This window comes from Tachypleus tridentatus, chromosome 8 (genome assembly GCF_004210375.1).
Source record: "Tachypleus tridentatus isolate NWPU-2018 chromosome 8, ASM421037v1, whole genome shotgun sequence".
NCBI lineage: Eukaryota > Metazoa > Arthropoda > Merostomata > Xiphosura > Limulidae > Tachypleus > Tachypleus tridentatus.
The window spans coordinates 75,569,634-75,621,341 of NC_134832.1; the positions used below are offsets into that span (position 1 = coordinate 75,569,634).

A 51,708-nucleotide genomic window follows, 5' to 3' on the forward strand; every position below is an offset into this window, starting at 1 on the left:
CAAACAAAATTGCGAAATGTTACTATCAATCCTGAAGTGTTGACAAAAATATGTATATTCAAAACAAAAATATTATCATGATTTCCAGTAACAAAGCGCTTACTTGGCCTACAATAAGAAACGTCATGAATGACAAAATATTCTATATTGAACATATTTCGTATCTATAGATGTCGATTTACAGCTGAGAAAGCCAAGGAAATAAAGGTACATGTTAACCACTGAACCATCAAGTTTCCAACAGCAAAACTGCTTTCAGAGCTCAGTCCTTGCTTTACAGTTCGCAGTACTGAGCCAAACCTCTTACACAAGCCATTTCTTATGACTTTTCCAATCGTCAAATACATTTAACAGCAAGAATGGGTTAACAATAGTGAAAAAAAAACTCTTGTAAACTCTACTGATGCTCAAAATATTATGAAAAAAATGAAGAGAGAACAACATTTCATTGCATGAATTAAAATCTATAAATTAATTAATCCAAAACCAACATATTTTACTAACTCTAATGATAGTAAACCAAAGTTACCGAAATGTGTTAGTTTGGAGCTAATACATTTTAATAATTTTAACTCGTGTGGTATAACATTGTTTCCTCCCTTTTCCTTCTTCTATGTTAACATATACCAGTTTATTTTCCGGAACTTTCTTCTTCATTCTAGGCTTTGTTTAATTCTTTTCCGAAGTAGATTTCAGTTAAAGAGTAAAAAAAAATTAACGTCAACACTGTAAAGTGTGAGCAAACTATAATACACAGTTTACCATTTTTACACCCAAGTGTGACACTGGTACGTCTGTGAACTTACAAAACTAAAATCCCATAGCCAAATGTAGACTTGCTCTAAAACAAATCAACCATATTGTTATTTTTTTACAGGATATTGTTTGCATGATTTGGAAAGGTTAAGTGAAATGATGGCTAAGGTTTGGCATTTATGTAGTTTCTCATTTGTCGGAATACTTTGTTGTATGACTAATTAAGTATTGGAGAAATTTCAGTTTTGGTTAACCACTAGAAAATTATGATTTTAGGTTGATAGTATAACTACTGATGTTCTAAAATTATATCACTTTCTTAAGTCACTTTACAAAATAAAATATTGTGGTTTTGGTTTTCGTTGTTGTTTTTAACTTCGTTTACAGCTGATCTCGAACCGGAAAGCTAGAAAGAAAGCAGCCAGCTAGTCACCAACATTCCACCACTTTGATATTTACTTATTTCATCTTATAGCGGAACCTCGCCTTCTGTTAGAAAATTATGATTTTAAGTTCCTAGTATAACCATTCATGTTTCAAAATTATATCACTTTTTTAGGTCAGTTTGCAAAAAGAATGGCCTCAAAATGTGAAGTGTGTTTCTGTGGCAGTGGGACGAGAATTCATAACACGGGCATATTAAGGAGTGTTTTCTTATACCTGGCTTGTTATATTCGTTCCATAATGTATAAAATGTATTTTCTTACCATTGTTATTGTGATTGGCTTTGTCCATAAACAGAAAACATCTAATAACAATAAAACAAAGACACATTTGAAAAAAACAAACTTAATTAGTCACAATTCATCTTTTATAGTCACATTATTATATCATTTTTAGTTTCATTGTGTTCACATAACTTCTAGTCCCGGCATGACCAAGCGTGTTAAGGCGTGCGACTCGTAATCTGAGGAACGCGGGTTCGCATCCCGTTCTCACCAAACATGCTCGCCCTTTCAGCCGTGGGGGCGTTATAATGTGACGGTCAATCCCACTATTTGTTGGTAAAAGAGTAGCCCAAGAGTTGGCGGTGGGTGGTGATGACTAGCTGCCTTCCCTCTAGTCTTACACTTCTAAATTAGGGACTGCTAGCTCAGATAGCCCTCGAGTAGCTTTGTGCGAAATTCAAAAACAAACAAACAAAACATAACTTTTTAACTTTCGTATTTAGACTTCTCCTCAACTTGTATTGCTTAGATATTTCGATAGTCATGAAGTACTTTATGAAGATTTCGTTCTTAATGCAATGATGTAGATTTGTGTTATGATGAGAAAATAATGGTGTTTTTTCAAATATATTTTTTTTTAAATTAGTTTTGTGAAAAATCAAATTCCTCAAACATCATAGTGATTTCTATGGATGGTTCATAGAGTGGTCAAAAATGCTAAAATGACACCTTATAATCTGCTTCGCGTCTACAATAATCGTTTTTACACACAACAGCACCTTATTGTTTTTATTTACACCACTAATGTTCAGTTGATGTTAAAAATTCATCATTTTTCTGTATATTTCAATAAGACACTGCTTGAACAATAACTTTGATCGCTGATCTGGACATCACTGCTTTCACTTTTATCTACGTATTAGGCGACGAAAGTATATCGCTATTGTAATCGCAGCTACAAAAATTGGTAAGAAGAATCTGAATGATTTATGTTAAGAAAAGCTTGACTGAAACGAACTTATATAGGAATAAAAACTGATTCTGAAACGTTAAGGAACCAAATATATATGTATACAGATAGTGAACAGAACAGTAATAATTTGAACCTGTATTCAAAGTAACCAACCAAATAAAGTTAAATATTTTTAGGTATTTACAACACTTTTATCGCTCTTTGTTATTAAGCACAAAGTTACACAAAGGGGTATCAGTGTTATGCCCACCCAAGATATCAAAACCCAGATTCTAGAATTGTAATTGTGGGGACATATCGCTATGACATTGAATGGTAACAGTAGGTAAATACGATGATAAAAATAATGTTAAGAAAAACTAATACGAAAGAACAAGTTTCCATAAAAACAAGTTCTTCTTGTTTAGTCAAATGGATCTGAACTTCATTTAAGATGGATTGGCTATAGTGGAGCTCATTTTGACACCGCATCTCATATTGAAGTTGTAAAACATTATTACAGGGAACTTGAAGAGTTGCTTGCAAAATATCGATTAAAATATTCCAAGTGTATTTTATAAAATTGAAATATTGCAAATGTACATGTATCTTTCTATTTAAAAAAGTAATTATCTTAATGAAGTTAAATTTTCTTTTTTTTTTCTACGTATTTTCTTACAATTTAGAGAAATAAATCTCCCTAGCAAAAACAAAATATTTCTGATTTCTAGTCTTAATATTCCACGTTTGTTTTTCTCTAAATTCAATCCAATTATTTACAAATATCAAGGTCGATGAGAATCTCCTATTTTCAGAATTTCCTGGATTAGTATATGTTTTGTATGTATAACCCATAAAGTTGATATAAAGATAGAATGCAGTACTTCTTGCTGTTTTCAAAATGTTCAAGGATCAAATCATCAAGTTTCCGTTGGCAAACACATTGTTTGGATCTATGTATTCTTTAATCGCTCTCATCATTCCAAGACCAACACTTGACACAGACTGTTTCAACCAACGTTTCCGGATCTTACCAACTGTAAATAGTATATTTTAAGAGTGATATTAATTTATTCGTATTGTTTACTTGTAACAAGCTTTTCAAACCAATACTTATTGTTAAAAAGGAGAACAAAACTTTCATGATTACGTTAAGCTATTAACTTTGTATTCCATATATATTTCTGAATAATAACTCTATCATATAACATGGACATATTTCAAACATTTCGATTCTAGTTAAACTTGTTTTACTTTACTTAACTCGGAGCCACTTAATTGGTGAAAATTAAAGCACCTAATGAAAATTATATACAATATAATGTCTTTTTCAGAATTAGCATTTCACCCTAATTAGATTTTTTAATCGATCAATAATAGTTGAATATTGACAATTATACTACACGAAAACTGTAATCATTTCTCCACTAATAAAGTTTAGTACATCTGTTTATGTGTTTTCATTCGGAAATAGTTTACCCTTTGGTAGATGTAGACTGTTTTTGTTTGTTGTTTTCTTAAGTCGAATAAAATATCTGATAAATTTCCATTTTCTCTTATAACCCATTGCAATTAGAGAAAAAGCAAAATTGTAGAACACTTCTGTACTTACTTCCGTGGTGATGGGAAACACTTCCTCCACAAGCAAGTATCTCGTCTCCAGTTAATGCCTGGATAATAATGCAACTTTCATTTTAAAAAATCCCTCTGAATATTCAATAAAATATATTGCATTTAAGATAAAAATCTGTGTTCAATATTATTTTAAACATATTACAAAATTATGTTACTGCGCTTTTATTAATGATATGCACCTAATAGTTTGATAAATGAATGCCAGTGCTTTTTATTGGATTACCGCTTTTATAACATTCAGATAGAAGTGCTTTTAACATTTAACTACATTCTTTACTTTAGATTTAAAAAAACAATGTGCTCCAATTTTTCATTGATAACACTGGGCAACAAAATTAATAATTCTCCGCTAAAAAATGCAACTGTTTCTAAGTAATGTAGCTGTACAGATTTTAAGAATCATGTTCAATATAACTAATCATATCTAGTTTTTAAGTTATGGTAAATTTCTTCAAAATATTATTATACATCGCGAAAATAAAAACGTTGAAATACATATTAAAAATACCCAATCATCTTTACTTTTCAAGTTATTGTAGATTTATTTAAAATATTTTTATTCATCGTGAAAACAACTTATTTTATTAATAACTTTATTCAATGAAAATTTCATTTAAGAATGTATAAGTAACATCCTTTGATAAGTCTCTTTCGTGTTCGCAACCTGAGCAACGGGAATCGATGGTTTAGTGTTATCATTGTGCAAACGTACAGCTTTTAGGCTATCTTTAGATGAGTCGATAAAGTCTCCATTCTTAAGGATGATGTATAGTACCTAGTTCTTCTGTTAGTGCGTCAGCATTTTCAAAGAAACACAAAATATCTTTCATGCTATGGTGAGAAGTAAAACTTTGATAATGACTTCGGTAAATTAAAAATATATTTCCTGGAGATAAAAACTCTTATTGCTGTAAATGAGAATCATGAAGTTCTAAACGCTGCTTTGATAGAGACAAGTCATGAATCAGATCATTTAGTTTTCCTTTTATGATCAGATGAGGCAGCTTTTCTTGAGGTGCAACAGGAATAAAATGATTGGAATATGAGTATTCATTGTCTTCTTTGTATGATAACTCTTTTTGTTTCATAATCCACTGTTGAATGTGGCACTGGAGAACCATCCACATCAGCATATATCACGTTGCAGATGTGATATATGTATATTTAATCAATGTTTTTAGTTTTGCCTGGATATCCAGAAACATTATTCATGCAAAAATAACAGTCAGTTAAATGATATCTGAACGGACGTCATATCATAGGAACTGCAAATGGCGTAACTGCTCTCTTCATATTCAGTCACCGTATCAAGACAGATATAAAAACAACAAAAACTATCTAAGCACAACAAAATTTTGAAGAACTCGATTATACCATGGGTATGATATGAGGACGAAGACTGGACTTTTTTCAACTGTACACGAAGTGAGGCGAAGTCACCAACTGAGTAAGTGAGGGGGAAATGAGAGAAAGGCTAAACTAAACTAAACTAACGTGGCAGGGGTTCAGTTTAGAGAGAGAGAAATCCGAAGAGTTCTCTCTCCAACTGGGGTGTTCAGGAACTTTGTAGTTCCTCTTCGTCCCCTTTCGTGGATTGTTATTAGGATTAAGTGGTGGTTTTTTTATTATTATTTTAATAAATTAATTATCGTTATTATTCTTGACTTTTGGGTGGGAATGTCTCACTAAATGGTCTTTTGGGTGGAGGCAAAGGTAGCAGTGGAAAGAAGGAAAGGTCGGGACCTGTCTCGAAAAGAAAAAGTTGGGTAGATGTGAACATGAATGTAATTCATTCAAGTTCAGATCAAATCAAACGGCCCGATTCTGGGTCTGGCAAAAAGGTTGCCTGGGCTGGGATCTAGAAATCCAATGCCTGAAGATTTTGATGTGGGGGGAAACGGGAGTACCCCGAGAAAACCCACTTTCACACGACAGGCGCCGAAAGTTTTGCCTGTCGTGTGCCCTGTACCTGAAAAAAAGGAATTCATGTTAATAACATAGTTTTTATGTATTTAAACTCTTTGTTGAGTGGATTGTGATTCTTGAAATATGTTGTATGGTGATATGTATTTTGTTGGTGCACTTGATAATTTGTGTAGTGATGCCGTTAGTTTGTTTCTGTTTTCTGCTTTTCGATAATATTTCAGAGAAAGTTCTGTTATTCTATCTCTTATAGTTGGTAAATTACTAATTTGGTGTAGATAATTTGTTGGTGTAAAAGATGGTAAACTGAATGCGGATTTTAATATTTTGTTTTGTTGCACTTGGATTTTTTGGAGTGTGTTGTTTGACATGTTGTATGTTACTTGACATCCGTACTCTATTAGTGGACGGATGTAAGCCTTGTATATTTGTATAATGGTGTTCGGTGCGCATTTTGATTGTTTACCAGTTATAGTCTTTAGATATGAAATCCTTTTTCTTATTGATGAGTGTATATTGTTTATGTGTTTTTCCATGTTAGTTTTGTGTCGAAAGTGACGCCAAGGAATGTGATGTTTTTGCTCATGTTGATGGTTGTGTTTCCAAGTGATAGATTTATTTTTTCTAGATTTTTTCTTTGCTTCTTTAGTTTTCTATAGAAGGTGATTGCTTGTGTTTTGTCGGATTTAACACGACCCTCCACTTGTTGCTCCATGTTGAGACGTTGTTTAGTGATTCTTGTACGCGAGACATGGCCATTACTGGGTTTCTGGAGGTGCTCCAGATTGCGATGTCATCTGCGTATTGTGAATTGTGTGTGTATGTTAGATTTGAAAAGGTATGTCACTGACGAAAATTATGTAAAGAAGTGGAGAGAGGACTGATCCTTGGGGCACTCCTGCCGTTATATTAAATAATTTGGATATGGTTTTATTGACTTTTACTTGTGCTGTTCTATTGGTTAAAAATTTGAAATCCATTTGACTATCGTAGGATTTATTTGTAGGTGGTTTAGTTTGTATATGATGGCATTGTGCCAAACGCTGTCGAATGCTTTTTGACATCTAGGAATACCCCGATGGTTACTTGATTGTTGTTGTAAGCTTTGTATATTGATTCGGTGAGTCGTGTGAGGTGATCTGTTGTTTGTCTATTTTTTCTGGAGGCATTTTGAGATTCTGGAAGGATGTTGTTTGATTCGCAAAAATGGAGGAGACGGTTGGAGATAATTCTCTCCATCAGTTTGCCAAGGCAGCTTAACAGACTGATGGGGCGGAAATTATCTGGATTTGTTCTGTTAGTTTGTTTCTTGGGGATCGTTGTTATGATGGCTTTTTCCATGTGTCAGGGTAATACCCTGTCGCTAATGAAATGTTCATGATGTTTGTGAGGTGTTGTAGTAGGAGAGTGGAACTTTTTTTGAGAATAATATTTGGTATTTGGTCATGTCCGGGGGAAGTGTTCTTCAAGTTTTTGATATTAATCTTTAGTTCGGTTATGGTTATTTTTCTATTGATTGAATTTGAGTATGCTTCTAGTGTCTCTCCGGGAAATCCTGGTGAGAATGAAGCTTGGTTTGCATTTATGTAGTTGTTGACATGGTGTTGGTGTTGTGTGTCGAAATCTACTGAGTTTAAATCGCTAAAAGCGGATTTGTAATAGTCAGCTAATAAGTCAGCTTTCTCTTCGTCCGTCCTTGCGATTTTATTGTTGTGTGTGATGTGTTGTAACATGTGATTTGTGTTTTTGTCTGACGCAATACTCTTGAATTTTTTCCAGAATTCTTTTGGATTTTTCTTGGTTTTTTCTAAGTGAGAGAGAAAGGCGTTTGACTCCGCCCTTTTTATGCTTAGCCGAGGAACTTCTTGGATGTTCTAGCAGACTGGGCGCGTGATTCACGGGCGGAGAAGGTAAGCGTGGGATGAAGTAAAAGTGGTGTAAATCACTAAAATTATATCGAGAATAATTAGTATATATGAACAATATATTTAAAATTTACACCAATATAATACAGTCAGTGTTTGAAGTTATCACAAATGTATGCCTTTTTCGCATTAATCCGTTCAAGTAAACTTAATTTCACAATATAAATCAATTGTTCTGAGTCGACTGCATGGTATTTCATACAGTGCTGATAAAGTATGGCGATATTACAATAATTCAAAATCTAGAGGTGACGGACAAATTTTGACTACATGTTTGAAATCAGTAACATCAAATTACGAAATTGTGTCAAGCATTTCAACTTTATCTACCTTATTTGCAAACAGAATAATAAAATTAAGAGATACCATGAGTTCCTCAAAGACATGAATCGGATGCTAATACCCGTGTAGAAGTAAATACAAACTCCTACATCGTAAGTCTGGGTTACTCGATAGGAAATAAATGGTTGATGTAATCCATATGCCTCCGCTTCTCTAAGAATTTTGCTTTTCACATTTCTACACAGATCCACAATTCTGCAAATAAAAATAAAATGTCAAAATAAAATTAAGTATTCTCTGCACTCACGTCATGTTTAAGAGTTATTTTCGCTTGCTGTTATTGATGCATCATCAACAATGGTGCAGTAACAGGCGAATGGACATTTTAATAATTCCTATAAATAATACAATGTTAACACAATAAACAGTACTGGGAAATTAGTGTAGGTTTGTGCCTATAAATACAAACTGTAAGGACCTCCAGTTTATACCCTACTACTATTTACGTAAAAGCTGTTTGTTGGTTATCGTGCACAAATCCACACAATGGGATATCTGTGCTGTGCCCAACTCGAGTATCAAAATCAGATTTTAGTGTGCCCCTCTCCTATGGGACAGCTTAGTTTGAAAGTTTATAATACATAAAATGTGGAGTTACATCCACAAATAGCCTATTTTGCATCTTTGTGCTTAACAAAACAATCTATATACTGTGGTGTACTAAGTGCAATTTAAACACATTTTTAACTTTTTCGTGTTCTGATTGACATATATAATTTCACAATATCATTGTCACTAGGCTCACTAAACATACCTATCCAATGGTACGGAGGTTTAAAACGAATCTGCAAATACGCCATAGTCAAATGCTAGATCCTACGAAAATAAAAACTGTTTTAATGTGGAATAATAACTATTCATTATAGCACATTATACTATACTAAAATACTTAAATAAAGTTGATAGTTTTTTAGAAATGAAAAAACGAAGCAATATTCTATGACAATGAGTTCGTTATAAGCCTAACCACATTAAATACAGAAAGAGGAAGAAAATAGTATACCTTGTGGGAAAACATGCGAAAACTAAATCAATAATTTTAAACAATTAATTAAAACACGAACCTTCTAAACAGTAGGAAAGTAGCAATTTAAAATAAAAACCTATAAAACTAAATATAAAACAGAAACCATTCTTTTGGACTGGTGTTCAGATAATAACAGTCTGAGTTGATGAGGCCATATTTTTTAGACCAATTTTTAAACAAAGTAAACCTTAAAGTAACTAGTGATAATAATTTATTATTTTTATCATACAGGTTCTCGTAATCCTAATCTTTAATATATTATGTTAAAGTACACAAGGTTGCGTCATAAGAGAAACGATCAAATCACATTATTCTTTAATAGTAGTTTTGGGGTAGCGAGTTTTCTTGAATAGCTGATTTCCATCTAGTTTGTCAATGTAATGTTAGTAACAGCGAGTGCAGGTATCTCTAGTGTAGCTTCGTCACGATTGCTTGAAACTAACACACCAAGCGATTCATTATTGCGATTTCTTTATGTCATTTCGGCTATCTTCGTTTCGAATAATTATGGAGACAAAAATACAGTAAATAAAAACTTGTAACAGTATCTTAAATATAAAAGAAATGTATATTTAAGCCAATATAAGGTATTGTTTAAATATATTTATAGTAATTCAATATTCTTCCTTATTTTAAATTCTTACTTTACATAGGAAGAGTAAATTCTCTGGCACTTGACAAGTTTACTAAACACAGGCAGCAAAACAGTTAATTGCATTAGTTTCAAAGCATTTATCATCAGTGGCTTTTCTCTGCTAGAGAATTGTTAGGAGTCGGGGTTGTATCGAGCTTTATTGTAAAGCTAAAATGTTACATATAATGCTAGAAAATTATTAGAAACAGAGGCCTTATTATAATTTTACCCGAGTCTTCTGGGAAAATCACAATGTTGGAGAATACACTACTGGAGAATTGTTAGGAGTAGGGTTTGTATCACCACTTTCCTTGAGTCTTCTCATAAGGCCAAAATGTGTTACGTTAAATAAATAAATGTAAAACTTTACAATATTCATCAATACTTTGTTTTTATCGTCTGTTATTTCATCAGCTACAAATGCCGAGAGTGTAACCACTTACCGTTTACACGTCTGCTAACATGGTCTGGAATAATTATATTATTGTTCCATAACTTACCCGTATGTATGCAATCACGTAAGTTAATAGATAACCTCGTTTGCCGTTCTCTTCCCCTGCAGATAGACCTCTGAAATATATAAATACAAATTACTACGGCGCAATACAACATAAAAAAATTTAGATTGAGTCAAGAAGAAAGAACTCACTAACATACAGATTGCTTGGTTTGAAATAATCATATTAATTGCTGCAGTTTATTCAATTTCTGAGCACAAAAAGTGTCTATATGGAGAAAATGATGCCATGTAAATTTAATAAATGAAATATTTTAGTGCTGTGGGTAAATATTTATATACATTCATCTAAAGCTCCTTTAGGTTTGTTTGGATTTTCACAACGCCATCAAGAAAGGATCTTTATGTATATATATGCGGAATTAAGCAAAAAGCTACACAGGCATTGAAATCCAGTTTTTTGCGGTGTAAGTCCAGATACATACAGTTGTGTCACTGGGAGACAGTGAAAGGATCGTATTTTCATTAATATATCCAAGAGATTAATAGTTTCAGATGTGTAATTAAATATAGAAGCATATAGATTTTATTGCGTGTAAGTTGTTTAACTACAAATGTTGTATTGATAGAGTTAAATGTTAAGAAAACTTCTCAGGAAACTTTCCAATATTTTATTTTACAGACAAATGTAGTTCAGTGTAGATAAGATTTTGATATTTATCAAATTACGTGTACTGTATACAAATATATTAAGCAAGTGGAAAAGTTTCATCAGAAATTACTCATAACATCAGTCATGTCTCTTGGTTAAACCTGTTAATATATTTATATCGCTTTTGTTTGTTTCTCTACATTTTAAAGAAACAGTTTCCACTTAAATGTCTCGTTAGTTCAGTCGAGACTATACAAATTCGATCAAATGAGCTTTTTACATCGTACAAAAATCGAAGGAACTCAACTTATAAAAACACATTTAGTGTAATAGTATGTCAAGCTAGAATAGATACTGATTAGTGAAATTTGATGTATATTGAGGAGATACTATTTGTTTATAAAGTGAAATATATCCGGTAAAGGAAAAGGATCGAATAGGGATATCTTCACTGTTATAATATAAGAATAAGAGGGGTCAGACGAAAAACTCGAGAACATCAGGTTAATTCAACCGAGTAAATACTGTAAAAGTTAAGCAAGTTTGGTTGGTTGATTATTTGGAATAAAGCACAAAGCTATACAATGGGCTATCTGTTCTGTGCCCACCACGGGTATCGAAACTTTGTTCTAGCGGTGTGAGTCAGCAGACATAGCGCTGTGCCACTGGGGGAAATTAAGGAAATCTGTCAAATCTCTCAAACTTTGAAGTAGACATGATCAAAGAAACTGGTAGAGTGGTCCGAGTGTAACTTATTGGTTAGATTATTAATTAAGACCAATTATCCTAAGTGAAGGCGACTGTAGAGTGCTTACAACGCTTACTGTAAAATCGTAAAATTATTAAATTTACAGTTCATTATAGAATGAAACCGAAGTGTAGTCAAAGGAGGAGATGACTCCATAAGAACTAAAATACTCTCCTTTAGTTAGGACTTTGATTCTTTAAAACATTTGAGGAAGAACTGACCGCAAATGAATATTTAAGTATCATAGATGACCAAGTGTCGCACACAATACATTTTTTAATTGTCACCCAAATGCAAACGGTGTTTCCAAAATGGCGACGTCCCATGTTTCGAGAGTTGTTTGCATACCATAACACAGGATTTAGTAATCCTTCCTGGCCTGTATTACAATCACTGTATCTGAATTTAGTCAAGCTACTATGGGACATCTTTCAAACAAAAATTTAAAGCATACATCGACCTTTAAGAAAAAAAACTTCGTCAATTACAAGAGCTTATAAATAGGACGGCAAAGATTTCACATGATACTAGGAGGCTTTTATTAATCTTATTGTACTATAGTTGATACCAAATCAGTTAACGCCTTGTTAACACAAGACAACTGAGTGTTCGTAACTTTAGTCTAATCCTAAAGTTTGAACTTTTGGAGCCTATTAAAAATGTTTTACAAAAAAAAAAAACGATGAGAGAAGTCCGATTGAGACAAAGTGGTTATTGTGCAGGAGGGGAATCCCGAGGGTTCACGGTTCGTGTTCCGTTGTAAAAAAAATCATTGCGCTCCACTCTGTGGGGAAGTAGTTGCGTTTTAAGATGAAATAATAATTTTCGATTAGAGTAGTCGTAATCGAAGAGTTTGCAGTGGAGGCTATCGACTAGCTGCATTCCCTCTTGTCGAAGTTAGGGACGGCTAGCACAGATATCCTTTGTACAGCTTTGCGCGAGTGTCCCAAACCAAAACACAGTTGCGTTCGTGGTAATATTTCTTGTGAAAACAACAACAAAAAACAAACAATAGACAAACTGGTGAACTGGTGAGATGGTATTTAACAGTGGCACTCCTATAAACTTTCCGAAGATCGTCAATATTACTTTCAGATGAGGACAATGTTGATTTAAAATACGACCAAGAAAAGTAGAAAGAAATAGTGCAGTATATTAAATGCACTTCTAACAGCGTTCATTCTGTACACTTGTATTTATGCATCAGTCTATTCTAAATGTATCAACCTATTCTAACGAACGCTAAAAGACACTTATTGATTAAACAAAATGCAATCTACTTGTTTCTTAAAATAAGCTATTTATTATATTTCTTTCAAATTGTCATTCTTGTAAACATTATCTTACGTATGTACTAACGAGGTACAGGAGTTATGTGCTAGTTATATTAAGTTGACGCTAACGTTATCTAAAACAAGTCGATACTAATTTTCTCAAGGTTAATTGACGCGGGTTCCAGACGCAATGTTGCCAAAAACGCGTCGTATTTTCGGTTATGAGTAGGTTATACACTTGCGGTCTATTCTGATGTTCAGACAAGAATAGTTGATTTAGGCTTTCTCCGGTCCTCCGTTCAAAACTGGGGACGACTACGGTCCAACCGTAGAGTTTCTCACCAGTCGCCCAACACACCATGATAGCAAATAAACGTTTTCTTCATCACACGTAACTCGGCATGGCCAGCTGGTTAAGGAGCTCAACTCGCAATCTGTGGTTCGCGGGTTTAAATCCCCATCACACCAGTAAAGCTCACCCTTTCATCCCTGGGGCATTATAATGATACAGTCAATCTACGATTCGTTGGTGAAAGAGTTGTCAGTGTTGGCGTTGTATGGTAATGATTAGCTGTCTTCCCTCTAGCTCTACACTGCTAAATTAGGGATTGCTAATAGTATAAATAGCTCTCATGTAGCTTTGCGCGATATTCAAAAACAAAACAAAAACACAAATTCATCAAACCATAAACATATTTTCTATTCACACTATTTTTACGAGTTATTTGTTTTTCGTAGCCAAGATAACAATTGTTTAATCTCTACAAATATTCATGCTTTATGTGTTATAACTAAATGTACGTTTAAATCTTGAAAGTTTTAAAAAACCGGAATTGAACCCTCGTCTATGCTTTATAGACAGGAAGATTAAGTTATTTTATTAGCGTTCAAGAAACTCCCTCCTCGTGTCACAGCGTTATATCTGCGGGGTTACAACGCTAGAAACCGGCTTTCAATACTCGTGGTGGGCAGAGCACGGATAGCCCATTGTATAGCTTTGTGCTTAACTATAAATAAACATAAACATTCGTAAATGTGAAATTCAAGTTCACTCACCCAAATTTGTTCCCTAACAGCAGAAGTTTTTTCTCCAGTCTTTCGACGTCCTTGAAAACAAGGGAAAAGCAAGAATATAAAAAGTAATTTGAAAAAGTGTGAAAAACTAGAATCGCTGTGATGGTGATTATAAAACAATTTCATCCATATATAACACGTTGGCTTTAAAATATTATAATAACATTTACCTCCCAGTGGCATAACAGTAACTCTTTATATGCATACAATGCTGAAATCCTAACTTTGATACCAGTGGTAGGCAGATCATAGATAGCCAATCGTGTTACTTTGTTCTTAACACCAAATAAACAAATTAAAAAGGCAACCGGAGTCACAGCGGTAAGTGTAAAGGCTTAGAACGCTATAAACCAGGTTTTGATATCCGAGATGGGGACAGTACAGATATGCCATTCTGTAGTATTCAGCTTTACTACAAACAAAGAAAATCACAACATTTTAATGTTTAGTAGACGATTATCGTGACGTTAACAAGGTGTATATAAAACGATCATAATCTCATTGTAGTAAAACGAAACACAAAAACCTAGGTCTAAAATCTGGTTACATTTGCTTGTTTGAAGTTAAGCACAAAGATACACAATGAGCTACCTGTGCTCTACCCACCACGGATATATAAACCACATTTCTAGCGTTATATATCCGCAGACATACCGCTATGTCTATGGGGGGCATCTGGTGACCGAAAAGATTACTTGAATAAAGAATACATTTAATATTTTGTTTTCATCATATTGTAATGGGTTTATTGTTATATATTTAGTTTAATATTTATAATACTGCTTAAGATATATTTAGAAATACACATAACTTATATTGTTAAATGTGTATTGGGAAAGTTACGCATATTCTATAAATTTTTAGAAGATTCTTTAGTGTAAGAACCAACAATATATGTTGTACAAAAGCACTAGCGTATCTTCGAATATTGATAATATTCGAATATTATCTTCGAGAAACTCGCGTAAAGTTTATAAATCGTCGCGCCAAGAGAATGTTGTTGGTTTACAGATGCTTGACAAGAAACGTTTATAGATTTCGAACATTAAAAATCGTTCAGCTTCAGAGATTTAACTTTGAACGTTATTTTTTAGCTGATGAAATGGTAAATCTGTATAGTATTTTTAAAAATTTATGTGTGACAATTTTATTTTTATTTCCTTAAGTGTATAAAATTTTCTTTATAGAAACCATCAAGGTAAATAAACTGTAATATAATTAGGTTTTAATATATATTCATTAATATTTTTTCAAGATATTTTAGAATATTATTTTTATTACATTTTGTTGCTATTCTGTATTTAGCTTCTTTTTTATTATGTCACATAATATTTTGTCTCTTATAATATCAAGAACTGCAAGAAAAATGTTATAGTTCCTATTGAAAAAGTTGACTGTAACGTCGGCGTAACTTGCAAAAAATTCTGTGCATTAATTATGATAAAAATTTAATTATACACAAACATTTAAACTTATTAACCAATCCAAAGATACAGTAATTAATAATTTCGTTAAACCTTATCATAACCTTTCTTCTAAACGTAATTCTTTTGTAGATTTGCCGTTTCTTTATGCTATTCCAAAATTGCATAAATCTTGGGAGAGCAGTCACATCCCACAACTGTCTGCAGGCAGTGAAGGGAGATGTAGATGTGAGACGTTGTGGACTTAAGCACCCACATCTCTCTCTCATAATTACTAATCTAATTGTGTTTATTTCTTATGTGAGACTAGCGAATTCGAGGTTAAGACTGATAGACGGTGGAACTCCACTGCAATTTGGGTTCTATTTTACAGTCACCTCCAAAACCTAGGATACATTTTATAATCCCATGTTGTAACTTGTACCCTAGGATCTTTTTTAAAAATGTAACGTATTTTATTTAATTTAATTGTTTTGTTATGGCTTTAAAAACTATGGTTATAATATTAATAATCAGAGGTTGGGATTGTTTCTAACTCAGTCCGTCCTCATGATTTTGTTTGCTTATTTAACCTCATTTACATGTATTTATTTAATTTCATTAATATATATAATACAATAAAAACATATGAAAAATTCAACAGTCCAGTGAAGCATTTTGTTTCATTTCACTTGGTTTTGTAGACTTTCAAATGTTATATTTCAATCCTGTACAGATAAAGTTAAACAACGAATATAAGAAGATGAGACTAATAAAACTACATACTAACGACAAAAATATTAATCATTAAAGTAAACGAGCAATTTTAATTTCATATAAATTAGCAAAATATTGTATATAAGTTATTAATACTTTTTAAATATAAGTGTTTGAAAACTGCTTTATAAGAAAACTCTATTTAAGGAATAAAATGAAAATGAAAAGCAATGAAACAACAAAAACGTACATGGCCGCACAGCTATAAAAACCTTAACTATGAAACCCAATTATGTATTTAAAAATTACCTAAAAATAATTTCGGAATATCACTACAATTTTATTTTAAAAAGCTCTTCACTAGATCATTTACAAATAACTTTTTACTAATCTATAACATAATTTTTCAAATAACTAAAGAGAAATAATTGCTTTAGCTTTCCTTACCAAAAAAGAAACGCTTTTTGAAAAACATACGGATTCTGTAAGCATTAAAACTCTTAAAATATCTTATGGCACGATAATGCATTTCTATTATACAGGGTGTTCGGAAAGTCACTGTGCAGTTTTGTAATCATATTTTATTCAGTCTATTTCAAGCCAGCAACTGATAGCGGTGTTTACAAACAAAATAAGAAGGATCCAGGCCTGTATTGCTGCCAACGGTGGTCACTTTCAACATTGTTTATAATTGTCATTCATATTTGCCTACAGTATTCTATATTAAAACATGTATGTTAATAAATATATAAGTGCACAGTGACTTTCCGAAGACATAAGAACGTAAAACAAAATGGCTACTTTCAGGAAAAAATACAATATTTGTGGACATAGCCATAAGCCATGTTTAAATAGTGTATTAGTTCAACAGAATCTTCTTCCTCACTCTCTCTCTCTCTATATATATATACACATTCTTACCATGGGTTTGTGACTTAATGATTATTGACTCAATTTGTTTGTTATCATTTATTTCTTTTCGTCCAGATTTTCGCACTGACATGAAGTTACCTCAAATAGCATATAACAAGTGTAATAACGCTCCACATATCTCATAATTAATTACTAGGTACAACAACAACGAAACAAAATGAAAATCGTCATTAACCATTTTAAAGAGACAAACTTTCTTTCCTTCCAGAAGCAACGTCACAACACACATCCGTGTGACATCAAATCCTTTCATTCGAGTGACGTAAAACTTTTTCATGACGTCGACAAAAGGAGTTAAGAGATTCAGCTTCAGGTTTTAAGGCTTGACCTGAAAATTGAAATAGAAACGTGGTTTTAAAATATCAACTAGGAAATGTTTTTGAGCTGAGTGAACTCGAACAAACATATTATAAATATTTATATATGTTTGTCTTGAGATGTGGATGTATTGTTTGTTTTATTTATGGCGATATAACTTCAGAGAATTGTGAACTGTGTTTCTGCAGCTGAGTTACACCGAATTTTGATCCGAATTAAAAATAATGTTTTTTATGAACAAATACTCATGATGAGTTTTTCAGTAACAGGATTATCTTTATCAAAATTATGATTATTCAATTAAAACATCAGTAACTTTTATGGCTACAAAGCATTAATTCTTGACGGTTCCATAAAAAAGCATTCAAATAGTCAATATTTATTTGTTAATCTCATTTGAATATTTTAATAATGATTCACAGGAAAGTTTGATAAAATATTAGTATTTAAAAGTATCTTCATAATTATATACAGTAATATAAAATATTTTTTGCTATAATAAAAATCTTTCACACTTGAAAGTATTTTTAAACTCAAATGTTAAGCAGTGGGCAATTAATACAATGCACTCCACAAAAACTTTGACCCAGATCTTAGGGTGACAAGTCTACAGACTAACCACAGAGCAACTGTATTTATAACACTTTACAGAGGTTATACAATTACTTCAGTGAAAGTGATTTTATTAATGGTTTGTTTTCCATTTTGTTTTCTATTTTCACATTCAACCTACTTCAATTTCTATTCTGTTTATAACTTGATACATTTTATAGTCATAACAAAAGTGTGAAGTAGTATTTCGTCTAAATTTATACATTTATATATATATTATATATAATATATTTATTTATATATATATATATTATATATAATATATTTATTTATATATATATATATATTATATGTGGTATTCATTCATTTGTCAAAACTGCATCGAAATGGTTTCAAGGTGTTTTACAAGTTTGTTACGTTGTAAAAAAAGAATTTTATCACTACTGTAGAAAGAATTTCCATCTCTTACTTTAAGACGCTACACAATCATAATAAGCCAGTCCCACAGTTTTTTTCCGTTACTGCAAAAACGGAAAAAACCTTGTTTTTTGGTATAGATACTACTTTCAAACAGTACACCATCGCGTTAAAGGAAGCCTACCTTACAGTTTTTCTCAACGACACCCTGAGATGTTACCATCCGCACATGGACCAACATGTCTTCTATATTTCCATAGATATTCTTCTTCATTTCAGATGCTCTGGTGGCTACACAACCTCCCAGAGTACTGAATTCTGACGAATCTGGTTCATGACCCGTACAGAATCCATATTCAGCAAGCTGAAAAGAAAACTCAATACGACATGGTTGTGACACTTTTACAAGTTTTTATCGCATTCACTTAACAAATACATACATATTACCAAAGTAATAAAGACCATTCAAGTTTTGTTACTTATCACCACTGATCACTTTTAATTACAGGTCTATCAATAGTATCAATAATTACTAATTTACCTAGATATTCAGTAAACAGAAGAAGAAAAAACACTATAGAATATATTACAAGTGTATCATGAATTACAAGTTGCACGAGATAATTGTAACTATAATTAACAAACAGTTGAGTTATAAGTTTGTAAACTTATAATTTAGTTGTTAGGAGGTTTGTATGTTATTAAAAGTAGATCGTACTTTAGTAACGAGTAAACTATGAGAATCAGTATTTGTTACGCTTTGGAAAACTGTTACAGGTATAAAAACTAGTAATAAATTGTGTTCGGACCCACTTGTATGCTTACTGTATTCTAACGTGATTAATGGGTCGATGTATCATTTTTGAATTATTTCTTAGTTAACGACTTTATTACGTGTTGAATGAATAACTAATGGATTGTATTTCAATTTACATGGGCATCAGCACTTAGCCCATTTTTATATAGTCAAATATATAAAACCTGTACATTAAACAACTTTGAAGAAAAAGAGATAAATAACCATATTTTGATACTAGTGTTTAATGTATGAGATAAATCCATAAGATGGTTCGAGGATATCTATTAAATAATTAAAAATAAATTAGTAATTATCGAGTCTGAGAAAGGTAGTTCAACTTAATTCTATATATGTTCAATCTGAGTAAGTCGTACAGAATTTGTAAGGGCTTTATGTATACACTTTATTTGCACAAAGAACACATAATATTTAAAAATACGGTACCGGCCAGTAGGATAGTCAATAACGTGTTTTGATTTGGTTCTGTTTCAGAAAAACAATCATATAAATTATAATTCCACATTATTTACCTTACTTTCTAAGTCTTTACCCAAGATTCCAGCTTCAATGTGGGCTGTGTGGTTCTTCTTATCTACCCATAAAATCTTATTTTGAATCATAAAATAAGAAAATAAAGATGGAAGTTACTGAGTTGAAGACTGATAATGTCATGTCATAGATTTTCCAGAAATCTTCAAAGCTATATATACGACAGAATGAGACAAACCATTTATTCGCTGTAGTTACGCTAATTGAATCTCACCATCAGATATAATGTTCTGTACAATGTGTCAGTGGGTAGTTGCTTCATTGCTTGGTAAACTCGGCAGTAAAACCAAAGTTCTTTTCACGTAAATGTTTTCTGAACTCTTGAATAATACGCTTTCAAAACATTATGAACCTTACATCCAGAACTGTATTAAGCGGTTTTAGATCAGAAAGTACCTCTACTTATGCGTTATTTGTACTTTAATTTGTTAGTCATTTATTATTTGTTTGTTGTATAGCTCAAAGCTACATAATGAACCACTTGTGTTCCGTCCTCACCATGAATCAAGACCTGATTTTTAACGTTATAAAACCACTGACTTTCCGTGAGTAGTATTACTTGTAATAGCATCAAATGAACTGCGTAGCTTCAAGAAGTTTAAGTAAATTGATTATAGTACACAATTTGACAGTCTAATAACTTGTAAGTGATCATATATATAATATATTCGAAAGGTGAGACAGACATTATTTATAGTGAAGCAGACAGCTTGTGCCTCTGTATATCTATGTGATATAACACCGTGGCGTTTAATGAGAACTCTTAATGTTCATATTACTTCCCGAACTCATCATAATAATACTCAGATTCATCACTCATTATTATTTTTCGGGGAAAAGAATTCTGTCTAATCTGATCTGCATAATAAAAGCTTTTAAACAGTTAACAGACTTTCTGCTAAATGTCTGTTGTTGTTATTTTAGTTCTAGACTGATTGGATTATCGATAAAGAAACAGTTGATGTTATACATCTTAAAAACCTGTGTGTATACGTGTTTCACTTGTATTAACTAATTGTTTATACATTATGGTTTTAGTTAACAACTTTGATTTTTTCATAAGTACAAAAACAAACAATTTGACTTAACGTCTGTCACAACGATAAGGCAGGGTGATATTACAGGTAATTTATGATGGTTTTTGCCCACTTGTTCACAATTTGTTTGGTATTACAATAGCTTCTCTGTTGATATAGTGTTTTTTTCTAAGTAACATTTAACACCAAATATAAAAGAAAAGAAACGTTTTTTCCAACATGAAAAAAAAAAAGACTGGTTTTATTTTTACCATTTGAGTGGTATCCAAGGAAACAATCATTCTCCTTTCTTCTTCAGGGCACTCCAAAGCTCCTAAAACACTAGTGCCACCTAATGAAAACATTTCGTATTACTTACACAAACAGCTGTCCGCCATATATCGTTCTGGAAGTTTAATCTCATAACATATTACACTGAACAGCACATTCTTAAAGCTTAGATAAAAGTATGAAACCAGAAGTATTTTTAAATTAAAACAAACAGTTGTATGAAAATAAAAATTTATATTAATAAAACCCAAGCAAGATTGTATTAAATAACAAATCAAACAAAATATTTTCACTCACCTCCAAATGGAATAACAACAACATTATATTTATTTGCCATCTTAACAACTTGAACTACGTCATCATGTGAAACTGTTGATGAAAATATTAATACCTTAAGTGACATCATCAATGAATGTGAGTTATAAACATATATATCTCTTATGTTACTTTCAACAAAAGATCCATTGAAATTACAATATTATACAACAATGAAAGGAAAACATTTCCTCACGGTCTTATGTATTTTCGCTATTTTTTCGTGTAATAAAATATCAAATATTATTATTTGTAATTCGTATAATTCTTGTTCACGTAATATGTATACTAAGTGAAAAAGACTCTGAAAATAAAATAACTTTTTGTATGTTTGCTAAAAATTAAAGTGACATTAAACAGTGTACACCTGTTTTACAAATAACAGTCATTTATATCGATGGAACATATCCAATAGGTAACCAGGATTTTAAATGCAAAAGATTACTTGTTTTGTATGTATGAACCGTTTTCACTTGTTATATTTTAACCACAGGAAAACAGGATAATCTGTCCTTTGCTACCAATTACACTATATCAAGTATAATACGAGAAGCTAAAATTTTAATTGCATATAAACTAGTGCATAAATGAAAAATGTCTTGGAGAAAAAAAAAACATAAAACAGGTAGGAAAACAGCTAGAACCTACGATTTTCCTCTAACGTTAGTTATTGTCGTGAATATGTACACATACACCTAATACCTGAGGATGAGAAAATGTCATGCAACTAGTTTCATGTCACTTCATACGAGTTGTAGAATATTCTTTTTATATCTTGAATTATTTATAACAAATGAAAGTAAACTATAACTTAAGTGAAAGAAATGTGCTATTATATCGTTTATTTGAAGTTTTAATTTTACAATATGGGTTTTTACAAATAAAATAATTTAAAGAGCATGTTTCAAGATTTATTAACAATTATGCCTTCATACTTAGTAGAATCGTATAGATGCTGAAACCAGAATTGTGTATTTCAATTTAATTCGTAGAACTTCTGCGACTTCTTCTCAGATTGGAAACACTTAAGTTAACAATTTTAAATAACCGAAAATTAACTGAACGTAGCAGCCACCAAATATCACAAATGAGTAACATATTTTTTGTACCAAAAATTAGGTGAGCTGGTAAACAAGTTAGTATGAGCATATAATCAATGCAGTTGTGAAAGGCAAGGATATTCATTGTCAAAAGTTTAGGGTTTTGCTGCGAGAAACGTCATATAAATACAGTTTATGAACAGTATGATAAAATGTAGATACAGCATTTGATGGGACACCAGAATTAGTAACTGAATGAAATTGTTGTAGTAGTGTTTAGTGTGTTAGGCCTATCAGAGAACATTGGTTAAGGTAACTTGTAGAACTTTTAGTCGAAGAAATAAAACGATTCAGTTAGCAATAAACGGACTGAACTTTGCATTCTAATATTTAAAGAATAATCTAAAAAAATCTTGCAGTAGCTTTACTAACAATACACTGAACAATTTCAAATATCTTTAAATAAAAATACGCCAAAAAGTGATTAGCAAAAATTCGATTTCAATTTTAACAATTTATTGAATATCTTGGGACACATTTAAGGGTGGTATACTCATACGATTCAGTTAGCAATAAACGGACTGAACTTTGCATTCTAATATTTAAAGAATAATCTAAAAAAATCTCGCAGTAGCTTTACTAACAATACACTGAACAATTTAAAATATCTTTAAATAAAAATACGCCAAAAAGTGATTAGCAAAAATTCGATTTCAATTTTAACAATTTATTGAATATCTTGGGACACATTTAAGTGTGGTATACTCATAAAATCAATGGGGAGAAGGAAGTTCCGGTGATACAACTTCTTACACATGTAAAAGATCACAAGAAATACTAAAGATAAAAATGTTATGAAGGTAACGTATCATTTTCATGAAAAAATTGTAGTGCCACTATCTGTTGAAGCAACTATCTCAGTCTGTTACACAACTGGAATACTTAAGTTATCTGCTAAATACATCTTTTCCTCAATGTTATCTGTTTAAACGTTACAACACATTCCTTTTCTGCAATAAACAGACAATTATCTCTAACTAGAAAAAATAACTAGTTTACTAAACTCACTCGGCCACATAACAAGATCTGGAGTTCTGCTGAACAATCCTTCTCTTAACATAAAGATTTCACGCATTGTCTGACCTGAAAATACGGGTTAAAAAGATCAAGTTTCACAACTAGAATCCTGCTATACATACAATAATCACATAATATTTATCTTTTCGTGCCTTTTTATTGTGAATAACATATTTTTGTTTTAACATCATGATGCAACAGCTGTTTCACAAAATTCATAAATTAAAGGGGGGAATTATTTGTGTTCTAAAGCTGTAGTTACTATCGAAGAACAACCTAGTCTAAATATAACACTGACTGTAATAAATTAAATATATTTATAAATTAATGCAGTTAAGTCAACTGTTCTATTTGTAACTTTTTGTCCAGTTCATTATTTTTTGTATAAACGAACGTTTTAATTTTCTAAAGGTTACCGGTCATAAGCTATATTTGTATTTGATATGAGCAAGGAGTCGTTCTATGCATTTGGCTTATTTCCAAATATGGCTGTCAAACTACCTTGTAAAAATACTAACTTGCTACTAACAATGTATTAAGTTCACTTGAATACGCTTCTATCTTTGCCAGATTTTAAGAACAGATACCATACCCTATGATTTTCACGTAACATACAATTTCATAAAACGTTAATATCAACGGTTGTTTTTTTAAACTGGTATAATGAGATTTGTTTTTATGGTAAGGCCATAATACTAGTATTTAGGAAAATGAAGTGGTCAGGTAAGATATTTAAAGAATGAGAAAAATACACATTTAGCTAAAGTTTTTCTAGATAAAAAAGTTGTCATTGTTAAATTACTGTCAACACCGACATAATGTCTGATGTAAACCAGCATAAATAATCTACGTAAAACAATCTTCACAACAAGTGACACGAACTTGATAAGAAAGAAACTAACACAAGTGCATCTTTTTTTACCCTAAGTTTTTTCAAACTTACTTATCTGGAAGGTCTGCCACTGTTGCACCAAGAATACCCAACTTTCATATTTCACTTCATTAATTATTAAGCACGAAGTACAGGCGGACATTTGATTTATTGTAAATAGCTTGTAAGCCTTAGTTGACTCAAACTCCATCGCTGAAATCAGTGTTGATTTCGATAAAAAAAATAATTATACTGTAGTACTGCCACGTTTCAGTCTGTGTTTTAACTTGTGATGTATATTTCATTGAGTAGGCGCTTAATTTAAGTGGCTCCAATTGCACATTCGCGATGTTTAAAAAATACTAAATATTGAATTAAATATTTCATTGTAAAATAGGTTGCTACGATACTGTTTACGCAGTGGAATCTTGTGCATAAGACATATACATTTTCAAACCCTATCTCGTATTTATCACAAAAATGAGAATAACATAACAATCGGGTTGATTTAGCCTAATATGCAAGTATTTATGTATCACTGTACATTCATCATTCCAGAATTTTTAGGTTCTTCATGTTGTTTTCATTTGCCTGATTTTTTAATGCAGGAGTTTGTAAGAATCCGAACATCAAATTATGCTTTCTTTCAGAGAAATTTTCTAAATATAAGTTCATAATAACGTGTTCTTGTGAACGGTTAATTATTAAATTTAGACTAAAAACTAAAATATTGTCACTCACCATGTGACCTAAATAGCCTGTCCTGTGGGTCATCGGTATAGGAAATATTAACAGTCTTGAGGTCTTCAAGGAAATCCTTATTTGTTAATGGAGTTGGCAGAACTTCATTTTTAATTTCTGCCTACGGAGACAATTTAGCTTATGTAAATACTACAACTGATTCTTAATGTCTGAAGACTTCTGATATAACACATTCTTTTTAATTAAACTTACACTACCAGTAATGAAGTATTGGATAATCAAAACATTATAGCATGAGTTTACTATGAAAGATGTAATCTGAAACTGTTTTGAAACTTCCAATTTATATTTTATGTAAAACTTTCTAATATTAACTACGATTTTATCCCACACTTCACCATTTTAATACAAATACTGTTGAAGTTTGGTAACAGTTAGCAAAACCATATTTTGTTATATTTAAAACACTTGTTTTGATCTACTGGAAAGTTAGATGTGTTAGAATTTGATCGTCCTTGACCCACTAAATATAAATATAGAGTACATTTCCTCAGCTGAGTACTGGGTATACACAGATGTATTTATAGATATGGGTAAAATAAGTAACATTTATGCTACTATGTTGTATTGATAGAATAAATGTAAAAGTTCACTCAAAGGAAAGTTTTCTGGACTAACTTTTTCCATCATTATTACACACAACTAGATGGTGAGATAATCAGCTAACCACAAATATCCAGTGTGAGTGAAATGTTTCATATCAAATATGATAAAGACGTTCTAGTGATAAATAAAAGCACATGTTGAAAAATTCTGAAATTAACCCTGTGCATCATTTTAACATTTTGAACACAAGGTTAAGCAGTGCGTTAAATTCGATTTCGCTTGTTTAAAATATACAGGGTGATAGACGTAATCACAGATGTGTATCCTGAGCAATGAAATAGATTAAACCATAACAAATGAATTCTTATGGGGGGTGAAGCGAAGTATTACTGGACAACCATTTAAAGTTTAATCTTTCAGAACACTAACGTTTAAGTTCACTTTTGAAAGCTCATTACTTACAATATGAAGAAAAAGAAACTCATTAATTTCAATAGCTTTCATCTTATACTATCGATTTCCTCGTTAAATAGGATCACACACCAAATTTCCAAAAACATGAAAAGAAAATAGTCCAAATATCTCTGATATTTGAGGTTCAGATATAAAGTCAATCATTGTCATTATTAGAGGCTTACCGCATTCCCAAACAGTATACTAGAGGTTAACTGCCTCCCAAAACAGTATACTAGATGCTAACTGCCTTCCCAAACAGTATGCTGGATGTCAACTGCCTTCCCAAACAGTACATTTGAGCCGTGTATTGCGGCGAAATTAGTTTGCTGCAGAAGGAGTTGTAAATCAAAGAACATATTAAATCTGTATTTTGCTGAGGAATTTTTTGTCTTCACTGAAATTACCTATTTTACTAGGTAGAAGAACATGTCATAATTATCCTCCATTAACATTGTATAATTTTGACTCTGAATCATTTTAAGATGTAATGTTTAATTTTAAAAATCGCAAACACGAAATACTTGTATGAAATTTGCTTTTATATATTTAACAATATTTATCATCGATCTCCTTTTTTGCTATTTTCTATTTCTATATGTAATCTTAAACTTTATTCATTCAATAACAAACTAGGTAATTAATACTGAATGTGCTGTTATGCACATTCTAAGTACTAAGTTAATTACTCACAGTACTAAGTTAATTAAGCCCGATGTGGCTTTGCTCTAAGAAAAACACGTACACTTTGTCCAATGGACAAAGCAAATAGCCTGACGTAGTTTTATTCTATGAAAAACACACACTTACGCAAACGATAATCTCAGTGGAAATGGCAGATAACCTGATGTGGCTTTGTTTGCAAGAAAAGCAAACGCACACCTTGTCCTGTGGACACAACAGTTAGTCCGATGTGACTTTGATCTAACAAAAAACAACACACTTTGTCCACTAGACCCAGCAGATGGCCTGATGTGTCCTTGCTTTAAGAAAAAAAACACACAGGCTCTTCGTCCAGTGCCTTCAACTTTCCTTCCCCTCCAGTATCCCTGCCTGTATGACTGTTTACTACTCCGGTCTGCCTACATATTTCATAGAACTCATCTTGTGAAGTTCACACAGATTTTTTTTAATATTCTAGAATTACGCTACATGGCCGAAAGTATATGGACATCCGACCATCACACCCACATGTGTTTGTTGAATATCTCATTCCAGAACCATGGGCATCAATATGGAGTTTGATCCCCTTTGTTGCTATAACATCCTCCACTCTTCTGCGAAAGCTTGTCACTGGATTTTGGAACAAAGCTGCGGGAATTCGCTCCTATTTAGACACAAGTGCATTAGTGAGGTCAGGAACTGATATCAGGGGAGAAGGTTTGGCTCGCAGTCAGCGTTCAAGTTCACCCCAAAGGTGTTCGATGGGGCTGAGGTCAGGGATCTATGCAGGCCAGTCAAGTTCTTCCACACTAATCTCAGCAAACTATGTCTTTATGAACCACGCTTTGCGCACGGGGGCAATGTCATGCTGAAACAAACAAGGGCCTTCCCCAAATTGTTGCCACAAAGTTGGAAGCACACAATTCTCTAAAATGTCGTTGTATGCTGTAGCATTAAGATTTCCCTTCACTAGAACAAAAGAGTCTAGCCCAAACCATGAAAAACAGCCCCAGACCATTATTTATTCTCCACAAAACTTATTACATTCAGGCAGGTAGCGTTCACCAAACCCAGATTCGTCCGTCAGACTCCTAGATAGTGAAACGTGATTCATTACTCCAGAGAACGCGTTTCCACTGCCCCAGAGTCCAATTGGCGGGGTGCTTCACACCACTCCAGGCATTGTGCCTGGTGATCTTAGGCTTGTGTGCGGCTGCTCAGCCATGGAAACCCGTTTCATGAAGCTCCCGACGAATAATTCTTGTGCTGGCGTTGCTTCCAGAGGTAGTTTGGAACTCGGTAGTGAATGTTTCAACTGTAAATAGACGATTTTTACGCACTACAAGCTTCAGCACTCGGCGGTCCCGTTCTGTGAGCTTGTGTGGCTTCATGACTGAGCTATTGTTACTACTAGACTTGTTTACTTCACAATAACAGCACTTACTGTTCACGGGGCTGCTCTAACAAGGCAGAAATTTAACAAACTGACTGTTGGAAAGGTGGCATCCAATGACAGTGCCACGTTGAAAATCTCTGAGTTCTTTAGTACGACCCATTCTACTGCCAAGGTTTTCATATGGAGATTGCATGGCTGTATGCTTGATCTTATCTACCTGTAAGCAATGAGTGTGGCTGTAATAGCCGAATACACATACTTTTGGCCATGTAGTGTATTTGTTCTATTCCTGAATAACAACTGAACTTGACGCGATCAATATTCTGCGTGTCCACTCAGTATAACATATCGTGGAATATCTCGATGTATTAAGTTGTAAATATATTGACATGCTAAGCATATCATGTCATTAATAAATAGATGTTTAGGTATGGTACTCTGTCTTTAAACTCTACCTTTTTAATACTGTCTCAAGCAGAATTCGTTTAATATTTTACTTTATGTCTTAGCCATGAATTTAAACAAAAATACCTAAGTAACTCTACAATATATATTGATATACATACATATATAAACATTTAAACCAAATCAAACTCTTCTATTAAAACCTGTAAATGTTTGCAAACAATGATTTTCAAGTACATAGTTTTATTAATTTAAAAAATATTACTTAAGTATACATTTCAGATTACAGTTGGATTCTTACGCAGGATTTGCAGAAATATTCTTTGGACGCTCCAAGAACAGTTTCCGCACACAGCTGGAATAATGGTAACTTTTTGTTTCCCAGTGGGTACCTTTAAAACATAGTAAATAAAGAACAAATAATTTTTATAGGAATCTTCAAATGTTAATATTTCGTTTTTTTCTTTTTTCTAGTCTATATTGTTTTTAAACTGAATCTCCTCAACCTGAACATAAAATCTTAACAATTCTGTGACTGAATGTGAATCGTTTCTAATAACTTAGTATTTCAGAAATAAACTGAGCTATTTGTCTGTCTGTGAGTGTTTTGACATCAGCAGTTGTTGTAATAAACTGCGCTGAATAAATTTCGATGAAAATATGGTAGAGAAACTCAGATAAACTACCACAGTTGATCGAGTTTGGACGAATAACTAATTAGAATTGAGAGTTTATTATCTTTTGAATAGAATTCTATACCCGTTAGGCTTAGGTCTGTTGAAGGTGATCAGCAATTGCAATTTTTACTACGTAAAGCAGACGCAAAACGAACGCATTCAATAGACCTGCACTGTAAAATATTCATACTCATATCTTTCCTCTGGTACCTTGAAGCTGAAGAAATAAAAGCCATGTCAGGCCGTACGTTTGTCAGTTGTACAAATGAACACCAGTCGGTTGTATATACTGGTTTGCAAATAATAAATAAAGAATGATTATGTAAGGTTAATTTAAGTTTAAAAAACTCATGAGAGAAAAAGAGTTATAATGTTTATATTAACAGTAAGAACTTTAGTTTGATATTTAAAAACGAAATTAACCCTATAAAGATTACGACAAGACATGTTATTTTAGTTTCATTTATATGGCTAAGTTTCATCAAATATCTTAGAAATTTAACAAATGAAATATAAGATTATTACCAAACCTCATCACCTGGTTCCAGTGAAAGGTCGCGTACAAACTGAAAATCTTTGTATCCCCATCCATTTCACTTCACAAGTTCCTGTCTGCAGAGAAAGACAGTTTTTAATAATGAAAAGAAAACTCGATGTGAAAATAAAGAACCAGGATTGGCTCAGTGGTTACATTGATAGACTATACAGCTGAACGTTCGTGTCCCGTTATCGTAAATAAGAAAATCGCTCTCCTCACTATAGAGTATTGGTGCGTTATAAGAGTGGACGTCATAGTTCAGTATGCGGTCAGATATGAGTAGTTTTCGTATAACTTTGCAAGATATACAAATTAAATACAAATCAAGAAAACGTTGATCGATTTAATATCTTTCGAGAAAGAAGAATAGAATACCTTTTAGAATTTAGAGTTGAATCTAGTATTCACTGAATAGTCTTACTATACTGGAGGTTTAAATTGTCGAATTAGCTATTAAAGAACATAATTATTGTCGAATATTTCACATATCAGTGAAACTCGATCTGAAATGTCTAATGTACTACAGGTGCTTGTTCTTTAGTTTTGATTTCTTTTTTGTAAAAGAAACATGCTACTATTTGGTGATAAGCAATGTGCATGCATGATATCTGGAACATTTGAACAGTTAATATTTATTCCAGTTTCACGTGACTTATTCCACTCTGTGTTGACTAATATACACAATTATCATACTCTGGTAAGCACCTGTAACAAATTGTCCAACATTTTGACATAATAGTATCAATAGGTTCAATTAACTTCTATATTAAAATTAAACTTTCTGGCTAGTAGAAATCGTAATAAGTAATTATATATACGATACTCATCCGAGATAAATTATAATACAAACACGAGGAAGTGTGTGCTTAGTCGAAATTGTAAAGAATGAGACCCAAATGAGAAACACATTTAGCGCCTTCTGCAATTACTAATCAGAACTAAAAGTTATATATATTTTTTAAAAAAATTAACTCCTTTATGTGGTGCCTAGAAGAAATATCACGCAGCCAGGTTAAACTTACTGTTCTTAACTTATGCTCAGATAAATAAGGAAGTTGACAAGCTGTTTTTAAATTCTGTTCAGGTAAATAAAAACAAAAAATTTAACAAATTAGTCTTAATAAAGAAAAAAAAGAAAAGGAAACTCACGGCTTAGTCCTAACTTGTGCTCATGTAAACAAAACCACAAAAAAAACTGACTAGTTAACTTTAACTTAACCTGTGCTAAAGAAACCAAAACAGAGAAGAAACAGACGAGCAATTTATAACTTTTGCTCGTATAAACAAAATAAAAAACTGACGAACGAATCTCAGATTGTGCTTACCCAAGCAAAAACAAAGAAGAAACTGTCGAGTGAAAACAACGAAACGGTTGATTCTGGAAATCGTTACCCAAACACTTTATCTAAGTCCAAATATAGGAAAGGTGTAAAAATTTATGTATATATATATTATCAAAATAGATATCAGAGATGATTTTATTGTATAACAGCTCAGATAAAACATCAACAAGTACAAACGTAAAAACAATAACCCATTTCTTTCAACTGTTGAAGAAATGTGTAAGAAATAATTGCCAGATGTGTAGTGCATATGTGGAAAGGTATAGTTAACAGGTTTTTAATCCATTTTTGGGTGAGAGAGTACGTTCATTTTCTCTGTCATTTAACTTCTGTGTTTAACATCATTTCTTGGGAAAGACTGTGATGTATACTTCCAACCATAAGTCTGTCTTCATGGTTCTGCATTGCTAAATAATAAAACATATGTATAGATAGATGTCGCTTGTCGTGACATGAGTCATATCTGTGTTTGTTTGCTTGTTTTTGAATTTCGCGCAAAGCTACTCAAGGGCTATCTGCACTAGCCGTCCCTAATTTAGCAGTGTAAAATTAGAGGGAGGGCAGCTAGTGATCACCACCCACCGTCAATTCTTGGGCTACTCTTTTACCAACGAATAGTGAGAATGACCGTCACAATATAATGCACCCACAACCAAAGGGCGAGCATGTTTTGTGTGACTTGGATTCGAACCAGCGACCCTCAGATCACGATTGAAGAACCTTAATTACCTGGTCATGTCAAGCTGAACTATTGTTTGTTTCGTGAAGCTGCAAAATAAGATACTCCGACTCTGTCCACTGCGACTATAGAAGCCTAAGTTTTTATGTTAAAATCTGAGATTTGGCGCATTTCACCATAATGTATGTTGGTTTTTTCATATTTACTTATATTGTTACAAAAATTTCATATTTTATTTAACAGTTATTCATTATAAATTTGATTTATCTCTAACAATGAACAAACTAAATGGATAAATTAAATTGTAAGTAAATGTAATAATGGATAGATATGATTTCGCAAGTTAAAACAAAACGCCAACTTAATTTTAACGCCACCATTGCACATAACGAACTAAAAAAAATAGGAAGTTTATAAAATTTGTATTTGATATAAAAATTCTTCGCTACAGGAATTGTAAGACAAATTTGTTTATCCCTTTAACTAGTGTTAGATATGAATAATATACAGATATCTTACATTAAAATTAAAATACATTATTTAACTTCTGAATGAATAAAAACACGATCATCCTACAAAAAGAGGAAACTTTAAATATAGTTTCCAAATTCCGCAATGTATAACTCCGAAAACATTCATAACAAACGTAGAACTGTCTAATTTATTTTAATGAAAGAATATAATTGTTTTGATGCATCGGTTTGCTTATTGCTTATAATATCTTCCTTGTACCATGATCATATTTTCCGTAATTTATAAGGTCAGCGCTTTGTAATATAAATGCGAAAACACTTTAGCATTTATTCATTGATTAAAAAAGTTAATATTTGTATCTATTTACCTTTTACCGTATGGTAACAATCTATAAAACACCACCAACCTAGCAGAATAAGGTCAGTACAACAGTATCCTGAAGGAGGAAATGTCCGATCATTTTGACGTCGCAACTATGGCAGAACTAACCAATAAAATTTGAGGAAATAAAATTTGAAATTCACATATTCTTCTTCATTAGATTTTCAAAAGAACTCGGGTTAAATATTTTTCTTGACTGGGTAAAGTCAAAGATAAGAAAGAAACTTAAATAAGTTAATTTATCAAAAGTAATTTCTTACTGAAAATAAAGACTTTAGTTCAATTTATCTGTTAAAGCCTTTTATATATAAAAACATGAAAAAATGATTTGTTTTTTTATTTATCAAAATACAATAATAATTACTTTAGGTATGTTATACTATATTTTTCTTATTGCTAGTTATCTAATGAGATGACGGACCTATGAGCCAAATATTTGTACTTGATAACAAATCATAGCCTTTGTATGAGCCGCCATGCCGCAGCTAGAAAAAGGGCTCAAAGATTGATTTACTCTAATCCTGCCACAGATATTGAGTATTTCATTTATTGTAAATTTTCATATAGTGTAACTCACTTCTCTCAGTTCTTATTCAGTGCAAGTATATATATATTTATATATTATGTTTATACTGTAGATTCAGTAATCAACAATAAGTTTCACAACATTAAAATCCGGGTTTGGTTCCTTGTGGTGGACACAGGAGATAGCACTTTGTGGGTTTGTTTTAAAACAGACAAAAATAAATCTAAGTAGAAAGTATATTACGTAAATATATGTATTTTTTTCTTAGAATATTCATATTTATTCTCAAGTTGAAATACAGCGGCAAGTCTACGAATTTACAATGCTAAAATCAGGCGTTCGATTCCCCTCGGTGGACTCAGGAGATCGCCCAATGTGGCTTTGCTATAAGAAAAACACACACTCAGAGTTCTGTAGGTAACAGAACTAAACGCAGACTAGGGGTTGCATGTGTATATCCTAATTTACGTTGCTTCCCTCTAACTGGGGAGGATATAGACGCCCTCGGAAAATTGCCTAAATATGGTGAGAGGATAAAAGTAGGTTTTCAGTATCGTTGAACACTAATCTGTAATCGTATATTAGGTTTTAGACCCTCTCCTACCTCAGTGTCTCGAGGAAGCTGTTTAAAACAGTGTTCATACTTCCAACCCAAGTAAGTCAGACCAAACTTGACATGCATTTCAGGTTAACTAGTTGATATCCTAGCAGTTTATTTTATTAATTCCAACCCAACGGTGTAACTATAGAAGTAACTTATGATAATGAAAGAAATTGATAGATACACTAGGACCTTCATAGATAACGAGGCGCTTTTGAACTAAACTTTCACACATACGTATTTGTAACAATATATTTTCTCGTTTTTATACGTTGTTATATTTGTAGATCATGCTTAATATCATTATATCTTATATCAAAATGGGCAATCTTCTCCTTAACAACTGTTTACAACCTTGTATCTTTTACGAAAATAACATCCTATGCCAATTAATACAATAATACCTATTAATCGTATTGACATTTATGCTAATTTTTTCACTTTCAACAATTCTTATTTTGAATGTTGAGTGTGAGTCCATGTAAATTCATAAACTGGTACACCTTTTGACGACTCATATTTAACATAAAATTAAATTTAGCCTTCACAAACGAAGCAAAAAAAATCGCAATTTCCCACATGCCTTTTTCTATAGAAATATATCTTCCAAAAGAAGTTAAAGAAAATAATTGCAAAGTTTATTAAAGAATCTTTATCACGATTCTGTATAAAGTAAAACAAAAATAAGAGATGGCGGTATTTTAGTAGACGTTGAAAAGTGTTACTTTAAACAAGCATAGTTGAAAATACTGTTAAGGGAATAAAAATTACATAGAAGACAAAACTAGATAATGTTCCCCTTTTGTTTATTATTAAAATTCATCAGATGGTAATTGTATAACCTGATTACGAAAGATAATAAGTGATTCATTTCAGTGATTGTGTTTTAAATTTAAAGCCAAAAATCTACAAAAAAGTAAAAATTTGCCCTATTTTAAAGTGTGTTTTTTTGTCATTCTTTTCTGGCAAAAATCCTAAAACAACGTAACCTTTGTATACCGTGAAACACGTTCTAGTTACCTTATAAAACTGTGGTAATCAAGCCAATAAATTCTAGGTGATGGAAGCCAAAAGTACATAACAAAGGAGAAATACGCACTATTTCAGGGGCTTTTCTATCCTTTTTATAGGGCAAATAAAGAAAAATAGTTGTATATAATGCCGCTTGATTTCCAGTTACTATATAAAAAAATCGAGCCAACCAACTTTATGTAATGGATGTTAACATACAAACACACATACAGGGTGTTTGGAAAGTCACTGTGCACTTATATATTTATTAACAGACAAAACTGCAGAAACAGTAACGTTTCGTTTATTTTAAACTTCACGCAAAGCTACTCGAGGGCTGGGCTATCTGCGCTAACCGTCCCTGATTTAGCAATGATAGACATGACGAAAGGCAACTAGTTAACACCATCTACCGTTAACAACGAATAAGGAGATTAATTTTCACATAAAAACGCTCTCACGGCTGAAAGTACGAGCATATTCAGTGACAGGGATTCGTACCTCTGATCTACAGGTTACGAGTAGACAGCCATTATTATTAGACATTAATAGTAATAAATAAGATTCAGGACAACGTGCAATAAACGCAAAAATTATTTGAACATTATTCTAATACACCCTCGGTGTATTAACAAATATTTCATATAAGTTAAGGATGGTGTATTGTGTATTTTGATAGCAATAGCCATACTTTAATTCATTATAATAAAAGTCATTAAAAATTCATATATAATTATAAGTACACAGAAAGGGAGCGGAAGACCGTCTGGAAATGTCACCAGTTTTAACCACTCGCAACACTATACAGTAGCTTATTGTATGTCACTCAGTCAGTAGAAACGAAAATAACGTCACATGAGGAATGCCTAAGGTTGGAATTTGTACTGTCGAGATGTCAGTAAAACTGAGCTTGTTGTGAACCACAAGAATAATTATGCACTCTGTAGGCTACAACATAACATGGCACGTGAACTTCAAAAGCAAGAAATGAAAATATTTGTTACTCTTAATTTTTGTTTTATTTACTCTTGAAACCAAACATTTTCGAAGAGCCTGCGAAGTTACATCTAGTTAATATATAATTTACTTATGATAGATAATGGTATTATTCAAAATTATGCAAGGACAAAACATTAAACGCTATATAATTTCAGCAGCCTGATAGCACAAAACTAGATTATGATAATATCATTCAAAATGCTAAAAGTAAAAAACAAACAATTACCAGTATTCTCAATCGCAAAAATATAATATGGGGGAATATACTATGCAAAGCGTCGACTGGTTTATATTGAATTTTCACGCAAAGCTACATAAAGGCTATCTGCGCTAGCCGTATCTAATTTAGCAGTGAAAGACTAGAAGGAAGGCAACTAGTCATTACCAACCACTACCAACGAATTTGCCATAATATTAAAACTTCCTCACGGCTGAAAGGGCGAGCATGTTTGGTGGAACAGGAATTCGAACCTACGACCCTCATATTGCGAGTCCAACGCCCTAACCATCTGGCCATACCGGGCCAAGAATCTATGAACGCTCATTCATGCTTAAACTTTTACATCGGACAATTTGAACATTTAACAGCAAATCACACTTGAATGCGTAGGCGAGAATAGATTAAATAATGAGTGTCATTAAAAATTTGCGAAAGGTATTCTAAGAAATGTAAATTATTTTATTAGAAATAAATTCCTATGTTGCAAGTGCTGTAAAATAAAAAATATGCTGAGACTTGGATTTTAGAAGACAACAACAAAAAGACTTGTATAATCTAAAAATTAAGTAATATCTTATATTACGTATATTGCACTAGTTAATGTATTACTTATACAATTTGTTTAATTCTATAGCGTATAAACGTATGTTTTCCAACTATACATGAAACTGAAGAAATTGAAAAAAACAACTTGTTTTCCATATTCCAGACAGGATAAGGTTCGACTCTTACTGTTATTATTTTTATAATACAGGACCGGCATGGCCATGTAGTTAAGGCTTTTGTCTCGTAATCTGAGGGTCGTGGTTTCAAATCCCCGTTTAACCAAACGTAATTGCCATTTCAGCTAGGGGCGTTATAACATAACAACTAATCTTACTTTCGTTGGTAAAAGAGTAGCCCAAGAGTTATTCATGCTATTATTACAACATAACTAATTAAATAAATTAATACTTGGCATTTCAGTAATTTATATTAAACTTTTAAAAAACTGTGGCTTTTCTTATAAGTAACAATTTTGACACTAGATGTCAATGCTTAAAGGTGAATTTTCAACAAATTTAATAATTGCCTTAGAAACTGTACTTTGGTTAGATATAATTCCTGTGTGGTTGCCTTATTTTTAAACACCTTAGTTTTTGAGTAAAAAATGAAACAAAATATGCGGGTCCTCGAACTCAAGTTCCTCTCGGTCGTTTGGGTGATTTCGTGACGTTTTACAACTATGACGTAATAGTTGCCAAACACGCTTTGTTGCGCGCCGACCATTTTGTTCCTTTCAGTGCTGGTGTTTTATGTAAATCTATCGGTGCTTTTTTCGGATTACATACTTTATGAGATTATTTTTTGTCTTGATATTGCTACTTTATGTTTGTTTTATGATAACATAGTTTACTGTGTTGCTTATGGTTGTAAAAACGGTTCGGCGTCGGGCAAAAGCTTCTTTTCGTTTCCGTGCAAGGAGAGGGAACCGGCAAGGTGGCGAGAGTGGGTGCGGATGGTCAATAGGAAGAACTGGACACCTTCACACCATCCAAAGCTTTGTCAAGATTACTTTGAACGCTCATGTTTTGTGTCGGATCCCACTGTTTTGGATTCCGTGGGTTTCAAGCCAGGCAGGTTGAGACTGTAAAAACCATCGGCAGTAGACAGGATCGTCCCCACCATATCTTTTCTCGTGTAGAGCTGAGGACTGATCTCAGCCTGCAACGTACAGGTTCCACCCCTCTGAAGCCATCCCTTGCCATCACGAAAAAAACAAACGTAAAGGTATGTGTGCAGTATAAAGCGATAAACAATAACTAGTATAATATAATAATTTAAAAGTACCAGTTTTTTGAAGAATGTAACTAGACATACACATTTCACATTAATGAGCGTGTTTTGAATTTGTGGAACCTGAAAGTCAGTGAAACCTTGGTTTCCTAGTCTAGACAGTGGACAAATCTATTTCAAATAGAGTATATTCCAAGTTTAAAAGATGGTAGATCATTTTGTAGATTTTTTGTATCATTTTTAAATATGGAAAAGTTTGAAAAATTCCATTTTTTTAAATTTAACATTTCAAGATAAATTAAAATAAGACTGTGTCTTGAACATGTTGAAGTAATCAAGTACATGTTATGCATTTTAAAAAAACATTGTAGACTTGTAAACGATCAAATATAAACTCCACAACATATTTCCATAACTCATCATAATAAAATTAATCTTAACACAGTACTTTGACATTGTCATATTAAATGTAAATCTCATAAACCTCATAAAGCATGTTGTTTTAATATATAATCTTATATCTTCAGCTTTTAGAGGAAAGTGCTGCTGATGACACAGTGCCTACTTCTGTAGAGAAAGTTGTGATTCAGCCCACCCCTGATAATGACTGTCAAGACTCTAGAGCTGACTCATTTTAGAGTGTGTTTGTTCAGACTCTTGTGAGTAGATCATGATTGTTAGATTAAACATTCATAAGTTGCAATAATTGATGTATAATTTTATTTACATTAATTTGAATATAACCGTGAAAGAATGTTATTATTTCAATACCTAAATAAAAACCTATTGTTTTTAGCCTATACCAAATATTCCAAGAGGGACACAGACTGGCTGGTATTCTGTTTCCAGAGGTGTACAAGTATTCCCATCTGGCTTGAAGATTACAGCTACCCAGACAGAAAATCTTCCAACAATAGATTTTGCTTGTGGTACTGGTAAGTTAGTTTGAATATGAACATGAAATTTTCATTCATAATTTAACAATATTCAATAGTCAGATTAGTCTTGTTAATATTATTTTGATTATTTATTATAAACTATTGCTGGTAAACAGTATATTGTTCATGTACATGTAATCCTTTCACTGATTTTTGCAGAATCATCACCTGCTGCCAAGAAGTCCTCTGTGTCACAAGTGACAGATGCTGATGATATTGATGATGTTCATATGAGTGATGATGAAGGTGCTGATCCTGACTAGAACTTGTCCGATTTGTGTTAAAAGTAACTGTTCTAGGTTCGTTCAGAGTAGGTTCGAATTGATATGGCGCTGCTCAACACTGTTCAGAACACAAAGTCAAAACAGACTCCGCCTCTGTTTCTCCGTATGCACTGGCTATGTTTATTTACATTCAACGCGCTGGCGTTGGCGGTTTGTTTGGCAACTATTACGTCACAGTACTTTTCCTAGTGGCAAACGTAAAAACTAAAACTTTCGGATTGCCGCTCGGAAAGGGCTCATTCTGCGCCAAGTTTTATGTTTCATTTATAAAAAATGTGAACCTGCAAAATTAATCAGTATGAGTAGTTCTTTTGACTGCAAAGTTTTCTTTTTTCTGTAAAATTCACCTTTAAATTTTAAATATTTTTGTACTGGTGAAATTGTATCTCAAAATTCATTTGACGTGAATTTTTTTCCTGAACACTAAAACAAGAGAAATAAGATATATTTACGTGATTCAGTATTTTGTCAGGTCCACTTTTAAACATTTTATTAGTTTCAATATTATTCCTTAACCTTCTTGAAACATTATTTACTTGTTAAACTTTACACAAAAATATTATTAATATGATTAAATTTTATTTGCTTCTTGGACACATAGTGTGTTTTGTTAAAATTTGAAAGATAAGTTTACAATGTAATATATTGTTATACGCTATATTTTTAATGTAAATTTGTTTGTTTGCTAAAGAAAATCGCAATCTGACAAAATAAAGTTAATACATGAGTGCTATTTTAAAACCGATATTAACCAGAATACACCATGTTACTTGGACAAGACAGCATGCCAACTTAAAGTTAGGACACTGGCAACATGTCATCTTTTGGCTTGTTAATGCTTATGGTAGGATTCATGATCGTCGTTTTCCTGACTGGCAGATAGGGGAAAACAAGAGCTGATGCAGTACACGTTTAGTTCAGCTGTTCATCGCATTAGAAAAACTGCTCTTCATATTCTCCAGGAAAATGTCAGTGGGGTCTCCTATAGGCATTACACGGAGAATATTTTTTTCCATATGTAAAGACAAAGTTTAAAAATAATTTTGTGTTTCAGAATCACAATGTTGTTTACTGCCCACACTGCACGTATTCTATAGGATTATCTCGACCAGGAGGACAAAAGATTTCCATGGCCAAGAAAGTCTTCAGACTTTAATTCCATTGAGAAGTACTGGGCAGAACTGAGGCAAAAAATAGCTAAACATGATCCTAAATCAAGTACTGTGACTCAGTTACAGTGCCTTTTAATGACAAATTAGGACTAAATCACAGTAGATTATATCAATAACGCCATTAGCAACATGCCACGTCATCTTGCGGAGGTCATTAGAGTATTAGGAGAACCAACCAAGTACTGTGTGTTTAATATGAACTAACATAAGGCTACAGAGCTATTTATAATAATTTAATGTTATATTCTGTCATTATATATTGGCAAGATTTTGTTGTGATAGGTGAAATACTGAATTAGCTGTATTTATACATATTTGTGATAAAAATGTTTGCTGTTCTAATAAATCGTTTATGATATCCACATAATCTGTATCTTTATACAAATTACATATTTAGGTGTTTAATATAACATGCATTTCTGAGTTTGACAGTTAAGTGTATTTGTATTCCATGTTGATCATAAGGATCTCATTTGTTTTAATATATGCAGACGTTTTGGTTTAGATTATATATATTACTATATATACCAATAAATTTGCCATTTGGAAATAAGATCATTGTTGTTGGAATTATGTAGCATTCAGCTGCTCATTTTAAAACTAATTAGTAGTTCATTAAAGTAATAGAATTACATATGTAATGAAATAAATTTATAACTAAGTTAACAGAATTCAAGTAGTGAGCAATTAACCTCAATATTTAAGATTGCAGAACTTGTTTAATTTAGGTTTGGTATCTGAAAGTGACCAATTACCTTGTTGAAAATGTTTTATAATTTTTGTTGCGATGACGTAGGTCAATCATTAACTTTATTGCGAACTCAGGATATTTTCCTAACAAACGATCTTGGCTTTCAAGCTGTACAAGTGCATTTTATCGGATCAGTAACTTATGTCAAAGGAAATTAATAACTTTTTTTGTTTAACTCAATACTAGCAAGATCCAAAAAATCTTACAATACTTCATTTATCTATCAAAAAAGAAACCTAGCAAATTCTTAACAGAAATAAATTGCATTTTATGATTCTCACTTACTGGTTTCCTTGGTAGGAAATTATATTAATTTTTAGACAGATTTTTTTAAATTCTACACTTATCCGTTTTCGTTGTTTCATTTTTTGTCCTATATAATTGATATACAAAAGTACAACGAGAAATTAAAGAAATCAGATTGACCAGTTGCGCCCATTTTTCATAAGGAATTTCTGTGTCTTCATTTTCATTGATCGCCTAACTATGAATAAGCAGATAATAAATCATTATTTTGTATATATAAATGTATATCCATGAAAAAAGTGAAGTTAAAAGCCATAATACGTATTTTATTTGTTACATCAGATTAATATTTACTTGTTTTATTTAATTTAGTGTTCCACTGAATAATATAAAAACTATTTCTCGTGTATATCACTGAGAAAATCGTTTGTTAATAATATCTTCTCATAATGATTGGTTAAAATTGCTAAAGCAACAAACAAACACAAAGTTTTCATTATACCATATGCAGGGAAGTGCAATTACGTTTTATTATAAGAATTTTGTTAACATTCTTTTGTGGCTTTACTCGACTTTGTATTTTATTATTGTATAAGCAGTAGTCATTTCTTTAACTAATTTTTTTTTATTGTCGGATATACAAATTAATATCTATGGTTACAATGTTTCACCACGTTAACCTGGTATCACCAGATACAACAACTACAAATTGTAAGTTTTGCCTAATGGGGTAGTTCCTTTAAATATTTGTTTTATAGGCCCTTCGAAACAAATTTGTTAAATTAGCAATTTTCGGCTTGAAACTTTTACAAAAGCTTGACATAATTTAAATTACTTCTCGTCGATAGAACAAACTTCGTATTATTTTTGTAAATATTCCACTTTTGGATTAGTTAATAAATAAAAATATCATTCGATATCTTCATGTAGTTTTAACTTGCTAAAGACCTAGCTAACAATCGCAGTTTTCATAGAGACACGTGTAGTTTAGTGTATTTCCTTGAAAGTGCCATCAAAACCGTTTCTGGCTGATCTTCTGAACCGCTAACATTTACCTTGAAAATCGAGTAAAACAATATTAATTCTTTGGTGTATAAAATACTACTCTAATATCGCGTTTTTCATCACAGAATAAAGCTTCGTTTGTTTTGAATGTTGCGCAAAGCTACACTAGGGCTATCTGCATTAGCCGTTCCTTATTTTGCAATGTAAGACTAGAGGGAAGGAAGCTAGTCATCACCACCCACCGTCAACACTTGGGCTACTCTTTCACCAATGAATAGTGGGATTGACTGAACATTATAACGCTCTCATGGCCTAAAGGGCGAGCGTGGTTGGTATGACGGGGATTTGAACCCTCGAGCCTCAGATTGCAAGTCGAAAACCCTAACCACCTGGCCATGTCAGTTCTATGAATAAAGCATAGAACAAAGCCGGTGTGTAAACTGAAAGGATTATCAACATAACGTCGTCAGTGACGGATTTGTTCCCATTTGTAAGTAGGATCCAGCATTCAAGTAAGAAATTATTAAATTATGACGTAATTTAAACACATTCGTTGACGTCGCATAAAGAAAGATAAACCCATCCTTATAGCAGTTCACAGAAGAAAACAAAACCAATCAAAAATATTAGGATACTTTTTACCCAAACGAAGGAAAATTTGTTTGCAAGTTGAATTTAATTAAATTCATCATTTAATTGCATATAATTTTAATTTCAAATGTAAATATATTTGGTTTTGGTTTCTGAATTTCGCGCAAAGCTACACGAGGGCTATCTGCGCTAACCTTCCCTAACTTTGTAGTGTAGAGGAAAGGCAACTAGTCTTCGCATGCCAGGCATGTAAATATATAATCTAGAAAGGCTAAAAATTAGAAAAGATAATACATGAGAAAGAAGGATAGCTCGGATCTTACGCAGCAAATCCAAACCTTAGATGAAGTATAATTAAATATAAATTCATGAGATAGAGGAATAAATCGCAGCCAAAGTTTAAACATTCAACACCGGCGCACAAATCGTAAGATGGGACACTGCATAACGCCCCATCAGCGAAATTGAGGTTAACTGGATAGACTGAATACCTCCAATATAATTTGGGTCTTATTTTCGCCAGGCTCACATGATTAAGAAAGAAACTGAAATTTTGAAAAGATGTGGTTGTTCTTGTTTTCAACGCCATAACAAAACCAATGAAATGAAAAAAAAATCAAAAATTAAGAAAAAATCTCAAGAAATAATAGAATACATTAGATCAATGAAGAAGACAGCAAAACTGCCCTTGAAGTTAACAATTCAGCCCCTAATACGATGTGAAAACATAAATCCAAGAAGTTAAGATATTACTATACTTAGCTCAACCGATATCAGAAGTATAGCTTCCATTTTACACTCTTGGTTGAAATCAAGATTATAATGGCACTACTGCTATAAGTGTAAGTAATAGAAATTGTAGTGGTAATTTCGTTTGTTTAGATAGTATTTGCATGAAAGCTACAAAATATAGAGGAAAAAGGTTAAAAAATCAAATAATTTATTTTTAATTATTTCTTATCAGATTTAGATAATAAATCTTACATGCTTACTAAGATTCGTTCAAGACTATAGATAAACTAAACACTAACAAAAACTATAATGACATTGAATCTTCATAATAATAACGTTAAACACTTTCCGAAATTATCATATTTTGGCTTAAGGTAAATAATTTAAATAGCATAATTAAATAATTACCAGTAAAAATTACCAAAAATAAAAATTAATTTTAAACATAAAATTGTTAATAGTTTACAAATTTCTAAAATTGTTTGATACAAAATATTTTTCCTTTAAAATATTAAGTTTTAAATGTAAAATCCAATATGAACACATGTATACATAATTGTGAAGACTTTTTAAATAACTACTAGACTGCTACTCATATTCTTTAGAAGATTATTTTCATAGATATATTATTACTGGAAATATGTGTATAATTAAAGACAGTTCTTTAAGCAAACTCATAGGAAAAAAAAGCTAAATACAGAATAGCTACAAAATATAATAAAGCAAATATTCTAAGTCTGATAAAGAAAAATATAGATGATTATATTTTGAAGGCCCAGCATAGCCAGGTGGGTTAAGGCGTTCGAGTCGTAATCCGAGGGTTGCGGGTTCGATTCCCCGTCACACCAAACATGCTCGCCCTTTCAGCGGTGAGGGCATTATAATGTTTGGTCAATCACACTATTCGTTGATAAAATAGTAGCCCAAGAGCTGTCAGTGGATGGTGATGACTAGCTGTCATTCTTCTAGTCTTACATTGCTAAATTAAGGACGGCTAGTGCAGATAGCCCTCGTGTAGCTTTGCGCGAAATTCCAAAACAAACAAACAATATTTTGAAACTTAGTTGTTGTACATTGTTCTCCAAATTAGTTTTCAAAATAGATATATTTATAATTAGAATTAACTTTTACTAATTTAACTAATTATCCAATAGATTTAACTTTTTTCAACTTAAAACTGAAATCCGAGAATGAAAGAGAAATATACTATTGCACTTATCGATAATGCTAACACTCTAATAAATTTTGCCTAATTTATAACTAAAGAAAAAGGTATAACACATATTTCTAAACTGCAATGTAAGTATAAAGAAGATATTATCAACAACATGTTATAAGCTATAAATACTTGATACTAAAACAAATTCATATTCAGAACTACAATTTATATGTGATACCTAAATTACATAAATATCCCGTTAAATTTCGTTTTATTTCTCGTTCAGTAGAAACTATATTGAAACAACCTGCAGTTTTATTAAATAAATTACTCGATCAGTTATTTGTTTAAATATAACAAAATACAAGTCATGAACAAGATTTCTAGATAATTAAAAATAATGAACTGTCTTAAAAACGTCAGATAATTCAAATAAAACGCTATTAACAGATACAATTCAAACCTATGATTTTACTACGTTATTTACATATATACTACTTAATGATTTGGTAATAGTGATAAATTCGTTAATAGACAAACTTATAGCTCTGTCCATAGAAATAGAAAAATAAACTTTTACTACTAATAAGATCAAAAGAATTTTCAATTTTTTGTGTTTGTTTATTTAGAATTTAGCAAAAAGCTACACTTTGGGCTATCTCTGCTTTGTCCACACGGTTTTCAGTGATGTGAGTCCATAGAGATACCCCTGTACCACGATTGGGCCCAGTTTTTGTGTATATAATAACGCTATTTATTTTAATAAGTACATTTATTAGAAAAATACAGGAGTTCCTCGTTACATGTTGAACTTACGGACGGGTAAGTTGCAACTTATAATGAAACGATACATAACGGCGAATTTTCCCAGAAGAATGATGTGAAATGGTGAAGATAGGGACTATAATAGTGTAAATACTGCCTATGCGAAGCAAATCACAGCAATTTTTCCAATAAGAAATGATGAAACATGGTATTAATAATATACACATATTTATAATCAAGTTTGTGTTCAAGGGCTTTTAAACAGCATTTATATTTACCAAATATTTTATTGAAAACCATTTTTATGAGCAATTTTAAGCAGTTCTGTACACTTTAAAACATTTTCCTTTTTTAATATAAAATGTATTTGTGAAATCTTTAATCAATAACTCGAACATAAAACCATGTTTAATGTATAAAATTACAGAATATTAAGAATCATCTTACAAAGATTTTACAATTACCTTTAATTTTTATGCTCTCATCTTATCTTGGGAAGCGTATGCGTTGTGCTTAATTTGCTTCATAAAAGAAAGTATTGGGAAAAGATTAGGCAGCGATGAGAGTAGAGATACAGCTGTAAGGTCATCAACATCACTGATATTTCTATAGAAGATGAAGACTCATGCTTGAGTACCAGAAGAGTTTGCTTTGGGTTCCTTGGGTGTTGTCTTTTTAATAGAGTCCAAGATTGTCTGCTTACCCACTGGTATACTATTATGTTATGTTATTTGGTGCATTATTTCATTAAATAAAAATTACTCAGTGCATTAGTACTAGTGATTTAAAAGAGTAGAGTTAAGTGTCACTGACAACAGAAAAATTATGATTTTTTTGGTACGTGAAAGACTGCCACATTTTATTAATATATACACACTGTATTGAATGTTAGAAGTATTAAACCTATAAAGACTTTAAACTAGTACAAAGAGATTATTTGATCAGTAAAATTGATTGAGATCTGTTGAGAGAGTTAATGTGAACCGAGTCAAAAAGTATGAACGTCGTATATGCGGGGAAATTTTATGTTATGTTCTTCAAGTGCAAAACAACGTATAACGAGAATCCCCACAGAGTAATAATTATTCTAATTATGTTTCCAATTTATGTTTTCATTATTGCGAAAATAAATTAATAAATAAATTTTCGAATTATTTTCCTTAACAAACAGGAAGAGAAGATTGCTGATGAGGAAAGTAGTTATTTATGTATGATGCAGTAAGTGGTATGTGAGGTTGGTTGGTAATTTGGCAACCACTGCTCGCGTCTGAGATAAACCGAATAGGTTGGTATATTACAATATAATTAACGGTTCATGTGTGTGTTTTTCAACAAAGCCACATTGTACTATCTGCTGTATCTACCGAGGGGAATCGAACCCCTGATTTTAGTGGGATACTCAACGGCTTCTTTTAACATTTTTATCAGTTTTCACAAAACTGCACCTCATAATCTTTTTTTTTTCTCGCCCACTCTTCCTACCTCTATTAAAGAGTACGTTTAAAGCGATTGTTTTTACAAGCTAATCATTTTCATACCACATATTTCATAGGCAATGATTTATATATATGTCTATTGGACGATGGCGTTTACGAAATATCCTAAGCTCTTTTCGAACTATTCATGTTACTCAGATAAAAACTCAACAGCTGCGGATCGTAATGTTAATATTGTATAGGAAATTATTAAAGCACAATTAATTAACTTGACCTATAGAATTATCTATTTTTTATATAAATTGTCCTGGAAGTTAAAATTTTATTTTTATAAAGAGTAATTTTGTGCAACTCTCAATCGAACATATTTAAAATATTTATTAAGAAACACTGTCAATCTGCTTTACTTATTAAGAAAAATGTCAGGCCTTTATTTACACTAGCATTTATTTTGAACTGTAGTTGTTATAAGTTAAATGGAGCTGTGTTATCTAACTTTACATATAAAATGATCCCTAATCACAAGAAGTGCTTTTTTTCAATACCTGAAAAAAAGAAAAAGGTCTACGTCCAGTCTTTATATTAATTCGAAACTTTTGAAGTTCGCGCAAAGCTACTCGAGAGATATCTGCGCTAGCCATCCCTAATTTAGCAGTATAAGACTAGAGATAAGGCAGCTAGTCATCAACACCCACCGCCAACTGTTGAGCTACTCTTTTACCAACGAATAATGGGATTGACACTCACATTATAACGCCCCGACGGTTGAAGGGGCAAGCATGTTTGGTGCGATCGGTAATCGAACCCGCGACCTTCGGATTACGAGTCGAACGCCTTAACACGCTTGGCCATGCCGGCCCGGTATCGCCTGCAGTGTGAGAAAAATTACAACGTTGTTTTAAATACCTAGTACGATGTTTTTTATGTTTAGAATGTAATAAAGTTGCACAAATGATTTCGATTATAGAGAGATTTGAGATACACTAGAAAGCTCTTTAGTAAAGGTGCCTAGCTATTAACATTGATTTTTATTGGTTTAAATAAATATATTTTTTTTTTAATTTTCTTACTTGTGTCCAATGCCTTTATTTTCTTCAAACTCATTTGAAGTTCGATATTACAGAATTTTGCTCTACAATACATTTTTTAATCGACTTCATGCTATTCTGCAGAAAGTATCTAATATTATCGCAACTACACTCGGTGAATAAAAGCGCTCCAAAAGTTTTCAAATTATTTTAGTTGATTGAAGAACAATTTTAGTATGAAATATGTAGTTCATGTAAATACTAGAATTTTTTTCAGAGTATCTCGCTATATTTGCTAAAACATTTTTTAAAAGTACATCAGTACTTTTTCGTTTTATTAATATTTAAGTTTATTTTAGTACTTCAAAATGGTAACATTAACAGGAAATTCACTATCATAGAATGTCTTTAACCTAAAGAACAGGCCCGGCATGGCTAGGTGGGTTAAGGCATTCGACCCGTAATTTGAGGGTTGCGATTTCGAATCGTGGTCGCAACAAATATGATCGCCCTTTCAGCCGTGGGGGCGTTATAATGTTACGGTAAATCCCACTATTCGTTGATAAAAGAGTAGCCCAAGAGTTGGCGGTAGGTGGTAATGACTAGCTGTCTTCTCTCTAGTCTTACATTGCTAAATTAGGGACGGCTAGCGCAAATAGCCCTTGTGTAGCTGTGCGCGAAATTCAAAAACAAACAAATACCTAAACAACAATAAACATTATAAAATAATGAAAGAACATCGTCATTTAATACTTTTATTATAAATATTACTACCTTCAAAATAATATCACGAGTCTTTAATACACACTTTTACTATACCTTGTAATTGGAGAAATACCAAAGGGTAATAAACACTATAAAGCAGTGTCCCATGGTGACTTCAGTATTACTTCCTTCATCATAAATTATGGGTTACGCATTCTAAATTAAGATGCCATTTGTGAAGGACAGCGGGTTTAAACTTAAACCTTACCTCTGAAAAAAATTCAGTAAATCCGTAACTGCACAAAGACATCAGCTTCCGAGAAATATTAAGGAAACCGAAGTAAATTCATAACCAAATTAATCACTGTTTATAACATTTATGAGAATAAGCGCTGACAGATATTAAAATGAACCAGTTCGTTCGTGTATCATTGTTACATACGTATGCTATAAAAGTGGTAATCGCAAACTAAAATTTGGTTAGACAAGTAAAACCGAGAATTAGCGATCTCTGTTTTCTCAGTTCAAAATAAAAATGTGGCTGACTAGGTCCTGTTAATCCGTTATGTTGCTTTCCCATAATATTTTGATAAACACACGCACAAAATATGTCAAACAAATTCTACTTATGATAGAAATTTATGAATGAAATGCTTCATTCCAGAAAGAGAAGATTTCATGTTTATAAATATAAATACAGTACATTGCGTTATTTGTAAGATAATTATGATGGATGAGTTTGGTTTTTTAATTTCCCGCAAAGCTACACGAGGGCTACAGCACTACCCATCCATAATTTAACAGTGTAAGATTAGAGGAAAGGCAGCTAGTCAGTAGCACCCACACCTAACTCTCGGGTTATTCATTTACCAACGCATAGTGGGATTGACCGTGACAATATAACGCCTCCATGGCTGAAAAGGTGGGCATGTTTGATGTGACGGGGATTCGAACCCGTGACCCTCAGATTACGAGTCTAATGCCTTAACCACCTGCCCATGCCGGGCCTGAGAGATAAGCTATCTTGTATTAAAGAAAACAGCGAGGTAATTATAATAAACGGTACAAAAACTTCTTTTCAGATGAATAAGATCTGTAACATTCCGATAACTATAGGAGTTCAAAAGCAATTGAAATTTTATAAAACAGATAAGGACCTGGTATTGATGGAATAACTAATAAAATGTTTAAATTAACTATTGAGAATGTAGAATTTATAATTTCTTTCTGAATAGGAGAAAGTTATCTATCTACTATTGAAAACAAAGGGGGTGTATGTAATTCGGAGAATTATAGAGGGTGTAATTGTTTAATGCGATGGAGAAAACAGTCATAAAATTTATAAATTTTAGATTAAACATTTGGACAGATATAAATGGGAAATTATATGAAAACAAGAATAATACATAAAGAAACATTCAACAATTTATCATAGTTTTATCCTATGTTGTTTTACTAAAGCTAAAGGAAATTTTATAGTGCTTTTATGGATTTAGATAAACCTTTTGTACGGTATGTCGTGAAATATTGTGGAATAAAAGTATTAAAAATGGTTATAACAGAAAAAAACTTTTGAAGTGATTTGGAGTACGTATAAAAATGAAATTGTATATAAGAACTTATAAAGAATCAACAGATTTTTTTCTTTAAATGTCAAGTAGGAATAAGGCAAAGGTGTATGATAAATCTTTTTGTATTTGGCCAGGTTGATTAAGGCGTTCGACTCGTAATCTGAGGGTCGCGGGTTCGAATCCCCATCGCACCAAACATGCTCGCTCTTTCAGCCGTGGGGGAGTTATAATGTGATGGTTAATCCCACTATTCGTTGGCAAAAGAGTAGCCCAAGAGTTGGCGGTGGGTGATGATGACTAGCTGCCTTCCCTCCAGTCTTACACTGCAAAAAGTAGGGGCGGCTAGCGCAGATATCCCTCGTGTAGCTTTGCGCGAAATTCAAAAGAAACAAACTTTTTGTATTTATTACCTAAATGAATGTTTGTTTGTTTGTTTGTTTGTTTTGGAATCTCGCACAAAGCTACTCGAGGGCTATCTGTGCTAGCCGTCCCTAATTTAGCAGTGTAAGACTAGAGGGAAGGCAGCTAGTCATCACCACCCACCGCCAACTCTTGGGCTACTCTTTTACCAACGAAAAGTGGGATTGACCGTAACATTATAACGCCCCCACGGCTGGGAGGGCGAGCATGTTTGTCGCGATTCGGGCGCGAACCCGCGACCCTCAGATTACGAAGCGCACGCCTTAACGCGCTAGGCCAACCTAAGTGAATGATCTTATAAAAAAATTAAAACAACTTGACTTTAAAATCTGTGTTAATAATAGATACTATTACGACTCTTCAGAATCAAATCGTATAATGTCGTGTAGTGAAATATGTAAAACTGCAAAATACTAATTGACTTTAATATTCTTAATCAAAAGATCTAACTTTTAGAAGGTGAATTATGCTTCAATTATCTCAAAGCTGGTATATATGTACTGAAAGGTTGAAGTATCTAGGAGGGTTTTATAAATATCTGGAACTGCTTGTTTGTTTGTGTTGTTGTTTTTTTTAATTTCATGAGAGCTATCTGCGCTAGCCGTCCCTAATTTTGCAGTGTAAACCTAGGGGGAAGGCTTACAGCCATCACCACTCACCGCCAACTCTTAGGCTACTCTTTGGGCATGTAGGGCCATCTGGAATTGCAAAAACTAACGAACTGTGACAGAATAATCAGCTAAACAGTCTTTAAAAGGTGAGAAGTGTGATAAAGAATATGAGTGGGAGATATTTTGACATGAAATATGCCTTAAAATATGTAAAGAAAAAGTAATTAGTTACTGGTTAATAGCCTAAGGAATTATTTAAGTAAAACTGTTAATTAATTGTTGTTTTCATGAATTACTAACACTTTTATTCTTTGTTTTGACTGTTAGACTTCTTCCTTCAGGGAGATCCAAAGAAAGACTGTAGAAGTCTTAATAGTTGCGAGGCTACAAACTTAATTGAGACTTCTTGATAAACAAGCTGATGTGTTATTCACTCATCTGAGGTCTGCCCTGTTAAGACTTGAATCAGTTAATTTACC

The 51,708-nt window shown here is 32.3% G+C and overlaps 1 pseudogene across 1 annotated transcript; it reads right to left on the reverse strand.

Annotated features, from left to right (window-relative positions):
* Positions 1-3,125: 3,125 nt before the first annotated feature.
* LOC143223935 (alkyldihydroxyacetonephosphate synthase, peroxisomal-like) lies at positions 3,126-31,885 on the reverse strand (annotated as a pseudogene). The gene is made up of 16 exons (XR_013013181.1): positions 31,878-31,885; positions 28,892-28,982; positions 25,107-25,227; positions 23,486-23,560; positions 21,360-21,431; positions 21,044-21,123; positions 19,737-19,817; positions 18,592-18,771; positions 18,058-18,067; positions 17,314-17,448; positions 14,050-14,099; positions 10,363-10,432; positions 8,956-9,017; positions 8,226-8,396; positions 3,989-4,046; positions 3,126-3,413 (listed from the first exon to the last, which is right to left on the reverse strand). The product of XR_013013181.1 is annotated as an alkyldihydroxyacetonephosphate synthase, peroxisomal-like (transcript).
* Positions 31,886-51,708: the final 19,823 nt, after the last annotated feature.